We start from the raw sequence: 72,089 nt of genomic DNA on the forward strand, positions 1-72,089 counted from the left end.
TCTAGATTTTGTTTTATAACCACAAATCTACTTTATATGCTTAAAGGTGGCAAATTAATAGCAACCACAGTTTGTCATTTTCTAATCTGGTTTGACACTATAGTTATTACTGATAGTACTATTTTAGCCAAGGTGACATAATTTTTCTAATCAGTTGTTCTTCCTGATATTCCAAAACTGAGATTGCTTGAGGCTTATTAACAATGGTATAGGCCAATGCCAAAGCACCAGGAGCAAGGCCACATAGGTAGCAACTTCCCATCCCCAATAAATTGAAGAGGCAAGATCTTGCGACAGACTCAAAACTCAAAAGTCAGCTACAACTAGAAGATATCTCTGAGAAACTGTCATTTCTTAAGGGTTCTCAATAATAGCAATAAAGCTACCTGCCATAAGCAATTTATAAGAATCAACCCAGGAATTTTAAAAAATAGAAAATGAGAAGACATGGAAGCAAGATGCGACTCTAGACTTCTAGCTCACCCAAGGCAAACCTGTGGACAGTGAGGTAGAACAATTCAAAACCACCCACTGGACTCGGTGAAGTAGTAACAGCAGAAGTAGCAAAGGCAATAAGTGAGGCTGTAGAAAACTGTGAAGATTCCAGGAAGAGAAAAATCAAATAGCACCTTCCCTGATCCTGCCTGTATGTGGGCTGAGAATCAACACCCCACCCCCACCACCACACACATACCTTGCCCATAAGCAACAGGCTGGTTCAGAGGACAGGCTGAGTTGATAGCAATTAAAGTACAAAAGCAGCTAAATGCTTATATTGTTTGGTTGATTTTGCAGGCCTGGGGCCAGCAGTCTGAATATCTATTGGGAGGATGACAGTATGCAATATAGCAAATATGGGGCATTTCCTTCTGTCTTGCCTTTGAAAGCCAGTATTGTTTTGTTTTGATTAATTGTTTTGCTTTATTCAACATTCTGTTTTGATTGGTTTTATTCTGTTTTGTTTTGGTTTGATGTCACTATACCTGATGGAATGGACAACTATTGTGAAGATAACAAGTTATGCTACTGTTGTTTTCCTAGTATCCTGCTTTGAAGTTTTGTACCAGTTTACTGCTTTGTTTTGGTTGGTCTTGTTGGCCTTGTTCTGTTTTGTGTTATTGAATTTTATTATCTTTAAAATAATGATGGAAATCATAAATACCCAACATAGAAAGAAATAGATTACATGAAATAGATTCAAGCAGCTATCCAGGAGATTAAAAATTCTCTTTAAAGTATATGCAGCATGAGCCATTGTTAGGACAGAATAGCATATATATAATACAGTAGTGTGGTTAGCAGTCACAAAAAGAAAAGATTTCGTAAAAATACCAATGGTCCACAAAAAATCAATCCAACAGTTGCTAACATCAAAGAAAAATAACTAAAAATGATCAGCCAATTAAAAAGAGGAGATAGTGCAAACATAAAAAAACCTGTTCAGAGAAGTAATGGCAAAAAACTTTCCAAGCATGTAAAAAGAATTTGATATACAAGTAAGTAAGGCATATAAACTTCCAATTAGCCATAATAAAAAAATCTATATCAAGGCATATATTAGTCAAAGTTCCAGAAATTCAACACAAGAACAGCATGTTAAAAGCTGTTAGAGAAAATAAACAAATCACCTATAAAGGAAAACCTATCAGAATCACAGAAGAATTCTCAACATAAATCCTGAAATCAAGTAGAGTTTAGAGTGAAGTATGTCAAGCCCCAAAAGAAAACAATCTCTAACCTAGATTGACATACAACACAAAACTATCTTGCAAAATTGATGGAGAAATGAAATCCTTCCATGATAAAAGTACCTAAAGAACTTTATGATGACCAGCCAACTACTATATAATGTTCTGAAGGACATTCTAGAGAGTGATAACAAGGACTACAACTCCAAGAACTCCAACAGAATGAATCCACCAGCCAAGTCAAGTAATAAAAACAGAGGGGTAAAAAAAGGAAACCAACAACAGAAAAATAAAAGGATAAGGATAAGTCCATACATATCAGTTTTAACCACCAATGTAAATGGTCTCAGTTTACCAATCAAAAGAAACAAACTGACAGAATGGATCAAGAAGCAAGATCCAACAATATCTTACATACAAGAAACATTTAATTAAAAATTAACTTCATAGACTGAAAGTTAAAGGATGCAAAGCAATACTTAACACAAGAGGAAACTGAAAAAAAGCAAGGGTAGCTATTTTATTTGCAGACAAAGTGGATTTCAAGTCAAGACTGATTAAAAAAGACAAAAAAGGTCACTATATCCTTGATAAGGGAACAATCCAAAAGAAAGAGATAACAATCATAAATATATATGCAAATACTAGTGCACCCAACTATATAAAACAAATATTAACAGACATGAAAAATCAAAAAGCACTAATACAATTATAATGGGGGGGCCTCAATAACCCACTGTCACCAAAAGATCAATTAGACAAAAAACTTCAATAAAAATGTCAGTACTGAACAGAACTTTTCAACAAATGGGCTTAGTAGATATCCACAGTGTTCCAACACACAGCATCAGAATATGTATTCTTCTTAACTGTATATGGGGTATTCTCCAAAACAGACCACATACTAACTCATAGAACATGTTTAAGTAAATGCAAAAGAACTGAAACAATCCCATATATATTATCAGACCAAAAGCAATGCAACTGGAAATCAATGGCAAAATAAACCACAAAACTCCATAAACACATGAAAATTAAATAATACCCTCCTGAACAACTAATGAATCACAGAAGAAGTTAAAGAAGAAATTAGCCCCTTCAATTAAACAATGATGGTAATACAACCTTCTAGAGCTCATGGTACTAATGAAAGCAGCCCTATGAGGGAAATTTACAGTTGTGAATTCCCAAAGCTCATATGTGGGAGGAAATCATAAAGATTAGAGCAGAAATTAATGCAATGGAGACTAGGAAAATAATACAAAGAATCAATGAATCAGAGTTGGTTCTTCAAAAGATTAAATAAAATGGACAAACCTCAGCTAACTTTATCAAAAAAGAAGACTCAAATCCATGAAATTAGGAATAAAAAGGGTGAAATCACAAGTCTTGCAGAAGTCCAGAAGACCATGAATACCTACTTCAAGAACATATATTCTAATAAGATATAAACCATAAGAAAAATGGGCAGATTTATAGATACATATGAATTACCAAAGATGCATCAAGAAGACATAAACATTTTAAATAAACTAATATAAATAAGTGAAATTGAAGATACAAATAAAATCTACAAAGAAAAGCCCAGGTCCTAACAAATTCACTGTTGAATTCTGTAAGAAATTTAGAGAAGACCTAATGTTGCTACTTTGTAAACTTTTTAAATGGGTAGAAATAACACATACTTTCAAAAAACATGTGAAAAATAAAGAGCAAGAAATCACCAGTTGATGATTACATATTGTCCTCTTACAAATAGTTGTTCAAGATACAAAACTGTGAAACATAAAGTGGGGATTCAAACAGCGAGACAGCAAACAGTTCTGTTCAACTATCCAACAAAAACCTAGCAATATGGTTATCAATCCTACACACTTAAACATACATGCAGTTATCCATATCTTCATTTCTGTTGAGATTAAACAAGCCAAAGCAGGCTAAAATCACTTAAACAAAGAAAAAAGTATTGCTGGATTTCACATCATGACACTACAGGATCAGCACTGGATATTATAGTGTCTCTTTTTCTTCACAATATTTGTTCATTTCATCATGCATTAGAAGATCAGTTCTCATAAGCCATTTATAGGTTCTACGCATGCGTGTGTCTTAACATGTATTTCTATCCTTTCTGTATTAGAGAAACAAAACAAAGCAAGACAAAACAAAACATATTCCTATAAACCCATGACATGAAAAAGACATATAAACCACACACAAGGAGTTCCACAGTGATTACTGTGTTGTCTCTTGTTATCTTCAATAGAATTATCTACATCATCAGACATAGTATAATTGAATTTTGCAATACATAACAATAGTAATAAAAACAGAGCTTTATAGATAGTGTAAAACTTGGGTAATAATCAAACCAGAATGGGTATTGTAGTGAATCTTGTCATGTTCAGTTTAGTTGCCTATAGATTTGATACTATCAATCATAACAGGTTTTGAATAAAATCTGTTGATACTAAACAGCAATCAAACAAACCAGATTTAACTAAGATCAGTCATGATAAAACAGTATAAGTTATACAGGACTCCAGATTAAGTTATTAGGAAATTAAAGATGATTACTGTACTATATCATGTTATTTTGGGGATAGCTGTCTGTGCCCTCAGATCTAGTGCAAGTAGACAAACTGGGACAGAATAAAATTTATCTAAGCAGAGTGGTGTGAGTAATGTGGGTTTTAAATCCTGATGCACTATTATCAATATCCTCTGTCATCTTTTTAAAGGCGATTCCTCCACATTCACTCCCCCAGGGTGCACTGTGCATTTCTGGGTCTCACCAACACCCTCAGTTTTTAATTTTTTTGGGGGGGAGCAACCTGCTATTTTCCTAAGTGGTTCCAAACCTCCTCCATCCTGGACTTGATCTCTGGTTGTATTCCTGTACCTATTAAAGGCTGTCTTTCCAACCTATCTACAAATACTGGTTGAGTTGCCCCTATTACTCTCTGGTTCCCTGTCACATACAGCATTGTTTTCTCATATTTGATTTTCAGTCTATAAGACCATTTTTAGGTTAATTATATTTCCTATAAAGAATATCTTGGTGGACCCTACCTCCTGATCTACTCTGCCTGTGTTTCTCTCTCTCTCTTTTTTTTTAGAGTATCAAGGCCATCTATACTAGATATTATAGCCAACCTTCTCTGCCTCATTTCTGTTGTGCTCTTTTTCTGCCATTAGTTGTCTGCTTTTCTTCTTCATTCCACTTTCTGCTCCAATTCATTGAGGCCTCTCTGCCACTGTTCCTGGAATCCTGGTACTCTGTCTCTAGAATGTCCTGCAGTATTCTCTGTAGAGTTGGATTGGTGGCTGTGAATTCCTCCAGTTCCTGTTTGTCTTGGGGGCATCTTGTTTCTCCATTAATTTCTAGAGACAGTTTTACAGTTATATCAATCTGGGCTGGAGATTATTTTCTTTCAGGGCCTGGAATACTTCTCTCCAAGCTCTTCTTGATTTGATGGTCTGTGTTGAGAAGCCTACCATGATTTTAATGGGTTTTCCTTTATAGGTGATCTATTTCTTTTCTCTGATGGCTTTTAATATTCTGTTCTTATATTGTATTTCTGAGATCTTGATTATTATATGTCTGAGCATGGCTCTATTTTGGTTGTAGATGGCTGGAGTTCTGTATGCTTCATACATCTGAATATTAAATCCCTTTCCTATGCTTGGGAAGTTTTCCTTAATTATTTCTGTGAATAGACTTTGTAGTTCCTTTGTTTGTACCCCTGCTTCTTCATTCATATTCTTTATTCTTAAGTTATAGATCCCTCTTGTTATCTTCTAGCTTTTGTATTGTTACTGCCTGTTTCCTTGTTATTTTTAATAGATTTTTCCTTTCATGATCATACATTGCAAGCCTGTCTTCCAGTTTGGATAATCTATCCTTAGTTGCTTTCAAGCAGTTTTGCCAGCTTTCAATAGAATTTTTTATTTTCTGGTAATCTCTTTGAACCTGCTTCACGTATTCTATACTGTTTTATATTCTTCATCAAATGTTTTTCTCCTTTTTTGTGTTCCTCCATTCTTTTGTCTGTGTCTTCTTGAGAGGTGCTTAGTATTTCTTTTATTAATCTACTTATATCTTGCTTTACATGGTTAAATATTTCACTTTTGAACTTGTCTATAAGGTCCCAAAGATATCTCTTTATGCTCACTGATGCCATGTCTGGTATTGCATGTTTGCTGTCCTCAATCTCTTTTGTATTTGCCTCTCCTAGATCAATGTTCTCAGGGTTGGGGGCTGGGGACTTTTTCTTGTTGCTTCCTCTTGTCATGTTTTTTTGGTTTCTTCCATAGAGGTGTATAGAGGAGGTCCCAGTCTCTTTCCTTGTTGCTTATGGTTCTTCCGAAGCACACTGGCTAGGTATTTCAGCCCACTTCAGTGTGTTATTGAGGTGCAAACAGGGGCAGTGTATGCTGGCTCCTCTCCTCTGGGTCAGTCAACCTGCTGAGGCCTTCAGTGCATTAGTGTGCACCATATGTAGGGAATTGGTTTGGGACAATTTATTGGGTCTCAACCAGGGGTGTGACCCAGGCCAAGCAAACCCCACCAGTCCTGTCTGGGAAGGCAACAACTGCCTGAAGTCACTGCTTTTCCTTGTTCTTGCCAGTCCTGGCCAATTCCAAAATGTTGTCCCATTGGTGCCCCTTTCCTGTAGAAGGGTTTTATTCCCAGCACTCACCAAAGGTCATTGCAGGTCCCTTGCTGTCTCTGTACTTTGTTGGGCTCACTGACCTTTGACTTCAGTGCAATTGCATTTCTTTCTTTCTTTCTTTTTTTGTCTTTTTCCTTTTCATCGGTCCTGGGGATCGAACGCACAACTGCCTGCTTGCAAGGCAGGAGCTAATGCTGCTGAGCTAAATCCCCAGCCCAGTGCAACTGCATTTCAGTGCGACTGTGGTTCTAGTAAGTCGAAGTGGCGGGAATTTGGGTGTGCGAGAGCACGGGATCTTAGCTGCCTCAATAGTAGCCCCAGGACTGCATGTTTGACTGAGTCTTTTCATTTTAGTTTCTTCCTGGGTTGAGAGGATCCATCTCCCTCTGTCCGGGACTCCCCACAGTGTTGTATTTTGTCATCTGAGTTGCCTATTTCAGGAAGCCTCTGTATTTTGCTCTTATCTATCCACCATCTTTACCAGACGCCAACTTGGCCCTTCTTCACTTTTCAAACTGTTTAATGAAATTCAAAGGGAAGCCATACTCCCAAATTCATTCCTGGAAGCAAGAATTACCCTGATATCAAAACCAGAGAAGGATCCAACCAAAAAAGAGAACTACACACCAATCTCCCTATTGAATATACATGCAACAATCCTCAGTAAGATACTAGTATACAATGCAACAAGTCATCAAAAAGGGTATACACTGTAACCAACTAGGGATTATCCCAGGGATGCAGGGATAGTTCAACATATATAAATCAATAAATGTAATACACCATATTAAAAGATCCAAGGACAAAAACTATATGATCAAAAACTATTGATGTAGAGAAAGTATTTTACAATGTCCAACACTCATTCATGATAAAAGTCCTACAAAAAAGTGGAATAGATTATCTTTATCTAAATCTGATGAAAGCCATATATAAGAAACCAGTGGCCAATATCATACTAAATGGACAAAAATTGAAAGCTTTCACTTTAAAAATCAGGAACAAGACAACCATGTTCACTATTATCAGTCTTACTCAATATAGCTCTGGAAACACTGCCCAGAACAATTAGACAAGAGAAAGAAATAAAAGGAATAAGGATAGGAAAGGGGAAAATTAAATTGTTACCATTTGCAGAGACCCCCAAAACTCCACCAAAAGACTTCTAGATTTAAAAATCAAATTCAGTAAGGTAGCTGGATACAAAGTCAACACTCAAAAATTAGTACCCTTCCTGTACACAAATAACAAACTCACTGATAAAGAAATTAGGCAAATAACACTTTCACATAGCATCCAAAAAATTAAATACTTTTGAATCAATTTTACAAAGTAGGTAAAAACTTTACTTTGAAAACTATAACACTCTGATAAAAATATATCAGAAAATGGAAAGGTACTCCTTGTTTTTGGATAGGAAGAACCAATATAGTAAAAATAATACACTTTCAAAATTGTAATAGAGATTTAATGCAATCCCAATCAAAATACCAACAGCAAATCTCAAGGAATTAGAGAAATTAATCTGGAATCAGAAGCAATTATGGGCAACAAAAGGCAATTCATGGGTAACACAATCCCTGACTTGAAATTATACCATGAAACTACTGTGATAAAAAATAGTATTGTTAAACACAGACACACACACACACACACACACACACACACACACACACACACACACTAAAACAAAACATAACCAAAGAAACAGACTTGAGGTTCAGTGGAACAGATTAGAAGGTGCAGAAACAACTGCAAACATGAGATGCAAACACATTCAGAGTCACCTTGTGTTTGAACAAGGAGCCAAACACCTTCACTGGAAGAAAGATAGTCTCTAATAAATGGTGATAGAAAAACTGACTTTCTGCATGCCAAAGATTAAAACTAAACCCATATATTTCTTCATGCACTGGACCAAAATCAAAATGGATCAAAAATGTAAATATTAAAGCAGAAAAACTAAATATGCTGGAAGATAGAATAGACAGAACTCATGAAAACAGTGATACAAGAAAAGGCTTTATGAACAAAACCCTGATCACACAGGAACTATCACAAAAAATCAACAACTGGAATCTCATTATATTAAAAAGCTTTTTGCACAACAAAGAGAACCACTAACAAAATGAAAAGACAATTCGAAGCAAGAAAATTCTTTTACCAGCTGTTCTTCGAACAAAGAACTAATATCTAGAATACATAAAGAACTCGAAATAAAAATCAGACTTCCCAAATTCAAAGACTCAATCCGAAATAAGCATCTGAAACAAAGACACATCTCAGATAAAGAAGTAGAAATAGACAATAAATACATGAAAAAAATGTTCAACATCACTGATCATTCGAGAGATGCAAATTAAAATAACACTGAGATTCCATTTTACTCCAGAGAACATGGCTATTATCAAGAAACCAACCAAAGCATAGCTATTACCAAGAAACTAAACGTACCAAAAGTGCTGGCAGAAATGTGCAGAAAAAGAAACCCTTCTTCACTGTTAGTCGGAGTGTAGACTGGTGCAACCACTGTGGAAATCACTGTAGTGACTCCTCAAAAAACTAAAACTAGAGGTTCCATTCAACCCAGCTATTTCCCTTTCTATTTCCCTGTATTGTTCTTAAAAAAGTAAAAGCATCATACCACAGTGATATGTGTACACGTTTATAGTGGCCAGTTTGAGACAGCCCAAATTCCCATCAACTGATGAATGGGTAAAGAAGACACAGTTTTCTATACAACAGAATACCACTCTGTCAAAAAGAAGCATAAGCTTGAGACATCTCTAGATAAGTAGATGTACTTTGAGATCATACTTTTAAGTGAAATAAATCAGAAACATGTTTATATACTTCATTTTTTCCTCTGGTATGAGAAACCAAAAGTGTAAACAAGGATCAACATGTGTAATAGATATTGAGAAATAGGAAGAAAATGTTCCTACAGGAAGAACAGGGAAGGAGGGAGGGACATAGGGAGAAAGGGACAAAAAAAGAAATAGGAGGAAAAAATGGAAACAAAGTTTTTGTAAACAAGGAGAGAAAGAGAGGTTGAAGGGAGAGGAGGCAGGGAGAGGATGAGAAAAAAGAAGCAGCAAGATATATCCTGTACTGGTACAAATTCCTTGTGATGAATGTTAGCATCATGTATATCAGAAATGTACTAATAAATTTTTTTAAAAAGACCTCAAACAGTCAAATTTCTAAATAGAAAAAAAAGACAGAAAACAAAGAGAAGTTGAAGCATGCCTGCTCTCTGATCTCCTGTCCACATGTCCTTGAGTAGGGCTCTCTGGACACAAAGTACTAGAAGGTACAGAAAGGCTTTACGGTGGACTCCCTTGTGAGCCGTGGTGCAGAAGAGACGCGCACTGAGAGAGAGAAGGAGCAGCCAGTACAAATGCAAATGTCATTGGAGCATAGTCTGAGGCTCTCCAGGGAAGGCTTCTGCCTACACCGTCACCATGATCTGATCCAGAGTCTTCCGTCTGAGGTCAGGCACTGTGGCCCCTTTGCTGGGGTACCCCACGGGGAGCAGCACCAGCAGCTTTTCATGTGGGGGACGGTCCAGAAGCACCCGCAGACGAGGGCCACAGTTGAGGGGAGTAGTAGTGACGGTCACTAGCCCTGCATTCTAAAATGAGAGAGGGAAAGGATGCATATTAAAGTTAGAGGCCAATCCCAGCTCTGCCTTCAGCCCAGGGACATTCTCACCCTACTTTGATGCCATCCTGCTCATCCCATTATTTCCCTGAAGTTGAGGAATCCAACCACAGCAAAGGACATAGAACAGTTGGGAGTTCCCCTTATCCAAGAGATGAGGCTTTATCTGGAGCATGATCTAAGTGTTCCAGCCCTAATTGACTGCACTTTTCCTACTAAACACCCTTTGGTGGACTCATTATCTGACAACGGTTTGTTATCAATGTCTGTAATATTAATATCTTACTCAGAAATGTTGAAGGCACCAGAGAGACATAATATGGTCTCTTCTGAAGGTCTCTCCTGTGCATCACTGTATACTCTGATTCATCAAAAGTCTGTGCAGCCGGAGGGACTGTTCTCAGTGACATGTGCACTTGGAATAAGCTGTCGACTTCCTGTTTCACTGTGAGCTTGGACTGCCTCATTACGTTACTTCTCTCCCTTTATTATATCTTAACATATTACTTGCATTTAGAATGGCTGAGTCTCAAGATTTTCAATAAGAAAGTGTTTAATGTGATATCATTTCACATATTAGGTGTCTTTTAAAACATAGCATTTACTCCATACTGAATTTTGAATATCTTTGGCAGTAGAAATCTGTGACTAAATATGTTAAGCAATTCTGCTTGTTACTATAAAGCTGATTTCTGTTAGTATTTTATCTTCCATTTTCTCTTGATGTGAGTACTTTGGTCTTATTGGAAATCAAGCATTGTGTTTTTTAAAACCTCAAATCTTTAGATCCCCAAAGGGCTAAGGATTGAATTCAGCAAGTTTGTGAACTTTAAAACATAAATGCAGCTTTATATTCACTAACTTCTAACTGAAATTTAGAATTTCGTCAATTATAAACATAGACAACAAATCACAGCAGTGTTAAGTGTCTATGATTGGTCACAAATAAAATTCACAGATATGTTCATATATCACTTTATAATTGTTAACTTTAAAATGTCATTATACTCCTTACTTTAAAATTGTAGGCTGACAAGTAGGTCTTGATATTAAATGTATCAATAAAGATTTCCAGCTGGGTATTGTGGCCCATGCCTGTAATCCCAGCACTCAGGAGGCTGAGGCAGGAGGATTGTTGTGAGTTCGAGACCAGTCTAGGCTACAAAGTGAGCTCAAGGTCAGCTGAACTGTATATCAAGATTCTGTCTCAAAAAACCACACACACACACACACACACACATACACAAATATTTTTATATTTTATATTTTACTCTAAACAATGGCAAGCATAGAGAATGTCTGTGACTAAGAACCAACAATGGAAGGAGTGAATCACTCCTAGGGAAGTCATGAGGTCCAATGCAAGGGTAACCAGTGGTCAAAGGAAACACGGGGTAGAGAAACTACCTCAGGTCTGTCCTCAAGTCTCCATAGAGTAAACATCTAAATAAAGCTAATGCATAGTTTTTAAAGAACTTCTTCAGTTGCCTCCCGCACCACCCATGTTTTCCCAATCAGAAGACACCCCTAGCCTAGGCCAGGAAGTCAGGAGCTGCCCCCATGTATCATCCTGTGTGACAGAGTTCCTGGTCCTTCCGAATGTCCTCTCTCCTCGTTAACACTGATCACTCTCAGAATTATACCTAATGGGCTGGGTTCAGTGACACATGCCTGTATTCTCTGCACTCAGGAGACTGAGCTCCAGGCCAGCCTGGCCTACACAGTGAGTTCAAAACCAGGTCCTGTCTCAAGACAGAGCAGGGCAGCATGGAACAGGACAAAACAGAACAGAACAGAACACAAAGCAACAAAACAGAATACAACAGGAAAGAACAACACAAAAAAACGCTAGAGGGCAGCATACTCCACAGTACTGTATAGTAGCAGAGGCTGGATTTCTGAGGCCAGAGCAAGGTGAACTGAGCTCATATCAGGCTAGCACTGCTTCTTGCTGTGGTCTGAAGGCTGCGTGGGGATCCCTTTATTTGTCTGCTATAGATTTAGAAGGGAAGACAAATGCCAGTTTCTTCAAGGCAATTTTTCAAGTGATCTGAAAAATGCATTTTTCCTTTTGTGCAACCACAACCAAATTTTTCACTGAGGTAATGTAGAAGGGTATGTGTAAATTGTTCCTTGAAAGTAGGATCATCCTCTCTTACAGTCTTTTTTGATTTTTTTATTGAATGCATTCACTGTTTCTCTCTACCCCCTATCTAGACCCCAGACCCCATCAGAATGTACAGTTCATGAGACAGCCACCCTCCGTGCCTTCCAGGAATGTCACTTGCAAAAGGCTCAAGAAGTATTTGTGGTGTTAATGAGCTGAATGGCTTGAAAGGCATAGCACAGTTCTATTCCACTTCCTGTTCGCACTGCACTGGCTACTAGGTAGGTGGGAGGCTTTGCAAGCACATGTTTGTCTCGATTGCCATGCAAACCCAGCATCACAGGAAAGGCACTCTGCGACAGAGTCCTCCCTCCAGCTTTTCAGTCCATCCATCAGCTCAGATAGCAGAGTACATACTGCTGTGGAGTTGTCTTTGGGATTTTCAGGCGCTAAAGTTCCGCATGTGCATCTGCCGGGCCTGTTAAACTACACGTCACTATACAATGCTGCTAAGGTGGTACAATTTTTCTGATCCTGAAATGAGTTACAAGTGAGGTTCCAGGAAGATTTCCAGCTCGTTGAACCGTCACTCTCACCACCTCAGGTTTCCAGGGTCAGTTGGTCTGCATGTCAGCGTTACCTCACTTAGGAATTCAACTTTAGAGAACTATGACCTATATGGGAAACTCATCTAAGCTTTCTAAGAAGCCCACCCTGGGGCCTCAAGTCTCCCTTGTATCCCTTGGGCCGGTAGGGGCAACGTACCTGCAGCGCGGCGAGCAGGATGCCACAAGCGATGGAGACGCTGATCTCATTGTAGTAGTGGATCTTTTTCTTGCCATTCGCAGCAAAGCCATGCACTTGCTTGAAAATGAGAATCAAAATGGGGGCAGTGTCCAAGTACTCTTTAATCCAATTGGTTCTGGGCAGGGGTGAGATTCAGGAGGACATTTGCTCAATGTTTTTGCTTTCTTTTACTACATTAGCTTAATGATAAAAATGAAAACATGTTAACTTGTCTTTTATGTTTATGTTGAAAACAGGTAGTTTTTCTGGTGTGTTTATGTTATTCATCTTTTTTATCCAACTCAGTGAATTCAAAAAACATGCATTTATAAGTTGCTGAACGACAAAAAGATACACCCTATAACTCAGAGAGCACTTAGCCAATACTTACAAAAGGAAACCTGATAAGTGCTACTAAAGAAATAGAAATCAATTGCTTTGGGAATGCTCCAGAATCTTAAATATTAATTTTTATTGAGATGATTGGGGAGAAGATCCCAAGAAATGACCTCAAGCTGGGCTTTTAGAGACCAGGCAGAATAGAGGGTGGAGAGGGCATCTCAGGCAGAGCAGAGAGGTGAGCAAAGCCAGGGTCAGGAGGAAGGCCCAGCCAGACAGGGGTCTCCAGCACTTAATGGGCTGGAGGGCGGCTGTGTGGCAGGATATGCTGAGCTGGCAGGTTCCAGCCAGACAGGACCTGGCCCTAGTGTGTGGTAAAGGGAGAGTTATCATCACAGGCTGCAGGCAGAAGAGTCACAGGATCTGGTCTGTTTCAGAAAGTGGATCCAGTGTGTCTGTGAGAGTGGTATTGCCAAGGGCAGAATTTTGAATACCAATACAAATAATCATCCCAGAGAAAGGAAAAGCTGATGGGAGATGACAACTATGTCCCCGGAAGGAGAAAAGACAAGGAAAGAGAACTCAGGAGACTGTGGAGATGAAGGGCGAGAGAGACAGAATTGGAATCCAGTACAAGAGCAGGTGAGGAGGCCATAATGATGGGGAGGGATTTCAGGGAGATGATGTTAGCCTAGTTACAAAAAAAGAAAGGAAGGTTTCAGGCAGCAAAAAGTCATTCACAGGTAGTATAAATGTGGCCCCCAGTAGAGAGGCAGGTATTAGGTGCCTTCATATTCCAAAGGCCTCCCGGCATGGCTTTTTGAGAATCTAGTCAGTATCACCCACCTCCTCCTAGTTCTACTAAATTCCACTCTGTTCTTAGAGTCCAGAGTTTTTAATGCCCAAAAGATTTACTTGAATTAACTTGTCCTCAGACTGCTTGGTAAAGTTATTTTGTAAGACCTAATCACCTTAAGCAAAATATGATTTGCTTCATCAAGATTTTGAAAAGTATTTCACAATCTCATGTTCCAGATGCATGAAACTGAAGTGATTCTTCAGAGTTCTATTTAAAAAATTATTAGCTGGGTCAGAACTCATAAAATAATAAGTCAGCGGCAAGGCCTGACTTAATGTTCATAATTTCTTCCAGAGATAGAATCTAACTTCCTGGCAGATGGAACCAGGATCAGATTTGCTTAGTGCATGTGTTGAAAAGCCACACCGAATCACATTATGATGCACAATAAATAAATGCTAATGGAATATAAAATATCATTTAAAACCAATAAGCCCAACAAACTCAGTTGTTTAATTTTAGGAAGTCAAACCAAACATCCACCGCCTTTGTACCTCAGTTTCTTCAGATCTGTAACCCAGCGGGGTCCCATTCTTTTCATGTAGTTTATTTCCTCTTCCTCTTCCACGATCTGTCGGATTTGGTGCTTCACAGCTGGGTCCTTCACCACCACAAAGGTCCAGGGCTCTGTGTGGGCCCCACTTGGGGCTGTTCCTAGCACCCATTAAATTAAAATCAGACTTTAAAACTGCAGGGTAGTGTGAGATCCTTCACTCAGAGTAAACAGAATGCTTCTTCCTTGTTCAGAATGAAGTTACATAATCTGAGAAGCAAAGTGCTTGCCAGTGGACTCTAGCCTGCAGCAACCGACTCCTATTCCTTCTGCTTTATTTTAAGTGTCTCAGAACTGTGGGAACTCATCACTGCCACTTAATTCATGGAGGACAAAACATCCCTAAGTATCTGTACCATGATCAGTAAGGAAACGTCCACGACAGCCAAATTCACCAAGCTGCCTTTAGTTTGGTATTCTTGAGAAAATATACTGTCATGAAGTGAATTGGGGAGGGAAAAATACCAATGGTAAAATGATTTCTAAAATATTCCTGAACAGGCAAACAAACCATGCATTATTTAGTGCCTCCAGGATTTGGCATCTTCTGGGGGAGGAAGAAGAGCAGTGTAACTTTCTGTTCCTGTGCGCGTTCAAAAGCTCAGCCCACAGCTGGATCAGCTCCTGTACCCAATGGGGCTCCCCTTCATCCAAGGAATTTGAATTTCCTGTGTCATTCTTGGGATGGGGGTGTTGGGTCAGCTTCTGATCCATGGACCATCCCTTAGTCACAGGAAGGCTTACTGTTCCCAAGGGTCAAACACAGTGGATTGCAGATGGGATATTTCAGAAGCAATGATTTCTTCTTTCGTAGCTAGTAGTTTAGTGTAATAAACTCTACTTCTTCAGGGAGTGAGGCCTGTGGACTCTTAGTGGAGATTCTTGACTCCCACCCAACACTCTCAACAGCAGAAGTCATCCTTGGTTGTGCAATAAAAGTCAAAAGCTAAGCAGGAGACCTAAATTTCTACAAAGTGATTTCAGTTAATTTTGTAACCATTTTACTAAACATTTGTATCTCTAAACATAGTAAAAGAATCATTTCTCAGCCGTTTGCGGACTCGAGGGAGAGAGAGCAAGGCCACACCAGCAGGCAAATCCAGTCTGGGAACCAGTGCCATGCGTGGGTGGCCGCCAAAGTAGGAACAGTCAGACCCTAGCTCCTTCTGGCATGCAGACTGGCCAACAAGAAGTACCAACACACACATATACCCCACCCCCCATCCCCATCCCCATAAGCAACCTGCATCTGGATAAACTCAGGCTGTGATGATAGGTGAAATGCAATTGGATGCCTGTGGTGCTTTGGTGTTTCACTGACCTTGCAGGTGTAGGGTCAGTGGTCTGATCGGCAGTACATGGTGTGACATCTAGCGGGGAGTTCCTTCTCATGGTTGCAGCCATTGTTGGTTCCCTATGGCCTTGTTTTGGAAGTCCTATATCATTTCCAATGTTTTATTGGGTTTTATTCTCTTTATTTTGCTTGATTGTGTTAAATCTGATGGCAGGAGCAACTATTTCAAAGATAGCGAGATATATTATGGTAGCCATTTTGGACTTACTTAAAGCTTGTTTTGAAATGCTTTATTGCATTCTTTTTTGTTTTTATTGTTCCTGTTTTGGTCTGTTCTGTTTGATTTTCACTATGTCCAAAGTTGTCTGTAGCTATTTTGAAGACATCAAAAGGCCTTATGGTAACTATCGTTGATATTGTAATGTTTTGAAGTCCTGTGTCTTTTATACTGGTTTGTTGTGATTGGTTTTGTTCTGTTTTATCTCTTTAAAATAAAATGAAAAAAGGAATTGTCTGTCTAATAAATTAGGCAAATTTACCTTAATATCACATGTTCATACACAAATATATAGATAAACAAGAAATTTCATGAATGCTGCTATTTAAAGCACTCGACAAGGGCTGAGGGGTTAGCACAGTGGTCGAGTGCTTGCCTAGCATGCACAAGGCCCTGAGTTTAATCCTCAGTAGAAAAAAAAAAAAGAAAGAAAAAAGTGAAATCACTCAACAATTTAATACTGTTATATTCTTAACCAAAACAAAAAATATTTTATATTCATTTTAAGTTAGACAATAGAGTCACAATGACTATACAATAATTTCAACAAATGAGCCTAAATTTAGATTTAGATAAGAGTACGATTGACTAGAGGGAATACTCAGGACTCTTATTCTTTTAACTTCTCTCCTGTTTCTGTATCCTCACCTCCTGCCCCAATTAATTTACACTAAAAATGAGTTGGTCTTGCTTTGGTTTACTTTGTAAATTCACACAGATTAACTTTGCTAGTTCATTACTATTCTATAGCAAAGTAAACTTCTAGCACAGTAAGCTTTATAGGTAAATTTATCACTCTCACCTGCACTCACATGTTTGAATTTCAATATTATTCCAGTAGTGTCACTCCAGGAGGGCAGCTGAAATCCTCAAAGACCCAACATGTGTTCACTAACCTGCTGTTTTGATGACACTGTCAATGACCTCCATTGGAACTTGCTCATTGCTTATGAACCGGACTGAGCGTCTCTTATTGAGAAGTTCATAAAATTCCTGAGCTCTCTTAACCATTTCCTCCTCAGGGTACCGGGTGTGGGAGAATGGGATGTGTTCAATGTGTTCCTCTGACTCCTGCCACTCATCAGCATCTGCAGATAAGAATCAGATGAGTCACAAGTTCAGCAGTCAATCCATTATAAGGTGGTCACCAGGCAAAGGAGAGTTCCTGAAAATGTCTGTAAGCTTATATAAGCTCAAAAAAGATCAATAGCACAAAGAAAAAGAGAAGAGAGGAGAAAGGAAGGCAGGAGGAGGGAACAGAGACAGAGACAGAGATAAAGAAGAGGAGGAGAAGGATGAAGGGGAAGAAGGAAACAAAAATGAAGTAGATCTACAGAATCCTGACTACTGATCTTGACTATTCTTTAACTCTAGACTTGTTATAAATCCAGAAAAAACAATCTTTACCTACAAAAAGATGAGGCTTTCAAATTTCCGCTAATGGTGGATTAGGTTATTTGAGACAATTCTCTACCTGATGAAAGTCACTCAGATCACCAAATGTGTTTTTGGAAGCTTTCTTTTTTAAACAGTTGAACTGACAAACTAGTAAAAAAATTAACAGACTCAAATTGAAGGGAAAACATAAACCTATAGGGGTAAGCACAAAAGTTACATTTTCCCTGATTGTGTCTGCCAATCCCTATAATTTGAATTTCCATTTTTGTATTTTCAGTGATCAAGGGAAACCAAAATCATAGTTCAGGCCTACACACAATGGGAAAGCTAACAATATGGACCCCGAGACTCTATCCTTCAGAAAAGTAAGAATTATTAAAATGCAAGCCCTCAATGGCCTATATCATTTTGGTATGTCCTGCCTCAAATTTGAACTTAGAGTAAAATGGTCTTGGTTGAAAATGCCCCAACTGGTTAGCAGAATAAAATGCAAATATACAAATAAACTCAAGTACACTTACTAGCACCAAATGTAATCAGGCACCTAAAGAAACAAAAAATTTTGAACAAAAAGTAGCAGAATCAATAAAAAATATAAAATCAGATGGCTAAAGATTCCAAATACTAGAATTGTTAGGTTCAGAATATAAAACAATTATGTTATTGTATTCAGAGTGGGAGGAGAAGACAAACACAAATCTATAAGGTACATGAAAGAATAAAATGTGATGAGGAAATAAGAAAAAGTAGGATATTTAGAACTGACCAATAACAGAATTAAGAGTTTAATGGGTAAATATATTAGCAGTAAATTACTTGAAAAATTAATGAACTGGAAAATAAAAAGAAAATATGAATGAGTTGAAAGATGAAATAGAAAACAGGAAAAAAAGGAACATAGTAAGGATGTCTAATATAATTTTTTCATAATCAAGAGGTAAAAAGGAGAATGTAGCAGAGGCAGTATTTGAATTCACAGTGGACAGCACCAAAATCCAGATCATTAGTAACTACTATGAAAGATTGTACTTGGACAATCTATCCACTGAAGTAGTGGATAGATTCCTAAACACATATGAATTACCAAAACTGAACCAAGAAGACAAAAAATCTGAACAATACAGTAACAGGCAAAAATGAAATTGAAGCAAATAAAACAACAAAACCCTACTAAGAAAAGCCCAGGATCTACAGGATTCACTGCTGAATTCTACAAGACCTTCAGGGACAGTGTAACACCAGTATGCCTAAACTCATCAGTGAACCTGAAAGGGAAAAAATACCTCCATCTCATCCACAGAGGCAAGAATTACTGTAATTCCAAAATCAAATGTGGACCCAACTAAAAAAGCTAAAGGACAATCTCTTTAATGATCGTAAAGGTAAAAAGAAAATCCTTAAGGTACTAGCAAATGGAATGCAGCAAATCATCAAAAAGACAATGCAGCATGACCAAGTAGGTTTTATCCCAAGGATGAAAAGATGGTTCAACATCCACAAATCAGAAAATGTAATATATCATATAAATAGAAGCAAGAACAAAAATTGTATGAATGGAGTTGATGCACATGAGCCGCAGCATGGCAGCGCACCCATCTGACCGCCACAAGCAACATAGTAAAGCTCATAAAGGCATGCGGCATGGGATGGGGGTGAGGGTGGCTATGGGGAGTCCAGGATCTGCAGAGGAAGATGGCAAAGACCATGTAGAACTGCAAGTCCTGTGAAGGTGAGAAAAGAACTCAGCAGAGTAGAACAGAAGCATTGTGCCAGCCAGCTCTGAAACCATAACAAGGAGGCAGTTCTGGCAGAGAAGAGACAGCTAGCAGCAACTCATCAGGTGCTGGTGGTGCCTTCGTATAACAGAATTTCTTTGTCTGAAGCCCCTCACTTGCTTCAGCATAGGAACATGAGAACAGTGCTCCTGCAGAAATGGGAGAACACTCAGTGCTTTATGCTGCTGTGCCTAATTGAAACATTGGTGTTTTTTTTACATCTGCAAAGCCAGGGCATCTGCATACTGTGTTAGACATGGGTAAAGTGGTTGACACCATCTTATTCCTCTTTGATCCACTAGAAGGCTGGGACAGCACTTGGGATTATCCCTTTTCTGCCTCTGCTTAGGCCTCCCTACCTATACACTAGCTGTTCAAGGGGTTTCTGACCTCCCACCTAAGAGGCTGGTAGATTCCAGAAAGAAGCTAAGTAAAGTAGTGGAAAGTATTTTCCTGATGATAAACTCTTCCTGTTAGACATTCAGCAGGAGGCAGGGATGCTGCTTAGGCAGCTGGCTAACCAAAAGCAAAGACATCTTGCTTTTGGAGATTGGCAAGCCTACTTGTTTGTCTATGCTGCGGATTTTGTGCCCAAGGAAGAGAATAACTTGGTGGGCACTTTGAAAATCTCAGGCTATGTGCACAGGCAGACTTTGAATATAAATAGCTTGCTGTATATCTCTGGACATGATGATTTTCAAAAGAAACAAATTGATACCCCTATGGATCCTTTCCTTTTAAATCCTAGAGTTATTAACTCTCAGAAGGATCCAGGCATGACAAAGGAGGTTTGTGCTACAGATGCTGTAGCTGATATGAAACACCTTAAGGTCATGACAAAGGCAGACTCTAACAGACAAGAGTCTTTGCAAACAGAAGTTATCCCAGAACCAGTGGAAGGGGAGAAATCCTGGCCCACTGAGGAGGAGCTGAATGAGGCAAATGACTTGTTGAAGGAAAGTTTCAAGGTGGTAAAGAAGGTTCCCAAAGGAACATCCAGTTACCAAGCTTAGTGGATTTTGGATGAAGGCGGTAAAAGTGGTGGGGAAGGAGATGACTGATGATATAGAACATGAGGATTTTAAGGAAGAGGAATCTCAGCATGAAAGTAGGGAAGAAGAAGAGGTGGAGAAATGTGAAACTATGATGATCTGTATGATGAGAAAATGGATGAAAAGGCTGAGGAAAAAATGTTGGAGAAATATAAGTAAGAAAGGGAGGGTCACAAAGAGGGTGGAACAGTAAGCAGCAGAGTAAACAGCATCTCTGGGAGAAACAGTCCAGACGCTGGAATATAGCATTCTGGAGAAGACAAGAAGGAAGGAAACGGGTCTCCTCAACCTGTTGAAAGAAACTTAAGTGAGAATTGAAACCCACAGAGAGAATAGAAAAACAAAGAAAGAAAAACATAAACAGAAGAAGGCAGGAGTTGGCAGCACTTTCACCAGAGCTGGAACCACCATGCCAGAAGCACTGCTGGAACTTGGAGACACACAGTCATAGTGAAGCTGGTGGCTGGCAAGCCCAAAGGCCTCTCTGGGGTGACGTGGTAGCAGAGGGGAGCAGCAGACCAGAGAACTTCACCGGCTGGTGGTGAGTTCCTGTTCCACCCCTGCTTACACTCCAGGAGCTGCTGGGAAAAGCAGCAAACAGCAGAAACCCCTAGCCAGTATGCTTTGGAGTAATTATAACCAATACAGGAAGGTCTGGGGACTCCACCACCCACTTGTCTGGGAGAAGACAGGAATATGACAAGAGGAAGAAGCAAAATGCAGTCTCTGGTCTCCAACCCAAGCAGTACTGGTCCAGGAGATGTAAACCTGGAAGAGATTGGGAGCCACACTCCTGCAATTTCTGAAGCAACAGCAACTGAAATAAAGAAACAACTTCAAGAAGCTATTAAAAAACTTAGAACAGAAATACTATTGCAGGTTAAAGAAGAAATGAGAAACATAATCAAAGAATTGCTAAGCACCTCTATAGAAGACACAGATGGAAGAATAGAGGAGCATAGAAAAAGGAGGGGAAACCTTCAGTGAAGAATATAAAAAAATTTAGAGTACATGAAACAGATTCAAAGAGATTTTCAGGGTATTAAAAATTTTATTGAAAGCTGGCAAAACTGCTTGAAACAAACTAAAGATAGACTACCAAATCTTGAAGACAGGTTTTCAGCTTGCGATCATGAAAGGAAAGATCTCTTAAAAATAACAAGGAATCAGGACGTAACAATACAAAGCCTAGAAGATGACTAAAGGAACTATAACTTAAGAATAAAAAATGTGAGTGAAGAAGCAAGGGTAAATACAAATGAAATACACAGGCTATTTACAGAAATAATTAAAGAAAACTTCCCAAGCATAGGAAAAGGAAATAATATTCAGATAAATGAGGCATGCAGAACTTCAGCCAGCTATAACCAAAATAGATCTACACCCAGACATATAATAATCAAGATCCCAGAAATTCATCACAAGAACAGAATATTAAAAGCTGTCAGAGAAAAGAAACAGATGATCTATAAAGGAAAACCCATCAGAATCACGACAGACTTCTCAACACAAACCTTCAAATCAAGAAGAGCTTGGAGTGAAGTATTCCAAGTTCTGAAAGAAAATAACCTCCAACCCAGATTGATGTACCCTGAAAAAGTATCTCTCAAAATTAATGGGGAAACAAGATACTTCCATGACAAAGAGGAACTAGAGGAGTTCATGACTCCCAAACCAACCCTACAAAATATATGGAAGGACATGAGAGAGAGGAGAGAGAGAGAGAGAGAGAGAGAGAGAGAGAGAGAGAGAGAGAGAGACCATGGTTTCAGCAACAGTGGCAGAGGAGGCTCATTGAATGAAGCAGACAGTGGAATGAAGGGGAAAAGTACACAACCAATGGCAGAAAAATAGCATGGCAGAGATGAAGCAGAGAAGGTTAGCCATAATCACTAATATAGATGGCCTTGATTCATTAATAAAAGGAAACAAAGGCAAAGTGAGTCAGGAGATAGGGTCCATCAATATGCTTTATATAAGAAATACATTTAACCCAAAAGGGGGTTTATAGCCTGAAAGTCAAAGATGAGAAAACAATGCTGTATGTGACAAAAAACCAAAACAAAGCAAGGGTAGCTTGCCCATCAGCTGCAGACTGGCTAGAAAGCCATGACATTTTTATACAGTGGGAAACTACTCAACTATAAAGAAAGAAAACCTTGAGGCACTTGTAGACAAGTGGATACAGCTTGAGATCATGCTCAGGGGTTAAAATGTTCAGAATCACTTAGGTGAATAGTGGGTTGCCTCCCTAATATAAAACTAAAGGAGTTAGTGGGATCCAAAATGTACAGTACATCCCATGAAAGTGAAAGGGGAGGAACTGTCTAAAAAGGGAAGGCAGTGGCCATTATTAATTTATTATCTTAATTTGAAACCCACGCTATTTTCATTGTTCTGTTTAGTTTGGTTTTATCCTGTTTCAATTTGTCTACTTGTATTAGATTTAATGGCATGGACAGCTATTCCAAAGATGGCAGAATGTATTCTGGTAACCATTTTTTATTTCCTATTGGATTGATATGGAGCCCTGTATTTATTTCACTATTTTGTTTTGACTGATTTTATTCTATTCTGTTTTGTTTGATAGTATCAGATCTGGTGATAAAGGCAACTACTTTGAAGACAATAAGATACACTGCAATACCCATTCTGGTTGGACTATTATCTTCTTTTGAAGTCCTATAATGTCTCCAATGTTTTGTTTTTATTGGTTTTGTTCTGTACTGTTTTGTTCAACTTTATAATGCCTGATGCCAGGCAACTCTTTTGATGATAACAAGAGGCATTATGGTAGCCATTATTGATTTCCTTATATTTGTTTTTAAGTCATGTACTATGTTGATCCTTTTGTGATTGACTCTATTTTGTTTTGTCTCATTTGGTGCTATTATCTTCAAAATAAAAAAAGTGTGGAAAAAAAAGAAAGGGTGGAAGAGATGTTTCCAGAAGAAACATCTTCTGGACACACCCCAGGATGTGCCTGCTAGACTTAGTAAGTCAACAAGTTTAAGTTCAAACAAACATTTATTGCAAACTTTTGTGAGTCAGAACTCTGTCAGTGTGATGGAAAAGAAGAAAAGCACATTGTCCTTGCTCCTAAAGGCTAACATATTACATGGGAAAGTGACATGCTTATGGGAAATGCATACATAATCATGATCTAGAGTGGCATAATGTTACAGGACTCGAATGAAAGAGAACTACTAAGGTTAATTTAGCAAATAATTCTTAAAGGAGCTAACATCCAGTTAAGTGTAATCTTTGAAGACACTGGGGGAATTTGGGCAGAGAAGCAAAAACAAAAGTATGAAGATATAAAAAAAAGATCATATTAGTAGATACATAAAAACTTTTGATAAAATTCACATTCACTCATGATAAAAAGCACTAAAGAATGTAAGCATAGAAGGACCCTATTTCAATCTAATAAAAGCTATTCATGACAAACCAATGGCCAATATCATATTGAATAAAGAATGGTCAAAAGCTTTCCCTCTAAAATCAGAAACAAGACAAAGATGTCCACTATCACAACTCCTGTTCATATAGTATTCATACCATTAATTAGAGCAATCATTAAAGGGAGAAATAAAATGGATATGTAGAAGAAAGAATGAAAGAATTCAAATTATCATTATTTTTAGATTCCATAATTTTTTACATTGAAGATTCAAAAATTTCCACCAAAAAACTCATAGAACTAATAGTAAAATTCAGCAATATAGCATGATACAAAAACACACAAAAATCAATAGCATTTCTGTAACCAATAAAGAATCCATTAATAAAGAAATTGGGAGAATGATACCATTTACAATAGCATTAAGAAAAAATAAATACTTAGAAATTAACCTAACCAAGGATGTGAACGACCTCTACGACGAAAACTACAGTATCCAAAAAGGAGATCAAAGAAGGTATTGCAAAATGAAAGGACATTCTCAGATCCTAAATAGGCAGGACCATCATTATCAAAATGGTCATACTTCAAAAACTGGATTGAGAAAGCTACTTTTTTTGTCTTTTGGTACAGGGGATCAAACTCACAACCTCACACTTGCCAGGCAGGTGCTTATGCCACTGAGCTAAATCCTGGATTGAATGCAATCCCATAGAGTTAATGAAAGATTTAATGAAGATGATCTCAGAAAATGGAAAGACATCCCTTGATCATGGATAGGAAGAACAAACATTGTGAAGATGGCCATTCTCCCAAAACTCTTATACAGATTCAATGCAATACCAATAGAAATACCATCAACATACCTTATAGATCTACAGAAATCACTCCTAAATTTCATCTGGAACCAGAAGAGACCTAGAATCGCAAAGGCAATTCTAAGCAGCAAAGACAAAGCAGGAGGCATCACAATCCCTGACTTGAAATTATACTACAAAGCAACAGTAGTAAAATCAACATGGTATTGGAATCAAAACAGAGCTGAAGATCAATGGAATAGATTAGAAGATACAACCACAACTACAAACACACTCAACCACCTTATCTTTGATAAAGGAGCCAAGCAGTTTCACTGGAAGTACGACAGTCTCTTTAATAAATGGTGCTGGAAAAACTGGCTCTCCATTTGCCGAAAACTAAAGCTAGACCCATGTCTATCACCATGTACTAAATTAAAATCTAAATGGGTAAAAGATCTGAATATTAAAACAGAAACACTAAATCTATTGGAAGACAAATTGGGTAGAAACCTTGGAGACATAGGAGTAGGTAGAGAATTCATGAACAGGACTCAAACCGCACGGGAAATACTTCCCAGAATCAATAACTGGGACCACTTCTTATTAAAAAGTTTCTGCACATCAAAAGAAATCTCCAGCATAGTGAAAAGAAAACCCACAAACTGGGAAAAGATTTTAGTGAACTCTCTCTCAGACAAGGGACTCTTGTCTAAAACATATAAAGAATTAAAAAAACTCAGACCTCCAAAATTCAAAGATCCAATCCAAAAATGGGCATCTGAGATGAATACGCAATTCTCAGATGAAGAAATGAAAATGGCAAATAAATACATGAAAAAATGCTCATCATCATTGGTCATTAGAGAAATGCAAATTAAAACCACACTGAGATACCATCCCATTCCTGAAAGAATGGCCAAGATCAAGAAAACCAACAACAACAAATGCTGGAGAGGCTGTGGGGAAAAAGGAACTCTCCTGCACTGTTGGTGGGAGTGTAGACTGGTACAGCCTTTGTGTAGGTCTGTCTGGAGATTTCTCAAAAACTTGGGATTGGAAATCCCATTTATTCCAGCTATTCCACTTCTAGGCATATTCCCAGAAGAACTGAAAGCATCATACCACAGTGATATATGTGCACCTATGTTTATAGCAGCACAATTTGTAATTGCCAGATCTTGGAAACAACCCAAGTGTCCATCAACTGAGGAATGAATAAAAAAGTTGTGGTATTTCTATACAATGGAGTATTATTCAGCTATAAAGAAGGATCACATTGAGCTATTTATCAATAAATGGGCGCGGCTTGAGACCATACTCATAAGTGAAATAAATCAATCTCGCATGTATGAATACCGAATAGTTTCCCTAATGTAAGTAATGATTCAAATATATAAAAATATGTGGTAATCATGATTCCCCATTATTTGGCCTTGAAGCCTTATAAAACTTTCACTTATTAATTAGAAAGGCTTTATTCTGGGCTTCTTGATATGGAAATATTTGAAGCTATAGTATATGAAGTTTTATCCAAATATTTCAAGGAAAAAGACAGACACTATGGTAACTACTATTCTTTAAAAAAATTATTTAGTTATTTCTTATGTTTATTTTAATTAAGGGAAAAATTAAAAAAATTAGGATATATAATAGTAACTCTTTTTGATTTCCTATTAACTTGTTTTGAAGTCCTGTAATACTCCCATGATCTTGTTTTGACTGATTAGACTCTGTTCCATTCTGTGTGATAGTATCAAGTTTGAGGGTATAGGCAACTACTTTGAAGGCAATAAGATTCACTAAGTTGCCCATTCTGGTTTGACTATTGTCTCCTTTGGAAGTCCTGTAATGTTTACAATGCCTAAGTTTTATTGGTCTTGTTCTCTACTGTTTTGTCCAACTTTATAATATCTAATGAGATAGACAATTCTTTTTAAGGAAACAAGAGACAACGTTGATAACCATTGTTAATAACCTTGTACTCTGTTCTACATCATGTGCTATGTCTATCCTTGGTTTTGACTGACAGCTTTGTTTTGCCATATTTGACTTTATTCTCTCCCCCCCCAAAAATAATAAGAACTAAGGAGTAATAAAATCCAAAATGTGTAAATTTTGTTGTAAAAAAGAGAGGGAGGAAAAAAAAAAGAGCTCTAACGGATATAACAGCAAGTGTGTTTAGGGGTGTTAAATAGCTGGCTATATTAATGTTTTTGGATCATTGAACACAGCTGTTTGCAGTCTCTCTGTTTGAATGTCTACTTTGTATTCTTTGATACTGTGATGTGAGCAACTATGTCCAAGATGATAATATGTAATCTATTAATAGGTGATTTCTTACTGTTATGTTTTTTTTGTAGTTCTGTATTTTGTGTAACCTTATACTACTTTGTTTTGTTTTGTGTTTTTCTCTTTTTCCTCTTAAATAAAAAAAAGAATCCATTAATAAAGAAATTGGGAGAATGATACCATTTACAATACCACTAAGAAAAAATAAATACTTAGAAATTAACCTAACCAAGGATGTGAACGACCTCTACAATGAAAACTACAGTATCCAAAAAGGAGATCAAAGAAGGTATTGCAAAATGAAAGGACATTCTCAGATCCTAAATAGGCAGCACCATCATTATCAAAATGGTCATACTTCAAAAACTGGATTGAGAAAGCTACTTTTTTTTGTCTTTTGGTACAGGGGATCAAACTCACAACCTCACACTTGCCAGGCAGGTGCTTATGCCACTGAGCTAAATCCTGGATTGAATGCAATCCCATAGATTTAATGAAATCCTAACAACATTCTTTACAGAATGAGAAAATTATCTAAAAATTCATAGGGAACTGGAAGAGACCTGGAATACTAAAAGAAATCAAGAGCAAAGCAGGAAGCATCACAATCCCAGACTTCAAGTTATATTACAAACCTACAGTAATAAGAAACAATATGATACCAACACAAAACAGACATGTGAATCTATGGAACACAATAAAGGATACTGAAACAACCCCAGACACATTCAGCCATCTGATGTTTGACAAAGGGTCCAATAATATTTGCTGGAAAAAAGATAGCCTCTTTGGCAAATGGTACTGGGAAACTGGCCATCACACACGGCAGCTATTTCTCATCATATACTAAATTAAAATTAAAATAACTCAAAGATCTAAATGTTAAAACAGAAACATTTAACCTGCTAGAAGATAAATAAACATTCATGACATCATAGGCTTAGGCCAAATGAACAAGAAATAACATCAAGAATCAACACTTTAAAAAAAATGATTAACAAATGGGATGATGTCAAATTTTAAAACCTTTGCACTGCAAATGAAACAACAAACAGAGTGAAGAAACAACCTACATGATGAGGAAAAAATTTTGCTAGCTATACTACTGACAGTATTAATAAGAATATGTAAAGAACTTAAAAATGTTAGATTCCCCCAAATAAAAACCCAGCTGAAAAATGAGCCTCTGAAATAATCATTTCTCAGAAGAAATACAAATGCATGAAAGAAGTTCAACATTAAAGAAATGCAAATTAAGATAATATCAAGATTCTATCTTACTGCAAGTCCACTGGAGATCTACCTTATCTAACTGTCTCTAGCTTCTTACAAATAGTTGTCCCTAACTTCACCCATTGTTTTTTATTTTTTATTTTTTTTTAAATGTTCTGTTCTGTTTTGATATGGTTAACCTTACCCTCTTAGAGATGTAAAACAAATAGGTGGGACTGATAATCATATTACGGAGCTTTTGTTCGACCATAGAGCAGAATGGTTTGTAGGGTCACTTTTTTGAATGTCATTCTAAATACTTTAATTCTATAACCTGAACAGCCATTTCGAAGATGACAATTTGTAACTTATCAACTGGCAATTTCTTACCTTTTGTTTGTCTGTAATTTAGTATTATTTCTACCCTTTTTTTTATCTCCATGTATTTTTTTTCTTTTTTCGTTTCCTTTTCTTTAAATAAATAAATAAATAAAGATTCTATCTTACTGCAGAAGGCTATCATCAGGAAATTAAATGGTAAGTGCTGGTGAGGCCGCAGGGGAAAAGGAATCCTTCTACATTGTTGGTGGGAATGTAAGCTAGGACACTACTATGTGCACTAAAACTAGAGATTCCATTTAACTCAGCTATTCCCCTACTAGGCATCTGTCCATAAGAGTTAAAGACATCAGTGATAATGATATATGTATACTCATGTTTATATAAGCACAATTCATAATAACTACATCTTGGAAAGCACCCTTTAGGTTCATCAATAGAGGAATGAAAAGACAATATGGTCTTGAAACCACAGTTGAGTACAGTGTCACTCAGCTGTAAGAAGGCATACATTTGAGTCATTTGCAGAAAAACGGATGCACTTTGAATCCACAATGTCAAATGAACTAAATCAGATATACAGGCTTAAATATTGCATGGTTTATTTTGAATGAGACATTCTAAGTATAAATAAATGAAAGAGCAAATTAAAAGATATATAATGGTTAAGAGGGAGATATATCTTTTGCAAATGGAAAGGGTGTCAACATATGGAAGGAGTCAGGAGGAGAAGAGGATGTAAAAAGAATTAGTATCTGTCATGTACACATACCAACTATTCACAATGAATGCATTCATTATATATTGCAAAAATTTACTAAGAAAAAATAAAAAAGGGAAAAGTAACATCTGAAATTTTCCCAGAACCTACAGATTTAAGAGGCCAGGAAATTCTAAGCAACATTAAAAAAAAGATATACACCTTTTAATAATGAAATATCAAACATTAAAACAACAAGGAAAAATTTACTCTGAAAGAACAAAAATAACTGAATTCTTAACAGCAAGCAAGAATAATTATACTTAATAAAAATGGACCAAATACTCCTATTACTAATGAGATACATCTAAAAAATACAAAGAATGAAAATTAGTTCATGCACCACATGAATATATTAATATCAGATGAAAGAGAAATTAAAGTATTCTTGATAATAAGTCATTTTATAATAAAAACATAGTAGAAATACTGAAATTGCACTTATAATAAAGGACCTCAACATAGGCTTCCAAGAAGAAAGCTATAGGTACAAGGGATGATTTTAACACGTCATTCTCAGTAATGACAGAATAACTTGGAGAAAAAAGCCCAGCAGAATACAGAGGTTATGGTTTATATCTAGATGCCCCCCTAAACACTCATGTGTTCATAGGATAGGTTTTGGGGAAGTGACTGGATCATAGGGACATGATACTTAAAAATGGCAAAAATGCGGAGGAACAAAGTGAATCCACAGGCAGGCACTGCAGAAGATAAAAAGGAATGCCTGTTTAGCACACTCATCAAGGACAGGCTCAATTATCTTATAGTGGGAGAATCCCACCAAATAACATTGCAAACTTCCTGAGAGGCTTTACTCAGGAGACCTTACTGTTAACTACCCAGATGTCTCTTCCCAATATTTTCAGAATTGTTGGCTATGTATCCAAACTTGGGCAACTCTTCCTCTGACAATGTTTTTCAAATCCCTGGATAGACACAGTTTTGAACCACACTACAAAGATTTCAGCAGAAATGATGCTGACTTCAATCAATTAAAATGATTGAAAAGAGAAAGTACTTGGATGGAGCAACACACACACACACACACACACACACACACACACACACACGCACCCACGCACGCACACGCACACACACACACCTTACTTGCCTTAATTTGACCTTGGGCTTCTGTTTGTTGTTGGACTTTATCAACTCCTAGAATCTAGAAGGCAAAAGGTACCAAAAGGAGACCATTGCGAAGAACATACTTCATATCAGAATGAATTGATATGAGTTGGATTTTTTTCAGGGAACTTTGAATAAGACAAAGAAAGCTTTATTGTGAAGACTGCCCATACAGTACAGACTGAAAATGTCATCAGGATCCAATCAGTAGATGGTCAGTTTACATAATTCTACCAAATCTGCCCTTAATTTTTTTTTGCAGTCTGATGGAAATCTGTGCAGAGGAGCATGTCACCATAGAAAGCAACACCTACTTAAGTAAATACTATAATATAATATATACCAATAATATTATTATCAGAATCTTTCATGAAAATGCTCAGCAATTGCCATCTTAAAGAAACAAATAGGAAACTGTCAAACCACTACATTTTGTGTGTGTGAGTGGATATGTGTTGGCGGAATCATTATTATATTAACAAACTGTTTCTTTGGAAAAATGCATCTAGTGTTGTGTGTATGGTCCTTATTGACAACTTTCCTAGAACCCAATGTATGACTGCCCAATATGATGTATGTGTCCTCCACCCCCTGATTTGTGGGATACAACACAACTATTTGCCACTCTCTTCTTTGAATAGGATCAATTGACTCTGATCCCTCTGATTAGCTGATGTTATGGTTGTAACATCATTTATTGGAGAATTTCAACTTTCAGAAATGGTTAATTTGGGAATTTGTAGCAAAATCTCTCAGTTGAAGAAACTAAAATTCTTGGAGAGATATATTTTGCAACATTTTCTTCTACACATGGAAGAGCTAATAACAGCTGAAATCTAGGTGAAGGTTAACACTCATAGAGATACACAAGCACTCAAGTGTTTACAGAATATTTTCCAATTACTAAGAAAAAAGTGAGGCTGAGCCTATATAAAGGATGGTGACGAAAGTCAGACCTGCAATGCACCCCACGCTGGGAGTCTGACACTTCCCATGCTTTAAGATGGGACCCTGAAGGTCTATATTTCCATAGTAAGAAATAATTTTGAGTAAAGCAGCCTTGATATGTATTTGCAGCCTAACACAATAACCTCTGAGTGATCAAGGGAACCCCAGGACTTGACCCTAGGTTAAAGTCATTCCAGAGTGTTAGTGTCAATTGCTGATAGCACAAAAGTGATTTCCCTGGAAATAAATAACAAATTCTTGTCACCTGTGGGTAGGTTTGTCCTGAGTAGGTCCCCAATGCCTACACAGTAGACCTACCATTCCTTTAGCCTCTCAGAGGGCAGAAAGTCTCCCTGTTCCTAAGGAGTGGAGAGTCACAGAGAGCAGGTGGCCTGGATGCCAGGCTGGAAGCCCAGTGAGCTCTGGCAGTAAGACAGAATCAGACGAGCTGAAGGAAACAGAAACTGCAGGGCACTGGGTGAAAACTAAAGGTAGCACTCCTCCCCATCAGCTCTTGAACTCCTGACTGGCCCCAAGACTGCAGCCCAGAGTGGAAAGAAAACAGCTGTTTAAACTCCTGTTTTTCTACCTCCACCCTACAGCAATCAGAGTGCGGATGACAAATTTATTCAAGCTCCAAGAAGTCCAGGTTCCAAAGCAACTGGGTGCCATCATGACCTGCTTGTCAGAAGAAATCCTTTGCTGGCACATTTGAGGTTCGTTATTGCTGCCAACAGCAATTAATCTTGTACCATTATTTTAACACACCAAGGGGCCTCTAAATTGCTAATTAAGGTTAGGTGGCTGAGAAATTCTAGGTCACTTCTACCTTTCCCAGCTAATGTGGAGATGTTTTTCCATCTACACTTTTAAATAAATCACATTGGTGTTTTTACAAATCTTTGCAAAGAAATTAAATATTTTCTAATAATGAAACTAAAGGCAGTTTGGGTCACATCACCCTTGCTCCCTTCCTGCAATTGAGGATGCAGGTGACACAGCTGTCTCCACAGCCAGATGCCAAAAGTGGTGGGGAGCAACTGCAGGGTTCACCCAGCCCTCAGAGATCCTCTTTGCCAGCTGCCTCAGCACAGAGCTGCTTCTGGCTTGGCCTCTTGCCATTGAGTCCCTAACTGGGTATTGTGTGATTATTTCGCTAGCAGCACCAATGTGGGCGGGCCTGAGGAGGCTGGGTTTGCCCTGATGGTCAGGCCTTGAATAGAACAAGGCTATTCTAAAGCTGGTGGGGTTCATCCTTGGCATGATGGAGAATGGTAGGAGCAGCAACAGTTCTGACTTTCCCCACTCCCATTCTTCCCTGAGGTGGGTCATAAAATCTACAAATACTTCAATCTTCCCCAAAAGTAGATCATCAGCTCCCCATTCAACAGATGGCCTCCTGATACCCAGAGAAAAGAATATTCTCATGTCTGCAGCAAAAGTGACGCACAGAAGAGTCTCAACAAACAGGCCCGGCAAAGTCTCCCCTGACTTGTTCATTAGATTATGTCTTCATTTTTCTATCATGTGTCCCAACAGCTGTCCACTGTCTGACAGATCTAGCCAAAAAACACACAAGTGGAAGCATTTCTTTGACATTCTTTGGATTACAAAAGCTGCTGTGATGTGTTACATTGACATGAAATAAATGTGTGCTTTTCTCCTATTAATCTGCCTTTATTAATGGGTCTTGGCCACAAACTGGGGTGGGTAGAGAAAAAGGTACTAGTCTGCCCCTCCAAACAATGAAGTGAAGCTGACAGAGTTTGTCCCCAAACCCCTTCCGTTCTCTGTGTTTATCTTCAGTCTCCCTTCTCAGGAGCCCAGGCAGGCTGGATCTCAAGGACAATATCTTCCTTCAAGTTTTTTCCCTTTCCTAATCCCTCAGCTATGCTTACTTTATGCTGAAACTTCAAGGTCTTTGGGTGGGGGTGGGGTCTTCGCTTGCCAACCTTTTATTTATTTATTTATTTGTCTTTTTCATTTTATCGGTACCGGGGATTGAACTCACAACAGCCTGCTTGCAAGGCAGGTGCTTATGCCACTGAACTAGATCCCCAGCCTCTTTGCCAACCTTTTAAATCAGCCACATAAAAGTACTAGTGGGTGGGTATGTCAAAGCATGGGGAAACGCTAAGACAGGGCTGAGCGTCTTGCTCCTGATAATAAAGAACCGTGCTGGTCAAGCTCAGAGCCTCAGCAGGGCAGAACCTGATCTTGAAATTTTTTGGCAGTGTTGGGCTGGCAAATCAGCGCTTTGGGGAGGAAGAGCACTTACCAATATCCATGAGAAGAAATATTGAATCCCATCATAGCCTAACTGCAAGCTACTGAAGATTTAACAAACGGCCCAATATCTCTAAATATTTAATGAATGTTCCTTGTCAGCCCTAGAGACCAGCTCTCATACACCATTTTGTTCAGAACCCTGAGGCTAAGGGACTGAGGGACTCTCAGAGGTGCAAGTGATTAACATCATTGGTAGGAGCAGTGTCAGTTGAGACAGCTATGGATCGGCTGGCAGTCAGAGGAGGAGGTATTGCAGTGAGTGTATCCTTGGTTGGCTGATCTCCAGAAGGAAGAAAATGACACTGATTAGTTTGTTAAACTCCCACTAAACTGAGTTGTCAATAAGACACTGAATAGGCTTGCAACTAGTTTTGATGGGTATTTGTTAGCAAGATACATACATGGAAATTTCTCTTCTCCCAAGTTTTCAGAAACATTTTAATTCTCAGGTAGTACACTAGATAAAAATTTTAACACAGGCATTCTTATCAAAGACTGGATAATATAAGATAATCAGAATTCCATTTATAATTATAATATATGAATGGCCATCAGAGAAAATCCCGCACCAACAATAAAATGAACACAGCCTTATAAGCTATGTCTCCTATATCTCTTTAAGTAAAGAATTTTTGTGTAAGATTTTCAGTTCATTTTAGAGCGATAACCTCAGGTTTATCCTTTAAGATAAACTTCAGCTACTTCTTAGACCTCTGTTCCAGATACACGAGGAACTGACAGTCTTAAAAGGACATTGTGTTTGGCTTATCATCAGAAGGTCCTCATCCTTTATCTTACAAGCTTGTCCACACCATGCTCTTCTACCTTCCACCCTCAGCACACGCTATACACAACCTGAATCCTCACCTATGAACACAGTGGGGATTCTTTGAGAATCGGAGCTCGAGCAGTTTGTATTGATACTCGTGTCTTCCTTAACTTGCACTAGGATGTCCTAGAATACTATTTTACTGCTTGTAGCTCATTGTTTTATTCAAAATGGTTTGATCCTGCTATTTGTATTCATCAAAACCGTCTCCATGCTTCCTCAGTACCGGAATCTTTTTTCTTCTCTGAATATCTCTGTGCTCAAAACTCTCTGAACACGGACTTAGATTGTATCCAAAGCTGTGGTCAAGAACAGGTACACAGGCAGCTGGTTTTAAGAATGGTCTTTACTGATTTGTGTGACTTTATCATTTACTGCTTATGTAAACAATAAAATTTGAAAGAAGAGTCCTGTGTACATTACTTTTGGGCCAGATTTTCTTTGGCTTTTAAACAGGCCACTAATGTGGTTAACATGGTTAACTTCATTTCTCTAAAGGATCAAAGATAGAAGGAAACAGAATAAAAAGGCAGAAGATTTTGCAAAATTGAGTGATCAGGTAGAAAATCAATCGAAGGCTACACAATATGGCTCTGTGTTCCCAACCAGACTCTGGCCCAGTCCCTGACTTCTTCCAGCCTCACCAAGCCCTCCAGTGTCCTCCAGCCTCCTGGACCTGCACACCCAGGGTCCCTCCACTCACACCACGTCTAGAGGTTTGTAGCCTTGCCTCTTCTCCTGCCTACTCCATTTGGCTCACTGTCCTGCGGGAGAGGCTATTTTGCAAGCAAGACCCTAGAGCCAGACTACCTGATTCCTGCTTCTCCTGCCTTGGCCAGGTAACTTACCCTATTTGAGCCTCAGTTTCCTTATACTGGATAATAATAATGCTGACCTCATTGTATTATCATGAAATTTAAATGATATTGCACAAAATGTGACCCTAACTGGCTTCAGTCAGTGTTGTGTAAGGACTTGTTATTACTATTATCCCTGGGCCTCTCTGCTCATGGCTTCTCCTTTCTACAGCACATCCCTCCATCACATGCCTCTTGTCCACAGGGGCCTCCAGGTTCTCTCCTCAGCTTTCTCTCTCACATTACCCACTTCATGGAAATTGTCTTTCACTTTTTATTGTTTACATAAGCAGTAAATGAAAAAGTCACACAGATCAGTAAAGACCATTTTTAAAACCAGGATCTCTGCTGCCTGTGTACCTGTTCTTGACCACAGCTTTGGATGCAATCTAAGTCCATGTTCAGAGGGTTTTGAGCACAGGGTTATTCAGAGAAGAAAAAAGATTCCAGTACTGAGGAAGCATGGAGATGGTTTTGATGAATACAAATAGCAGATTCAAACCATTTTGAATACAAACAATGAGCTACAAACAGTAAAATAGTATTCTAGGACATCCTAGTGCAAGTTAGCTTTCCAAATATTACTAGTTGTCCTCTGAGCTTGCCTCTTCTGTCAGTGCCTATGGCCAGAACCTTCACCTCCTGTCATGCTCATGGCAAATGTAACACCTCCTTGATGAAATTCAACTCCCTCTCTGGAAGGGATCCCCTTGTTTTCACCCATCTGACTCCATCACTCCAAGTCCTTAGTCTCTGAATCCCACCCCCCCTTGCCTCTCCCAACATTCAATTTATTTCCAACCCTTCTTGTCCTTTGTTTGACCTCACTCAGATATACCCCATCCCTGCTTTCTGGTATCACTGCCATTGCGGCCACCCCTGCTTCAGGCAGATGTCCCTTTGCTCAGTGATGTGCTTCTCAACAGGCACAGCTTCCAACCTTCCATCACTCAACTTACACTTTTTCAGCTTTGCAGTGGGACAGAGGCATATGTGTACAACCATCCTGCTTTTGACTTTTAGGATAATATACAATAAATTTTATTATAAAATAGGAATCATTTTGGATACTTTGTATCAAGTAGCCTAGTGGAAGTGTTCTTAAGCATGTTTAAGGTGGACTCACTGAGCTATGATATTGGTGGGATATTAAATGTATTTTTGACCTATGATATTTCCAACTTACCAAGGCTTATCAGGACATAAGACCACTGTAAATCAAGGAGCATCTGTTTGAGAATGAGAGGTGGCCTAGCCTTGGCTCCTGGGCAGTACGTTCAGCATCCTGTTAGCTCCAGCACAGAGGGACACCCCACCCCAAGTCCTGAGATGAGGATCACTACACACACATTTCCAAACAACCTCTGCTTGAGGTGAGGACCAAACAGAATCATGCAGTCACCTCCAAATCAAATTCACCCCTCACCTGTCCACACAAACTTTCTCAAATACAGATTACTCAAACTTCTGCAAGAACCCACCCCTCCCTACCTCCCTCCCTGCCTCTTTTATGGCCTTTCCTTTTGCTTTTCACTCCACCCAGCTCCTCAGACTGTCTCCCAACCCTTCCATCCCTGGCCTCGACTCTCTCTGCCCATCTTAATCGATGTGTCCTGCAGAGCTGCACATCCTCCAGGCCTGCTTTGGCCTTCCCCACTGGCCATTCTGCCCCCCCAGCCTGCCTTAACAACTGACAACAGTTCCATCAAGTTTTCTACTTCTTTGGGCCACCTGGTTCCCTGAACTGGATTCTCAGCGTGTTGAAGACCAAGGCCGCTCTTGTTGTAACCCCCAGGGCTTGGAGAAATAAAAAACAGCAAAACTCTAGGGTCAGTCTCAAAGTTCTTGACCAGAACCTAACCACCTGCCTCATGCTCACTGCTGGTCTGTGATGAGACCACTCAGAAAGACTGTGACAGGCAGAACGACACTAGAGCCCGGGGAAACTTGTGTTCCTTAGTAGTTTTCGATTAATGGGAATATAAGGGGTAAAGGGACAAGAAAGTGACAAGCTGATCACCTGAAAAATAACCCCCATCTTTGTCACCCTGAATTGTTGCCATACTAGAGTTTGGTGATGAAACTGACCTGCCTGTGTCCCCTCCATAAGCCCACCATCAGCTCACACTCATCACAGAAGCACCCTGTGGTAAAGCCAGGAGGCGATGCCACTGTCTTTACCTTCTTCCATTTGGTGGATATCAGGACTGGCTTTCAAGTCTTCGTTCATCCAGGGCTGAATTTGGGGTTCCTCTTTCTTTTTCTCTGGGCTTCTATCAGCAGCTTTAAAGAGCCACACGATCAAAATGCAGACAATTGCTACCAGGACTGGAGTCAGGGAAAACATAGTTGGAAGAGTGTCTGATCCTTATCCAGAGGAGCCCCACTTCACACGCTGGCATTTAAGCAGAGACAGGAGCAGGGAATGCTGGGAGTAGAAGAACACAGAGGTGTACAGGAAAGGATCAAAGTTCAGAGCTCTCAACTCCATGACGACCTTGCAAAGGAGCAAAGATCACAGTCACTTGCCTGCATGATGTGTGTGTGGCTTTGGTCATGCACCAACACACTCACTTTTTAAAACTGTGTACTCAACCAACATAGTCTTTGGCAGAGATCAGTAGGAGCTATGTAAACACTATAATTCTCTAAGTTTTGGTAGCAATGGTAAAAAGTATTTCATCTTCCTGTATAATTTTTCCCTGGGAGTGTCTTCAATTTAGGAATTTCCTGAAGAATCTAATTTTACAAGAAAACAAGGGAAAGTTTTGGGGGAGCCAACTCAGATCTTGTGAAAGAAAAGTTCCAAGACAGAGGGCTGGCAATCTGCATTTTAAATAATACATATGAGAGGCATTGTTCTTTTTTTATTTAAAGAGAAAAAAGAAAGGAAATAAAAAAACGAAACAGTAAAAGGGTACAAATAATACAGAATTTCAAGAAAAAACAGTAAGAGATCACTAGTTAATAGGTTACATATTGTCATCTTAGAAACAGTTGTCCAAATTATAAAATTAAAGCATATAAAGTATACATTAATACAATGAGATTGCAGACAGTGCCATTCAGTGATCCAACAAAAGCTCAGTAATATGGTTTTCCATCCTACACACTCAAACATGCATGCAGTTATATCCCTTAGATCACTTTCCTTTCCTCTCTTTTTAATAACAATTACACTTTTTGGTTTTTTTACTCCACAGTTCTTATTACTTTTTTTGAAAAGAATAAAACCTAATGTGACTAAACAAAACAGAGTCGGTTAGAACAGAAGGGTGGGCATAGTTCATGATGCAAAAATGGAATATCAGGTGATCAAAAATGGGTACCATTGTGCCTCTTGCTATTTTTAAAAAGAGTTGCCTATATCATCAGGTATAATAGAATTGATCAAAACAGTACAGTACAACACCAATAAAACCTACACTGGAGACCTTACGGGACTTCAAAAAAGATAATAGTAAATCATAATGGGCATCATAGTGAATCTTATTGATTTCAAAGTGGTTGCCTATACCCTCAAAATTGATACTATCAAACAAAATAGAATATAGTAAAATCTGACAGAACAAGATGGGGAGAGCAATACTGGGGCTTCATATCAGGTTAAATAGGAAAACAAAAAAGTTACTATAATATATCCCACTATTTTTAATTTAGTTTTCCCTTAATTGAAAAAAAGTAAGAAAAAAATAGATTAATTTTAAAAAGGGTGGAGATTGACATAAAAGACGACATTGTATTAGAACAACACAGGTCAGAACTGAGCAATTTTAAGCATCATTGTGTTTCACCCCCAGATAATCTAACATAATAGTAGTCACCATAGTGCCTCCTTCCTTGTATTATTTGAGTATAACTTCATATAGTATAGCATCAAGCATATCAAGACAGTCTGAAGCTATTCAAGAAAGAACAAGTTACAGGGTATTTAGAATCAGTTAACAGAAAATGAACAAAAATTTCTATATTATCTCTTTGCCTATAAAAAATTTTGTTTAAACTATCGCATATAGTAAAATATAGTAAGATACCACATGTTAAAACTAGTGGAAACAGGTGTACAACAGCTTGATGGGACTTCAAAACAAGATGATATTAAATCAGCACTAGCTTTTATGATGTGTTGTTTTCTTCAGAATAGCTATTCATACTATCACCAATACTAAAATCAAACAACCCAGGTTAAAACCATTGCAATTAATGAGTGATAACATATGGATTCAAACAAATATGATTGAGACTCATGATCACCACATACTTTTATGTATTCTTATCATTTCTTACACTAGGGAAACTATTCGGTATTTATACACGTGACTTTGATTTATTTCGTTTATGACTATGGTCTCAAGCTGCGTCCATTTATTTATAAATATCTCAATGTGATCATTCTTTATAGCTGAGTAGTACTCCATTGTATAAAAATACCAACTCTTTTATCCATTCCTCAGTTGATGGACACTTAGGTTGTTTCCAAGATCTGGCTATTACAAATTGTGCTGTATAAACATGGGTGCACATATATCACTGTGGTATGATGCTTTGAGTTCTTCTGGGAATATGCCTAGAAGTGGAATAGCTGGGTCAAATGGTGTTTCCAGTCTCAGGTTTCTGAGAAATCTCCAGACTGACGTCTACAATGGTTGCACTAGTCTACACTCCCACCAACAGTGCAGGAGAGTTCCTTTTTCCCCACAGCTGCTCCAGCATTTGTTGTTGGTTTTCTTGATCTTGGCCATTCTTTCAGGAGTGAGATGAAATCTCAGTGTGGTTCTAATTTGCATTTCTCTAATGACCAGTGAAGGTGAACAGTTTTTCATGTATTTATTTGCCATTTGTATTTCTTCATCTGAAGATTGTTTATTCATCTCAGAGGCCCATTTTTGGATTGGGTCTTTGCATTTTGGGGGTCTGATTTTTTTTTTAATTCTTTATATGTTTTAGACAGAAGTCCTTTGTCTGAGGGACAGTTCACTAACATTTTTTCCCAGTTTGTGGGTTTTCTTTTCACTATGCTGGAGATTTCTTTTGATGTGCAGAAACTTTTTAATAAGAGGTGATCCCAGTTACTGACTCTGGGAAGTATTTCTTGTGTGGTCTGAGTCCTGTTCATGAATTCTTTACCTACTCCTATGTCTTCAAGGTTTTTACCCAATTTGTCTTCCAATAGATTTAGTCTTTCTGTTTTAATATTTAGATCTTTGATCCATTTAGATTTTATTTTAGTACAGGGTGATAGGCATGGATCTAGTTTTAGTTTTCGGCATATGGAGAGCCAGTTTTTCCAACACCACTTATTAAAGAGACTGTCCTTCTTCCAGTGAACATGCTTGGCCCCTTTATCAAAGATAAGGTGGTTGAGTGTGTTTATAATTGTGGTTGTATCTTCTAATCTATTCCACTGATCTTCCAGCTCTGTTTTGGTTCCAGTACCACGTTGATTTTACTACAGTTGCTTTCTAGTATAACTTCAAGTCAGGGATTGTGATATCTTCTGTCTTGCCTTTGCTGCTTAGAACTGTCCTTGCTATTCTAGGTCTCTTCTCGCTCCAGAGGAATTTTAGGAGTGATTTCTCGAGTTCTATGAGGTATGTTGATGGTATTTTTTTATCGGGATTGCATTGAATCTGTATAAAAGTTTTGGGAGAATGGCCATTTTCACAATATTTATTCTTCCTATCCATGAGCAAGGGATGTCTTTCCATTTTATGAGATCATCTTTCATTTTTCATTGTGTTATAATTTTCACTGTATAGGTCTTTCACTTCTTTCGTGAGAGTAATTCTTAAATATTTCATTTTTTTGGTTGCTAGTGTGGGTGTGGCCTCTCTTATTTCTCTCTCTGTGACTTTGTTGTTAGTGTATACGAATGCTATTGATTTTTGAGTATTGATTGTGTATCCAACTACATTACTGAATTTATTTATTATATCTATGAGTTTTTCAATGGAGTTTTGGGGATCTTCTATATAGAGTATCATGTCATCTGCAATAATGATAATTGAACTTCTTCTTTTCCTATCTTTACACCTTTTATTTCTCTCTCTTGCCTAATTGCTCCGGCCAGTATTTCCAGTACTATATTAAAAAGAAGCAGTGATAAGGGACATCTTTGTCTTGTGCCCAATTTTAAAGTAAAGGCCTTCAATTTTTGGCCATTTAGTATGATACTGGCTGTTGGTTTGTCGTAGACAGCCTTTATTATATTGAGGTAAAGACCACCTATTCCAATTTTCTGTAAGGATCTTATCATGAATGAATGTTGGACCTTATCAAAGGCTTTTTCTGCATCTATAGAAGTGATCATGTGATTCTCACTTTTGGCTTTATTGATATGGTGGATTACATTTATTGATTTACGTATGTTGAACCATCCCTGCATGCCTGGGATGAATCCCACTTGGTTGGGGTGTACGATCTTCTTGATGATTTGCTGCATCCTATTGAGACACTGTTCTTGAAGTCATGATTTTTAAAACAATGCCTTTGACAGTATATTGAGCAAGGAATTATCATGTTTTACATTAGAGAAAAAGCTGGACCTAGGAAAAAGCAATGGAGCAAATTATAATGATTGATTATATATCTATTTGGGTAGTCTTTTTTAAAATTTGTTTTGAGATAGTCTTACTATTCAGCCAGGCTGTCCTGAGCTCACTGCAATCCCCCTGCCTCAGCCTCCAGAGTGTTGGTATTATAGACTTGTATCACCACACTCATCATAACTTTTACTTAAATAAATTAAAAAAAAATTTTTTTTTGCTTTATTGTACTAGCAAATATCTTAGTTTGGTCCATTTAACCAGAGTGCCAGAGACCAGGTCAGTTAAACAACAAAGCTGTGTTTTTCACAGTTGTGGAGGTTGGAAAATTCATAAACAAGGTGCCAAAATATTCACTTCTTCCTGATTTAAGTATGGTGACTTCTCCCTATGACCTCACATGGGTGAGAAAGAAAGTTAACATTCTATACTTGCTAATTCATGCCTCACAACAACACCATGCAGTAGGTCCTGTGATTACTCCTATTTTTCCACATGAAGAAAGTGAGGTACAAGTAGGTGAAACAATATGCCTACAGCCATCATTAAATAAATGGGCCGGAAGTAGTCCCTGTGTATCCACCTAAAGAGTCCGTGCTGTTTCCTCCTACAAAGCAAACTAGAGGGCTTAGCCCATGGCTAGCCAGAAGATGGAAACTTGACTCAGGTTTCCTGTATAGATATAGAAAGTCCTGGTACCCGGCTTGCCAAGGCTCATGTTTCATTTAGGAGGTGCACAGAAAAGAGGTTTAAAAATCAAACAGCACAGAGGAGAATGACTTGGCAGCCATCACCAACAATAATGGCAAGATCAGAAAGTGTAGAGGGTCCAAAGTGGCTAAAAGTGACTGCCATATGGAGAAACCCATGTTTCTTCTGTCCCAAAACACCCGTGGGTCTTAGTGAAGAGAAGGCTTTCCCGTTCTTGGGTTCCCCCATGACTATCGCCCATTTTCTGTGAATTTCTGTAATGCTTCCTGAGCAAGACGTGGTGAGTGTTCACACCTCCTTACCCAGCATCATTCCCTACAATCAGGCCTCTCACTCATGATCACATCAAGACAGCAAGATGCTTCATGTACCCTTAAGAACTTCAGCTAACGCTTCTGATGCTACCATGAGGTCAGGTCTGTTTTTACTTGAAAAACAGAGCTTGTGTGTGAGATCCAAGAGGTGCCATCTTGCCTCTGTACTCCAGCTAGTTCTAAGGCATCCTGGTCTCCTTGTATTCATAATACTTCTTCCTTAAGAACTTAGAAAAGGGAAACGGGTACTGAGAGCAGATGGGCAGAGATGGTAAGAAACAGTTTTGTATTCTACCATGGTTATTTCTCATTGTTCACTTCAGACTGACTTGGTTTTAACCATTTTGGGACTGGTACCCTAACCTGTAGACCACACTGTGAACAGTACTGTTTTACAAGACATGCTTCTCCAAACACACCCATGTCATTTTAATGTTCAGTGCTGATGTTAGATCCAGTCATCCCAGTGTCCTTCCTGCCTTCTTCCTTCCTGCCTTCTTACATCTTGATGTAGATTTGTAGGAGAAGCCAAAGGAGTTTGCAAGAAGATTTCCTAGGAGAGAGACTTACTGGAGCATAAATGAACTACCTCAACTCTGATAGTTCATGCAAGCACTTAGAATGCTTGTTTATTGTGTGTTTATACCAAGGGTTTATCAGCAAGTGCTATGCCAAGTTTTTAGGCAAAAGGCTTGAAATAGGCCTGTGTTATACTCGGAGGTCTTAGTTGAGTTGTGAAGCTGGAAAATCACGAGGAATTTACAAATACTTTTTTTTATTTAAGGAGAAAAAGAAAAAAAACAGAAAAACGGTACAAATAATACCAAATTTAAAAAATAAACAGTAAGGAATCACTAGTTAATAGATTACATATTCTCATTTTAGAAATAGTTGTTCAAGTTACAAAATAGAAGCATATAAATTGAACTTTCAAACAGTGAGAGTGCGAACAGTTTTGTTCAATGATCAAAAAAACACTCAGTAATATGGTTATCTATCTTATACACTTAAACATATATGCAGTTATAATCTTTAGAGCACTTTCTTTTCTTTTCTTTTGTACAATGACAGTTACACATTTTGGGTTTTATTACTCCCACAGTTCTTATTACTTTTTTTGAAGAGAGTAAAACCAAATGTGACATATCAGAACCGAGTCAGTCAAATCAAAAGGATGGACATAATAGATAATGTAAAAGCAAAATATAAGGTTATCAACAATGGTTACCATACTTCCTCTTGCTGTTTTAAGAAGAATTGGCAGTTATAATAAAATTGAACTAAACAGTAAAGAATAAAACCAAAGCATTGGAGACATTACAGGACTTTAAAAGAAGATAATAGTCAACCGGAATGGGCATCATAATGAATCTTATTGTCTTCACAGTTTTGCCTATACTTTCGAACTTGGTACTATCAAGCAAAGCAGAATAGAGGAAAATCAGTCAAAACAAGATGGTGAAGGCAATACAGGATTTCAAATCAAGTTAATAGGAAATCAAAGTAGGTTACTATATTGTATCCTGCTATTTTTTATTTATTTTTCCCTTAATTAAAAAGATAAAGAGAAAAAAGTGAATAATTTTTTTAAAAAGGGGGATGAGATAAAAGAGGGCATAACAACAGAACAGCACAGGTCAAAACATAACCATTTAAGCAAAATAGTGTTTCACTACAAGATATCCTGACATAAAAATAGTTACCATAGTGTCTCTTTCCTTGAAATCTTTGAGTATAACTTCGTATACTGTAGCACCAAACATATCAAGACACTATAAAACCATTCAAGAGGATGACATTATTACAGGGTATTCAGAACCAGCTAACAGAAAATGAACAATGGTTTCTGTATAATCTCCTTGTGTATAAAAGTTTTTGCTTATATTATCACATACAATAAAACTCAATAAGATATAACCTTTTAAGACTGATGGAGACAGAAGAATACAAGTTTGATGGGATTTCAAAACAAGATGATACTAAATCAGCACTAGCTATTATGATGTCTTTTTTTCTCCAAAATAGCTGTTCCTACCATCCAATCTTCTTTGCCTCATTTCTATTGAGCTCTTTTTCTGTCGTTTGTTGTCAGTTTGTCTTCTTCATTTCGTTTTCTGCTCCATTCATTGTGGCCTCTCAGCCACTCTTTCTGGAATCTTGGTATTTTCCTTTTTTAGATTATCCTGCAGTATTCCCTGTAGAGTTGAATTGGTGGTTGCAAATTCCCCTAGTTCCTCTTTATCCTGGAAGTACCTTGTTTTTCCATCAATTTCTAGGGACAGTTGTGCAGGATATATCAATCTTGGCTGGAGGTTATTATCTTTCAAAGCTTGAATTATTTCCCCCTATGCTTTTTGTGATTTGATGGTTTGTGCTGAGAAGTCTGCTGTAATTCTGATTGTAAGTGATCTGTTTCTTGTCTCTGATGGCTTTTAATATTCTGTTCTTATATTGGATTTCCAGAATTTTGATTAGTATATGCCTGGGTGTAGCTTTGTTTGGGTTGTAGGTGGCTGGAGTCCTGTATGCCTCATACATCTGAGTATCTTTACCATTTGCTAAATTAGGGAAATTCACTTGGATTATTTCTGTGAAGAGTTTTTGTAGTCCATTCATTTGGGTGCCCACTTCTTCTTTTATGTTCTTAATTCTTAAGTTATAGATTCTCTTATCATCTTCTATCCATTGTATTGTTGCTGTTTATTTTTTTATTTTTAAGAAGTTTTTCATTTCATGCTCCCATATTAAAAATCTGCACTCCAGTTCAGATAATCTATCCTTAGTTTCTTTCAAACTGTTTTGCCAGTTTTCAATAGAGTTTTTAGTTTCCTTGTAATCTCTTTGAACCTGCTTCATGTATTCTATGTTTTCTCTATTTTCCCCATCAAACAATTCTCCCCTTTTTTTCAGTTCTTCCATTCCACCATCTGTTTTTTCTTGGGCGGTGCTTAGCATTTCTCTAACTATTCTGCTTATGTCCTGCTTCAGGTCATTAATAACTTCATTCTTGAACTCGTCTATGAGGCTCTGGAGAGAGCGCTTTATGTCTATTGGTGCCGTGTCTCCTATTGCATGTTTCTCAGCATTGGGGGCCGAGGACCCTTTCTTGTTGCTCCCTCTTCCCATATCCTTTGTTCCTTATATACAAGCGTATGTAGGAGGACCAGCCTCTTTCCCTGTTGGCCACAGTCTGTTCGAACTGCGCCGGCTAGGTGTTCCCGCCCACCACAGCGCTCCCAGGGAAATATGGACTGGGCAGCCTATACCGGGCCCACCCCTCCAGGTCAGCCTACTGAAGGCTTCACCGCCAGAGCACACCTCCAGGCTGCTGGGACCTGGGTTGGGCTAGCCTATTGGGTCTCAGCCAGCAGCATCACACAGGCCAGGCACTCCCCAACAATCCTGCTTGAGAAGGGGATATGTAACTGAAGTCACTGCAGCATCTCATTCCGGGAAGTCTGCCCTGTTCGAGTAGGTCCTCTGCTGAAGCCTCCATCTCTATGGAAGGGTCTGCGATCTGCTCACTCACCACAGGTTGATGCAAGGCCCCCAGCCAGTCCCGCTCCCAACTCCATTCAATGCCTCCCGCTCTCAGAGTTTTCGCGCCTCTCTCCCTGCTGTGCCGACCGGGACACAGCAGTGGCTGCAGGAAATTCAAATCGCAGCTTCTAGTGGTGCAGGGTCCAGCTTCCACGCTGAGACCTTCTCTGTTCCTGCTGTATCACCAGGATTGCGTTTCCAGTTGGTTTCTCTTAATGTAGTTCATTTCTGTGTCAGCAAAGAATATCCCTCCTTGCCTAGCACCATTCCTGGATTTCAAGTGTGGTTTCTCAGAGAGCCTCCAAATTTGCTGCTATCTATCCACCATGTTCTCCCAGAAGCCCACAAGTACTTTTTAAAATTCAGCAGTCCTCAGTTATATTCAATCTACATTCATTAACATAAACCCACTGAAAGGTCTTTACTGTTTGTATAACTACCAGTGGATTATACCACATCTGTCACATGTCACTGGGTGCTCCTGATATAGGACCTCCAAACAATACTAGGAAATATTGTAACTCCCTACCTGAGAGATGCCAAATACACTGAGTTGGTGTTCTGTGAAGTTGAAGAATGAATTCTACCGAACAGCAGAGGTTAAGAGTAGGAAAATTTTTAGGAAAAAGGAATGTGGAGTAGAAATAACTCCTGAAAGACAGGAGAGGTCTTGAATGGGTTGCCAAAGAACCCACTTCTTTGAGAAAGTTTTATAGTACAGTCATGAAGGGTGTATGCAACGTGAATCAAATTATAATCAACCAATAAGATTATAACTATTGTCACTTAGTTAATATTGATCCAATATGGCATATGGATGACATCATTAACCTGGTTGATAATCTATAGTCTTAGTCTTAGTCTTAGTCTTAGTCTTAGTGGTTGGGAGAGAATGCCCCATCTCTAATGAGATAATGCTTTATTTATACAAGAAAGCTCAAAAAAGTGGTACTGATAATATCAGGCTTCTGTTTGTCCCTTAGGGAAATATGTAAATTTGGCCATTGTGATTTAAACCTTCAGATAGGTCGCTAGCCACAGTCTGATTGTTTTCTCATCTTCTACACTGTCATGGTTTATGTCAGATGCCCCCCAAGCCTAATACAATCATGGATGGGGCCAAATCTAGCCTTTGTGATTGGTACATTGTCAAGGGCTCCAATTGGTAGTATGAGTGCTACATTCTCCCAGGGCTGGATCCAGCATACAGTGAAACAGAGGGAAGAAGGCGTGTCTTTCTCTTTTGCTGTGTGGGCTTGCTGTTTACCTGTGGCCATGAACTGCTGCCCCTCAGCCATGTCATTTTACCTTGGAGCCAACTGAGTATGGACTGAAACCTCCAACCTGAAGAAATACACCTTCCATTCCCTAACTTTGGGAATCAGGTATTTGGTCTCAACAATGAGAGACAAAAGTAACTAAGACATGCACTCCTTACTCACATGACTCCTTGGAGGCCTAGCCCTGTCTGACTGTCTATATTTCTACCTACCTTAACTCTTTATAATAAAATACTGTGCATTTAAGAGGACTGTAGTGATATTAGTAACAAATTTACTAAAATAGAAAAACAGCACACTCTTGAACAATATGTAACATTTATTAATGCTGGGCTTGCTTCCTGTAGAGATTCAGTATTGTTTTTCTACAAATAAAAATTATCACTAGATCTAGTGATTATTCAATGTCTTACAATAGGATTCAATTTCAATTCAATTTCTTCCTAAGAATAAATTACGAGGCATAATTTTATACAGGATGACTCTTGTTAATGACATTGATTGCTTGGCATTTAAGATGCCTGGTGCCTTTAGTTTCCTGGTGCTGCTACAGTAATAAAATACTACACAACTTGGGTGCTTTAAAATAACAGAAGCTTGTTCACTCACAGTTCTGGGGAGCAGAAGTCCAGGATCACAATGTTTGTAATATCCAGAACTTTCGACAGTCAAGGGAGAACCTGCTTCTTTTTTAGTTCCTGTTGTTTTCAGGCAAACCTGTCACTCCTTTATCACCTCTGCAAAGACTCTCTCTGCAAATAAAGTTGCTCTAACAGGTATATAAGGTCACAACTTACACGTATCTCCTTGGTGACACAATTCACCATTTACACCTTGTAAGATGAAAGTAAGGCTATTTCAGCCACATTTTGCTGTGGATAAGTAATTGGGAAACTTTAATGAAATCATATAGTATCCCAAGAATTTTACTTTATGTTATGCTTGACACATTGGGTTAATTTGAAAAGTTGAGAAGTTTAACTAAGAGACTCAGCTGGGAGCCAGGGTTCTTACTTTTTAAATATCCTCATCCTGTGCAAGAGGAGTCCAAGGAGATTCTGTGTGCCTGGAGTGGGGGAAGTGGTCTGTGTACAGTACAAGGGAACAAAAGAGACTTATTCTTCTCCCTTTTGTTCTGGCTGCTGCCTTGAAGTGTTACGCCAGTGCCGTGCCACCCTGCGTTGGAGCCAGCTGATTATGGATTTAAACTACCTCAAACAGTGAACTAAATAAACCTTTCCTTCCTTCATTTTTGGTTTCAGGTATTTTGTTTCAGCAATGAGAGAAAAGTAACCAAGACATTTTCTCAAATAAATTGAGGTATCAGGAGAACTTTCAACCATTTCTTTCTCTGCTTCAAGACAAAGTATTTACCCAGCCAATTTGTGTCCACTAATATACCAGAAATCTTCTTAAATGTCATGTTTCCTTTTTGAAGCAAAGGCTCATAGATGATCAAGGTATCCAGGAGGGACTTTGAAACTTTTTAATATGCATATTGAAAGATTAGAATCCACCCTACCCCCATCCTGACTTTAATGTCTAGCTCTAGCCTTGAATTATGGAAAAGCCAGAAACCCAAATATTGTATGTTAACCTTTCTAATATTTTAAGATTTTATTAGTTACATAATGCTAACTACTGCAATAGTTCAGAACATGAGTGCAAAATGAAATGCACTCCAAGAATTTGGAAATATGCAAAACCAGATAAGCTATAAATTATCCCATAGAGAATTAAAACAGATTTGCAAAGTCTCCTAATGGAGACAGTGTCAGGCTTTGCTTAGCTGCTTATAATGATAATTACAAATGGTAGCAGATGCTTTTCTGAGTATTCTCCTGGTGTCAGGCACTGTATCATCCCTTCATAGTATTTAACACTTACTTCAATCTACCTGATAGACATCAAGTAGCATTGCTCCTGTCCTCCTTATAAAGCCACATGGAAAAGAAAGCATTTCCAATTGGATTCTCAGGCTTCTCTCTCAACCTGGCCTTTTTTCTGCTTTGAAAGAGAATTCCTTTGTGGCTCACACACCTCGGGAATTTATATTCTAGATGTCTGTCAGACACCTTTCTCCACCAGGTAGAAGCCTGCGGGAGAGGAGTGGGGGCTAGAATGGTGTCACCAGGATGGGGCCAAACCAGAATTATTTGTTCACGGGAGGAAGAAGTAGGAACCTGATTTTGTCACAAATCAAGTTGCGTTTTCCAATAGCATTTCACCAGTAACGAAATCAATATTTCGGTTTGATCTGTTTAACTCCTGGATCTATGTCTGAAGCCTGAGGAGCAGAGAGAGAGAGGTGATTAGTTACATAAACTCCATGGAAAACATACTTTATTTTGGCAGAAACTGAGGTTTGAGAGATAGTTTTATGCAACTTTTATGAACATCCTTTTTATGCCTCCATAGCAGACTATCACATTCATGTTGGATACTGTTACATGAAAAGTGCTTTCCCAAATTTTACAATGCACAACCTCCTGTTGCATTCTGTGGCTGCAGAGGCCTCAGTTCTCCCAGGAAATGTGTTCTAGAAGGCCAGTTGCTGGATCATGGGTAGGCAGATGCTCAAGTTTACAAAACAATAACAACCAGGCTTCCAAAGTGTTGATTGCTTTGCAATCTAATTAGTAGTTTACAGAATATAAAAAAAAATTCATTTTGACACTTGCCAAAGTGGCAAAGAAGACTTTCCTCAAGGGACTACTCTGACTGGGGTTTTGCTGTAGTGGGGAGAGACTGGGCTCAACTCCAAATACAACAAGGACAAGTGGGGATTTATACCCAAAGAGGAGGGTGGGGCTCAATGGATGGAAAGTTACTAGGAGGAAAGCTCAAGGGGAAGGGGGCATCCTTGCTTGACCTACTTAACAGGATGTGGCAGAAGGCAGGCCAGGGTAACGAAATATCAAGAGTGGGGCTGAGGAATGTGATCAGGAATCGAGAGAGGGAGTTTTTCACTAAACTTACTCAGCAAGATTCTTGCAAAAACCAACTAAGACTAAGCCAACCGAGGCCAGACATGGAGGTATAGACCCAGTTTCAAAGGGTCTCAGAGAAGCCTGATTCAAGTTTGGTCAAGGAAAGTTCTTGTCAATAAGAATTTCCATTAGAACTGCTTCAGAAAGTGGCAAAAACAATGGGACACGTTTTTAAAGGCTACTCTCCTGAGAGGAGCAGGCAACAGTATATCTTTACTTAATAATTTTTTTAATGAAAAAAAGTTCCTGCTAGCACACTTCTTCAGCAAGTGGCATTGTTTGCATGGGCAGCCTGAATTTGTCTGGATGAGTGAGTTTCCTGTGGTTCAATTAGAGCCCTCAGAAGGCACCCGGGCTGGAACCGTCTCACCAGCATCCTGATCAAGAAGGCCACTTGGTAGGAGACAAAACACAGCAGTAAGGGCCATTGAGAGCATGTTCTGAGAGTGGTCCCTGAAGGAGGTGGGACAGCTGAGAGGTGGTGACCTCCTCTCCACCGTGTGGGGCCACCTCTCCCCAGGTCACTGGGCTGGGAGGTACTTTGATACGGAAGAGCAATGGAACCAGTGAGAGGAAGAGCACTTGATACAACTGGTCACATGGTAATTAAAAAATCTGTGTATCAAAAAAAATCTATGAAATTTAAGTAAATCAAATTAGAGCATGGTTATAATAAATCACAAAGAGAAAATAAATCTATTTCATGTATTAAAAGTTTGTATAAATTTTAAAAACCATCAAGAACAAAATAACAGTAGATGCAAGGATAGCAAGAGAATATTAGTATAATAGGAGAAATATGTTAGTCTATAAACAACTAAAACATGTTCATTTAATAGGAAATATAAATGAATAAAAAAATCACATGTTTCAAATCAGTACACCAATCCAGCCAGATCCCTTTCCTCACAGTGAATCATGATACGATTATAGTACTTGTATTTGGCAAGAATAAGATAAAATAGCCCTTTAAATTTTATACATATTTAAAATACATGAAGAGATTCAGTTATTATGAAAAAATTTCTAATATCCACTAAGCATCTTTTGATGAGTTCTTTTAAATCAGACATTTCTCATTTAGGAATAAACCTATTAAAAAGTATCTAAAATACAAAAGAAACTTTTTTACACAAAATGATCATTTGGCCCTATTTATAATAGCAGAAAATTGAAAATCATGGGCAGCAATGATAAAGAACTAACTAAATTGTGATAAACTATTAAAAACAAATTTAAATTATGTTCTGGGAATATTTAATAATGTGGGGAAATGAATAGAAAATGAGATAAGAAAAAATTAACATTAGATTGAAAATATTAGACACAAAAACTTTATTGAAAAATCATACATACAATGTATAGCATGATATTAAAATGTAAAGCATACTTATTTATAATACCTTAGAAATATGCATAGAAAATGTAGTGTGGGCGTAAAAATATTAACACTGGTGAACTCTTAGTGATGATTGGATTTCAGATATCCCAATTTATATTTTAATAGTTTTCATATTTCAACAGTCAGTATATATTTCTATAAAGCTGCAAGACTGAAAACGTATTCCTGACAAGAGTTCCTTTTGTGGTGTGAGCACCTAGAACTTCATGAAAAGAGATGGAGTCCTGTAATCGTAATGCATACCCCAGGCCACCGTGTCAGGTTTCTGTCTTCAGTTTGTCTTCCCAGAGATGTGACCCTGAGCAAGGTACTTAAGCTCTTTATGCCACAGTTTTCTTCTCTGTAAAATAGGGGAAATTATGACTCCCAGAATGGAGTTGCTGTGCTATGTGGGTTAATATATGGAAAGCATGTAGAGCATGCCCTGTCAAATGAGAGCTCTTGGTGTATAAAACAAGAAGAAAAAGCTTGCCTCGGTTGAACTGCACACTTCTTGCAAGCAAGACACATTTCTCTTTGTTCCCTTATATTTTTATTACCTTTTACCTCCATCCTTCCTCCCACAAAAACCCCGGCTCCACAATAGACTGAACCACACTGATGTTCCTTGCCTAGGAAGTGAGACGCTAGTCACCTTCTGTTCCTCCTTTGATGTAAGTATTCCAGGCAGTCTGTGAACATACATGCGTCAGTAGCCTCAGAATCAGCATCGTATTATTATAACAAAGCCATATGCATATTAAGTATCACAGGCAATGAGATGTTAATGAATCCCAAAGAGAACACTTGGCTCTGATAGCCCTGAGAGCAGCCATGAAATCTGCAAGTAACACAAGCCCTCTCCTAACCTTTAGAATATAGAAAGAATGTTCGATTTTGGTCTTCAAGGGGAGGAGATTTAGCAGTTGGTTCAGAACGTAGAGGGAATGTTTATTTCTGATTTCAAAGCTGACTGGGTAGCAAAGAATGGGGTTATAGTTAAGGGAAGATGCTGGTAACCGAGAGAGTCAATGTACAAGAGCAAGATGACAATGAGTCAGGTAGCAGAAACTTGAGAGCTGAAGAGGTAGAAATGAAGCAGTGAGGCTTGCTTGGAACCCTTGGCAAAGGTGTGATGGTTCCCCTTTCGAGTACTGGCAGTGCTGTTGTCACTTAGCCCAGGTGCCACCATACTGGGTCTTGTTTAGATGGAGACCTAATAGGTCTTGTCCAACATCATACTCCCTCTCTGGAGTACCCTGCACAAAATTATGGATCACCAAAGAGATCTCAGGGCCTAGACCTCAAACCCAAATGACAATGGGTCCTCCACCTGTTAGCTGTCCCTGCATGGTGAACTGAGGTGTTTGACATCACAGCCCAACACCTCCTTCACACTGTCCTGTGTCGCCTCCTTGTGCATGTTGGCACCAAGAGCTTTCCTTGATCAAGATGTGTGTGCTTATCTTCTCCTTAGTCTTTATCAATCTTCCTCCTGCAGTGCTCACATCATAGTGGGAGAGTTGGAAAGACACAAGCAAGAAAATCAACAAGTGCTTTCAGGAAATAACAGTCAGCCCTCCATTCCCATGTGCTCTGCAACTGCAGATTCAACCACAGATCAAGAATATTTGGCAGGGGGGCATCATGCCTGTACTGAAAATGCACAGTTCTTTTCTTGTGGTGACTCCTTAAACATCACAGTAAAACAAGTATTCACATAGTGTTTACATTGTGTTACATATTATAAATAATTTAGAAGTGATTTAACACATATGGGAGGATACGTGTGGGCAATATGCAAATAGTGCACTGTTTTACATAAGGAACTGGAGGACCCTTGAATGTTAGTATCTGAGGGTGAAGTCTTGGAACTAATCCTCCAGGAATGCTGACAGCTGACTCTATTAGAAGGAACATAAAGAGAGGTAAATTGATAAATACTATTAAGACTTCGATAGGATGGTCAGGGCAGTCTTGACCTTGGGACTGAGGAGTAAATGACAAAAAGCATTAAAGAAGGCAAAGGTCAGGGGTAGCGGGGTAGCCCTGCTGGAGAAGAGAGAGCAGGGTTGAGTGTAGTTGCAGATAAAGTTGGGTTTCCATAAGGAACCCTGCAGGCCAAGATAAAGAATTTAGATTTTATTTCAAGTGAGCTAGAGGGCATTAAGTATTGACAGATCTGTCTAATTTAGGCTTTAAGAAGATTACTGTTGCTGCTGGAGAGAAGTAAGAGAAAAGAGGCTGGAAAGAAGTAAGAGAAAATTTGTACTTAAATCTTGGCCACTGTTTCTATGAATGCAAGTTGTAACTCCTTTGTAGGTAGTGAAATCAGTCAAAGTTTATTAGCAATTTAAATAACCCAGTGCAGACTAGAATAGTATAGAATTAAATAAATTAAAATAGTTGGACCTGTAATCCCAGTACTTGGGAGCTGTGGCAGGAGGATCACTGTGAATGTGAGACCAGCCCAGGATACAAAGTGCGTTCAAGGCCTGCCTGAACTGCAAAGTTAAAGTGAAAACTTGTCTCAAAAAGACAAAAAAAGATAAAAAGATTTAGTGTGTATGATTCTGTAAGAATAAATTCTGTTTCATGACACAATGTAGTTTTTTTAAATGGCCAATAAATTTTTTATTTTATGAAAAAATAAAGCAAAATAGAAATAATTAATACACTATCATTATCTTGAAAGTAGTTACTCAGAGTATAAGACGTAGAACAAAAAGATACTTACAAAGAAGAAACAGTAACACAAAGCTTTGTTTTCAACAAGCTAAGATAAACTGCTATTATAAATAAATTAAATTAGCATAAACTTGAGACATTTTTAGGTCAATGGATGCAATTTGAGGACATAATGTTAAGTGTAATAACCAGACACACAAGCTTAAATCATGCATGTTTTCTCTTAAATGAGAAATACTATAGGGCTAAGGATATGGCTCAGTAGCACAGCGCCTGTCTGGCAAGAGCAAGGTCCTGAGTTCAACTCCAAGTACCAAAAGAACAATAAAAAAGAAAAGAAATTATAAAACAAGATGTGGCATTTTTATATAATGAAGCACTACTCAGCTATAAAGAAGGATAAACTTGAGGCTTTTATATGTAAATGGATGCAATGGAGACCATTTTATATGTAAATGGATGTAAATGGAGACCATGCTCATAAGGAAATAAATCAGACTCACATGTGTAAACACAGTGTTGCTTCTATAAAACCCAAAATATACAATAGATATTGTGAAAGGGGAAGAAACTGCTCAAAAGAACAACGGGGCTGGGGGAAAGGAGAAAAGAAGGAAGAGAAAAGAAAAAAATATATACATATACACACAAGATAGCTATGATAATTATACTGCTACTTTCTATTAGTTCTTTGAAAGTAATGGTTTGTGCTTATATTGTTTGATCAATTTTCATGCCCATATCTTGCAATCTGAGCAACTACTTTGAAAACAACAATGTACAACATATTCACCATTGTTAATCTCCTATTATCTTGTTTTGAAATTCTCTATCATTGTTTTTCTCTTTAAAGTGAAAAAATGACCAATAAATATTTTAAGTTAAAAAAAGTAACTACTCCGAGATAGGAAGTGAACATAAGTGTCTTTGTCATAATTGTAGATTGCACAGTTCATTTCACAGAAGTTCCATTATCAGGGGACCACCCTAGCATCTAGAACATTTGGTTGGCTCTAGCATCTGGCCATTTTAGTTGGCTCTGGGGAAGCTAAGTGGACCTGTGGCCCTCATTGTGAAGCCCCTGAGTTGATATGCTGAGATAGATGATGGAAGAGGAAACAGAAATTTTCAGAGTTCCTTTGAGAGCTCCCACAAATGGAAATGAAACCAAGGACAATAAGCACCTTTTCAAAATAACAAATCTAAAACAAATATGCCTTTAGGAATGCAAGGTGATAGATGTGGTAGAATCTTATGCAAAATTAGGTGACATTTGTTTAATCATCCTTGGATCATTAGTACATATTTGAGAAATACAGAGGAATTTGGCCACTGAGCTATATCGGGCCTCTTCAAATTTATTTATTTTTAGTCATTGGGAGATTGCATATAAACGACTGTCTTGGTCTGTTTGCATTTAGAGCTTGGCACAGTTTAAGCTTGCTTACCACTATGAGATTCTGTGATTTTAAGATGTTGTATACTTGAAGTAATTTCACTTTCTGTTTTAGCACATTATTATCTAGCACCACTTTTGCTCTGTGGCACTGTCTTGTCAGAATGAGTTGAGCATATATCAGGGGACCAGTCACCCATAGACATCCTTACTCTTTCTTCTACACTAATTTTAACACAACAAGGCCAAACTTACAAATCTCTGCTGCCACCTTCAGGAAAGTCACATACCAAGAAGAACTGTATTGCTTTGGCTCCCAAGAAATACAAATGTGTGCTTCAGACTTTGATGTTTCCCTTGACTATAGTAAGAGGTCCTAAGATGGTATTTGATTCTCCTGTTCTTTTTTTTTTTTTTTTTTTTTTGTCTTTTTCGTTTTTATTGGTACAAGGGATCAAACTCATGACTGCCTGCTTGCAAGGCAGGTGCTTATGCCGCTGAGCTAAATCCCCAGCCCCAATTCTCCTGTTCTTTTAACAGAGAACTTCAGAGTTTCTCTGGCTCATCTCTGCTATTCTATTCTTCTGCTATTATTTATCTACTTTTCTCCTTCATTCCACTGACTGCCCCATTCATTGAGGCTTCTCTGACACTGTTGCTGGAATCCTGGTATTTTTTTTCTCTCTCTCTCTCTCTAGAATGTCCTTCAGTATTTTTTGTAGAGTTGGGTTGGTGGCCACGAACTCCCACAGTTCCTCCTTGTCTTGAAAACATCTAATTTCTCTATTAATTTTGAGACAGAATTTTTCAGTTTACATCAATATGGGTTGGAGGTAATTTTCTTTCAGGGCTTGGACTATTTTCCCCCAGGCTCCTCTTAATTTGAGAGTTTGTGTTGATAAGTCTGCCATTATTTTGATGATTTGTCCTTGTAGGTGATCTGCTTCTTTTCTCTGGCTGCTTTTAATATTCTGTTCTTGTAGTGGATTTCTGGAATCTTGATTATTATATATCTGGGTGTAGATCTATTTTGGTTGTAGGTGGTTGGAGTTCAGTATGCCTCATTTATCTGGATATCATTTGTTTTTCCTATGCTTGGGAATTTTTCCTTCATTATTTCTGTGAATAGTCTTCGTAGTTCATTTGTGGTTACTCCTGCTTCTTCACTCACGTTTTTTATTCTTACATTATAAATCCTCTTGTCATCTTCTAGCCTTTGAATTGTTTCTTACTGGTTCCTTGTTATTTTTAAGAGATCTTTTCTTTCATGATCACACATGATAAATCTCTCTTCAAGTTTTGAAAGGCTAAATTTAGTTTCTGTCAAGGCATTTTGCCAGCATTCAAAGGAGTTTTTAGGTTCTTGGTAATCTTTTTGGATCTGTTTCATGTATTCTAGATTTTGTTTATATTCTTTACCAAAGGTTTCTCTTCCTTTTCTAAATTCCTCCATCCTTTCATCTGTGTTTTCTTGGGAGGGGCTTAGCATTTCTTTAATTAATCTTTTAATATCTTGCCTCACTTGGATTAGAATTTCAGTTTTAGTTGGTCTATGAGGTCACGAAGGTATTTCTTTATGTCCGCTGAAGTTGTGGATAATATTGCATGATTGCTACACTGGTTGTCTTCTGTATTTACCTCTCCTGGGCTTAATTTTCCAGGGTCAGGAGCTGTAGTGGTTTTTCTTATTTCTATCTCTTGTCATGTTTCTGGTTTGTTTCAGACAGGTGTGTCATGGAGGTCTCAGGCCCTTTCCATATTGCTTATGGTTTTTCCAAAGTGTGCTGACTGGGGTTTTGCTGCCCTCTCCAATTTGCTGTTATCTGAGTCAGAGACAATGCGGGCTAGCCCCTTGCCTCTGAGCCAGTCAAACAGCAAGTGTCTTCAGCAACTTAGGCTGTGCTGTGGTGGACGTCACAGGGTTGGGACAGTTTTGTCCTTGGCTATTGGGTCCCAACGAGGGGAGTTCCTCAGCCCAAGCAGATCCCACCAGTCCTCTCTGGGCCAGGGGCAGCTGACTGCCACCACCATGGTGCCAGGCTCTGCCCCACTCTAAGATGTCTTCCAGCCAGCGATGTCCTTGGCAGGACCCAATTCCCAGCACTCACCAAGAAATTAATGCAGTTCTCTACCTTGGCTCCACTCCATGCTGCTCTGCGTCCTCCTGCCAAGGGCCTGGGACTCACCAACTCCCATTATCAGTGGCCCTGGCTTCAGCACAACCCTGAATCACCTGACTCCACAGCACTCCCAGCACAGTGCTGGACTACTCTCAGTGAGTGCGTTGGGCTCCAGCCCTCCACTTGCGTTTTTCCATCCTCTTCCTATTTTTCTTTTTTCTTCAGTTTCCTCCTGGGCTCTTGAGAGTCCCTCTCCATTCGTCTAGCCCTCACCATGTTGTCAAATTCCAGCGTCTGAGCTGTTTTTGCAGAGAGGCTTTCCACCCAGTTACCTAGCAAGCCGCCATCTTCTCTCAATGTAGTTTAAAATATCTTTGTATGTGTGCATAGGTTACAGGGGAAAAAAAGCAAAAGTTTTATTGTAGGTCTTGGTCACAAAAGCCTGAAATCCACTTGTCTCATTGACTGGGAAGTACAATAGTGCTCACTGGGTGGTTGAGTAGCCAAAGCCAGAAAAAGATGATTCACAAAAGGAATAAGTAAGCCTGATATTGGACAGTAGTCAAGGGGTCAAAGATATCCTGAGAAGTCACAGGGACAGAACAGGCTAGTTTTAGGAAGAACAATGTGAAAACCAGAGCATGACCAGTAGACAGGAGGGCAGAGGGAAGCTGGAATGAGGAGACATTGCAGGTAGTTGGAAGCGACATCAGTTTCATCAAATGAAAAATGCTCTGCTTTGTTTTTAAAATGCCCACCACATGATGCCAGGTTTGCATGCTCTCTAAAGGGAAGACCAGTGGCAGGCTTGCTCTTGCCCTCTCAAAGCAGTGACAGCCTCCCTCCACGGGCAAGTTCCATGGTTCTTAGAAAGTCAAGATACAAGAATAATGGAGTCCAAGCTTAAAGACATGGAAGCAGGTTGGTGGCATCATTCAGGCTGAACTTGAGAACCCTCAAGTGTTACAGAGGGAACAGTGGATAATCTCATCTATGTCTTCCATAGGACTTTAGCCACAGCACTTTGTTTGACCAGAAAATCCTCTGGACAGATTAGTCCAGGAAACATGAGTTCTGTACTATCTCTCATTATGGGTTAAATGATGTTCCCTAAAAGATATCCTGAAGTCCTAATCCCAATACCTCAGAATGTAATTTTATTTTGAACTATGGTCATCTCTGATGTAATTAGGTGAATTAAGGTCATGGCAGGCATGGGGTAAATGCCTGCAACTCCAGCATTCTGGGAGGTCAAGGCAGGAAGACGGGCACATAGGAACCCATTCAAAGTAAAAAATCAAAAGGGTTGTAGCCCAATATGGAAGTCTTGTATTCAACCAACAAAAGAAATTGATGATGATGATGATGATGATGATGATGATGGAGTGGAGTGCCTCCCAATTTGACTGGCTGGGGTCCTTCTAAGAGATATGCATGCACACACACACACACACACACACACACACACGGTGACAACCATGTGATAATGGAGGCAGAAATTGGAATGATACATCTGCAAGTCAAGTGATACCCAAGGGCTGCCAGGTGTCACAAAACTAGAAAAGGTAAAGGAAGATATTCCCTTACAAGCTTCAGAGGGAATGTGGCACTGTCAACAACTTTATTTTGGACTTCTAGCTTCCATAACTGTACAGACAATACATTTTCTGTATTAAGCTGCCCAGTTTGTGGTTCTTCATTGCAGTAGGCCCAGGAACCAATTTTCCTTAAAGCATCCTGAAGGCCTAAGAAGACCATGACTTGAAATATCTTGACTTACAATATTACTTAGAAGAGATTATCCTAAGAAAAATGTATTCTACTATCTTTTAAATTTGGATGCTTTCATCATACTCTATGTTAAGGTGTCAACGTAGAAAAATGGAAACTATGCACAGATATCGCAGGAAAACCACAGTGGTTTTGATTCACATCATCAAAGTTTCGGTGTCATTTCAAATCTCACTTCACAGTAATGATTTCCTTCCTTACCACTTGTCACCTGCCAGAAAGGTCACCTGCCCCTTTTGTCTAGGCAACATTAACTCCTACTACCTCTCATGGGAGGCTGTTTGTGATCAGGTCACAACCTTAATCTGCATGACAGGAAAGGCAAAGAGATTTTTTCTCTTTCCTAGAGAGCATCCCCATGTGAATGACTACAGAGAAAGCATCAGGGGCCATCACCCGTAGATTCCAGTAGAATAAAAGGAAGCCAGAGTATAGAGTGTCTCAGCAAACATGCAGAATTAAGCTATCTTTCAAGTAAAGTGCTTCAGGCTCATCCCTTGTCTGTAATAGAGCATTAACATCAATTACCACTGCTTTGCAGTAAAACAAGGAGTAACATCAATGTTAAGAACAGAGCATCCCCATGAGAAGAACAAACTGGCTGAAGGTGTTGCTAAGCAAAACTGGGGCTCCAGGGAATTGACAACGGTGGCTGCCTCACCCGAACAGATCCATTTCTCCACGTGGATTTGATATGCAATTTGTATGATACCAACTTATGTCTTTGTTTCCCCTTCTAGAAGTTACCATAGAAATCAAGGTGTTATTAAGAAAATGAATGTCATTGCCATTGGGCAAAAGTTCATTTTCAGAGTAAGAAACACAGACAGGAAGGTTGTTAAAGGAAACGGTGACTTCAGACGGTGGCTAACATAAATTTCAAAGTCACTGCCAATATCTGAGGTCAGTCACTGAACTTGCTATGACACTGCTCATTGCTAACACCTTAAGATGACAGTTTTCCTAAGAAAGAATTGCAGGTAAAGCTAATTGTTCTGCAGGGCAGTGGAGATCCCTACAGTGTTATAATTAGACAGCCTGCCAACACCCTTGGACAAAGCCAGAGCTTAACTTTGGATGTAGGCAGCATGATTACTTAAGGAAGGATTTTGCTAATTCCCGAGTGACTTTGCAGTACTTACAGGAGAGAAATAAATTCTCATTGGAAATTCTTAACCTATATTCCTATGTTCCGAACCTTGAGAAATTCTTAACTGGACCATTGGCAGAGGAAAATGGATGGCAACACATCCCACCGGCAGAGAGAACTTCAGGGATCCCTCAGCTAACCCCAAATTCCAGCTGAAGGTAGCTTGAGAGGCGGCAGCTGCTCAATAGGTGTAGGTAAAGGTCAAGTGTCATTCCCTCAAGAGTCTTTCTGTGCCTATTCATTTCTGTAAAAATATTACACAGCACGGTGTACACTTTCTCCCCCATAGACACTGTCCCTGGTGACATTTTATATGCATGTGCTTGCTTCCCCATTTAGCCAGGCTTTCTGGCTTTGATATCACTCTTGCTTAGCAGAGTTTGTGGCATTCAAGTAAATGGATATCTGAATGAACGAATTTAGTCATTCAGTAAATAAATGCTGAATGGATGGATGAATGAATGAATGAATGAATGAATGAATGAATGAATGAATTATAACATGGCCTGCTTTCCCTTCAGTTCTTTGCTTTTCTCTCTGGGAACCCCTCTATTTCCAATTTTAGTATCTATCAATGAGATATATACTTTCTATGTGTAATAAGATAAACCATGTGACATTTCTTCAAATTTCCCATCTTTGCTACATTTAAGTGACTCCACTTAGCAGCTGCATGCTACATTTTTGATTTACCATTTGATTCATTTGTGGAGCCTATAGCTAGCCAATCTCTTTAAAATGATTGCTTTCTTTTCTTCTTACAAACCTTTATTTTACATATGAATTGTGTATTCCCACCTGAAGTCTTGAATGTATTTTGACCTCACTTTGGGCTGCAGTCTTAAGGTCATGGGAATGAGCGATCTGTTTTGCATGCAATTTTCAGCTAAAGAAAATCAACTTTAGAGGCAAACCTTTCTGATCACGTGGTTAAACACAATGAATAGACTGCTTTGTTTAATGACTGGCAGATCTGTGAGGCTCACTAGTGTAATTAACTAGTTCACTCACCCAGTTCATGAGCAGCACCTTTTCTAAATGGTAGCCACCTACCACAAAGTTCTTCAGTCTACCAACTGGATATCCAATCCATAAATGTCAACATTTCTCAAAAGCAAAATTATATCATTGAACTAGTACTTAGGAGATATTTAGAAGTGGAGTTAAGCTAGATATTTAAAGGCCTAAATTTTGGTGAGTTAAGAACAGCAATTTGGTTGGAAAACAGGGCTGAAGCTGCTTTGGGGTAGAACATGTCAAATGTTGACATCAAAGAAAGGGGAAACAGATTGATGAGGACTGTGGGGAAAAGGTTAAAGGTCCCTCATTCCTCACCTCTTGGCATCAGCTGGCATAGGAGTTTTTGTATGTCTCTATTTAAAACAAACTCCTTATATTTTTCTGCCCAGAATAATGGTGGCTTCTATTTTTTAAAAATTTATTTAAGATAAAATAAGACACAGAACAACAAATCCAACACAATAACAGTAGAGGTTTACAAACAAAATGACAGTAATTTAACAATGATTGTAACATTGCATATTGTTACCTTCAAAAGGTAACAATACCAGATATAGACATGTAAAATTAATCTAATCACATAAATATTAACTGTTTTTTCCAAGAAATAATAAATTAGTAGTATAGTCATTTTCACTATTTTATGTATGTGTGTATATAAGTATATAATATTATATATATATGTAGATAGATAGATAGATAGATAGATAATTTTCTTTCTTCTTTACTTCTTTGCTCCTTTTCTCTATCTGTTTTCCTCTTTGAGCAGTTTCTTACCTTACACAATATTTGTTGTAGATTTTGAATCATATTTACTCTTTCTGTTTTTTATACTAGGGAGACAAAGTATTTATACATGTGATTTTGATTTATTTCACTTATGAGCATGTCCTTTTTTATTTAAAGAGATAAAAAACAGAAAAAAGGGTAGAAATAATACAAAATTTCAGAAAAATAAACAGTAAGAAATCACTAGTTGATAAGTTACATATTATCATCTCAGATATAGTTGTTTAAGTTACAAAATTAAAGCATAAAAAGTGACATTCAAATAAAGACATTGCAAATAGTTCTGCTCAATGAGCCAACAGAAACTTAGTAATACAGTTATTAGTCCTACACACTTGTTTTTTATCTTAGAGGGTAAGATTAAACATGACAATATGGAACAGAACAGTTCATAAGGAAACAATTTAAATGCACAGATTTCTTTCTTTTTTTTTTTTTTTTTTTGTCTTTTTCGTTTTTATCAGTACCAGGGATTGAACTCACGACTGCCTGCTTTCAAGGCAGGCGCTTATGCCACTGAGCTAAATCCCCAGCCCCCTGAAGCACAGATTTCAAAGTAAGTCTTACTGGAGATCTTCACGGTCTATCTCATTGTCTCTAGTTTTTTTCCAGATAGTTGTCCCTATCTTCACACACATTGAATATATACTGAACATTATAGAACTAATAAAGTCATTACAGGATGATGAAGGCCTTTTAGGTCTGAATTCAAGACCTGATTCTGGGGAAGTCAATAATGGTTACAATAATGTCTCTCATTCTCTTAATAGTAGCTGTCTTTATCTTTATGTATGCTGAAATTGAACATAATAGACTAGACTAATATCACTCTGAACAGTGAATAATAGTATTGCTAGATTTTATATCACAATGCTACAGAATTAGCATTGGGTTTTCCTAGTGTCTCGTCTTCTTCAGGGTATCTGTTCATTATATAGTGTATTATATAATCTTTTCCAGTAAACAGTTTAGAAATTCTTCCCATGTGTGAATCTCTATATGTATATCTATCTCTTCTGTATTTTACGGAAAAACAGATCAAAACAAGACAACAAAATAAATTCCTAGAAAAACATGAAATGAAAATGACATATAAGACCACAATATTAGGTGATCTACAGTAGTTACTATGCTTTCTCTTGTAATTTTCAATAGGATTGTCCACATAATCAGGCATTATATGGTTGAGCATAACATTACATAGCTATTTTTATAAAAACTCAATTTTGAAGACATTGTAGGACTTGAAAGCTGTTAATAATCAAAATCAGAATGGATAACTTTTACATCTTGTCATCTTCAGAGTAGTTGCCTCTATTGTTAGACTTGATACTATCAAGCAGACCAAATTTGAATAAAATCAGTCAAGGCAAAATAGTCTACCAAATCAGATTCAAATAAGATCAGTCATAGTAAGACAATGTAAATAATACAGGGTTTCAGTTTAATAGGAAATTAAGGATAGTTACTGTGGTATAACTTGCTAGTTTTGGGTTAGCTGTCTGTGCCCTCAAATCTCATATGAGTAGACAGATTGGAACAAAATATAATGAAACTAAACAGAGTAATAAGACTACTGTGGGTTTAAATCCTGATACACTTTTAACAATGTCTTCTGCCTTCAATTTTTAGGCAATTCTTCACTTTTCCCCTTCTCAGGATGCTTTGTATATTTTGGGTTCCATAGCTCCTTTAGTTTTTAGACTAGGGGGTCAACCTGTTATCTATCTGAGTGTTGCTGAACCTTTTTACCTCTGAGCTTAACCTTGAGCTGTACTCCTTTACTTACTACAGCCACAAGGTTTTCCTTCCTTCCAGCTGTGTAATTCTACACTGCACAAAAATGTCATAACTTTGCAATCTATCTGGGGCTGCTGGACGAGTTGTCCCTATTTCTCTCTGGTTTCCTGTAACATATAGCATTGTTTTCTCATCTTTGACTCTCAGTTTATTAACCCTCTTTCAGATTGAGTGTGTTTCCTATTCAGAGCATCTCAATGGATCCTGCCTCCTAATCTACTCTGCCTGTGTTTCTTTTTTGTTAGTGTATCAAGGCTATCTATATTAAAGATTATAGCTTACCATCTCTGCCTCATCTCTACTATTCTATTCTTCTGCTATTATTTGTCCACTTTACTCCTTCATTGCACTGTCTGCCCCATTCATTGAGGCCTCTATACCACTGTTTCTGGAATCCTGGTATTTTTCTTCTCTCTCTCTCGAATGTCCTTCAGTATTTTTTGTAGGGTTGGGTTGATGGCCATGACCTCCCACAGTTCCTCCTTCTCTTGGAAATATCTTGTTTCTCTATTAATTTTGAGATAGAGTTTTTCCGGGTACATCAGTCTTGGCTGGAAGTTATTTTCTTTCAGGGCTTGGACTATTTCCCCCAAGGTTCTTCTCGATTTGAGAGTTAGTGTTGATAAGTCTATCGCTATTTTGATGATTTGTCCTTTGTAGGTGATCTGCTTCTTTTCTCTGGCCACTTTTAATATTCTGTTCTTGTGGTGGATTTCTGGAATCTTGATTATTATATATCTAGGTGTAGATCTATTTTGATTGTAGGTGGCTGGAGTTCTGTGTGCCTCATTTATCTGGATATCATTTCTTTTTCCTATACTTGGGAATTTTTCCTTAATTATTTCTGTGAATAGTCTTCGTAATTCATTTGTGGTTACTCCTGCTTCTTCACTCACATTTTTTATTCTTACGTTATAAATCCTCTTGTTGTCTTCTAGCCTTTGAATTGTTTCTTACCTGGTTCCTTGTTATTTTTAAGAGATCTTTTCTTTCATGATCACACATGATAAATCTCTCCTCAAGTTTTGAAAGGTTAAATTTAGTTTCTGTCAAGGCATTTTGCCAGCATTCAAAGGAGTTTTTAGTTTCCTGGTAATTTCTTTGGATCTGTTTCATGTATTCTAGACATTGTTCATATTCTTTATCAAAGGTTTCTCTTCCTTTTCTGAGTTCCTCCGTTCTTCCGTGTGTTTTCTCTTGGGAGGGGCTTATCATTTCTTTAATTAATCTTTTTATATTTTGCCTCACTTAGATCAGAAGTACAGTTTTAAATTTGTCTATGACATCACAAAGGTATTTATGTCTGCTGATGCTATGTCTAATATTGCATGACTACTACAATGGTTCTCTTCTGTATTTACCTCTCCTGAGCATATTTTTCCAGGGTCAGTGGCTGGAGGTTTTTTTTTTTTTTTTTTTTAATTTCTACCTCTTGTCATGTTTCTGGTTTCTTTCAGACAGGTGTGTCCTGGAGGTCTCTGGCCCTCTCTGTATTGCTTAAGGTCTTTCTGAAGCATGCTGAGTGGGATTTGCTGCCCTCCCAAATTTGCTGTTATCTGAAGTACACAGGGATGGTGCAGGCTGTCCTCTAGCCTCTGAGCCAGTTGACCCACAGTTTCCTTCAGGGACTTAGGCTGTACCTTGTGGACATCACAGAGTTGTGACCTTTTTGTCCCTATCTATTTGGTCCCAACCAGAAGCATAGCTCAGCCCCAGCAGAGCCCACCAATCTCTGTGCCAGGGGTGGCCAGCTGATGCTGCTGTAGTGCCGGGCTCTGCCCAACTCCAAGATGTCCTCCAGCCAGTGACAGCAGCCATGGGACCCAATCCCCAGCACTCACTAGGAATCAATGCAGTTCTCCATCTTGGCTCCAGTGCATGCTGCACCGTATTCTCCTGCCAAGGGCTTGAGACTCAACAATTTCCTTTATCAGTGGCTGAGGCTTCAGCTTGACCTTAAATTGCCTAACTCCGTGGTGCTCCCAGTACAGCACGGACTGGTCTCAGTGAGCGCGTAGGGTTCCAGCTCTCCACTTGCATTTATCCTTCCTCTGCAGAGGTAGATTCTACCTTGATGTGGTTTTTCTGCATCTAGATCAGCCTCCTGTCTTTTCAGAAAACTGCATGGCACCCAGCTTTGGCACCCAGGTTTGTCACCTAGGCACATGATCCTCTCTGTGGCTCCTCTAGCATGGCCAGGCAGTTCCAGCTGCCCTGTGAGGCCCCAGGACCCAATTTCCAGTACTCACTGAGAGCCAATAAAGCTTTCCACCTTGGCTCCACTTCACACTGCGCCACGTCCTCCTGTCTAGGGTACGGGGCTCATCGACTCCTGTTACTGGCAGCTGCAGCTTCAGCATGACTTTGGATCGTCTTACTCCCAGGTGTGCCCAGCACAGCATGGAACGGGTCTCAGTGAGCGTGTCAGGCTTCAGGCCTCCACCTGCACTTTTGCTTCCTCTTCCTAATTTTATTTTTCCCTTTGGGTTCCTCCTGGCTTAATAATAATCATTCTCCAATCATCTGGCCCTCTCCATGTTGTCAAATGCTAACATCTGAGCTGTTTTCCCCACTGAGGTCTCTATCCAGCTTCCTATCAAACCGCCATTTTTTCCAGTCCACATGAGCATGTTCTTAAGTTGCATCCATTTATTTATAAAAGCCTCAATGCAACCTTTCTTTATAGCTGAGTAGTACTCCATTGTATAAAAATATCACATCTTTTTATTCATTCCTCAGTTGATGGACATCTGGGTTGTTTCCAAGATTTGGCTATTACAAATTGTGCTTCTGTAAACATGGATGCACATGTGTCATTGTGGTGTGATATTTTCAGTTCTTCTAGGGAAATGCCCAGAAGTAGAATATCTGGGTCAAATGGAATCTTTTTTTTTTGGTCTTTTTCTTTTTTATCGGTACCAGGGATCGAACTCACGACTACCTGCTTGCAAGGCAGGCGCTTATGCCGCTGAGCTAAATCCCCAGCCCCTAAAATGGAATCTTTAATCCTAGATTTTTGAGGAATCTCCACACCAAGTTCCAGAGTGCTTACACCAGCCTGCACTCCCACCAACAGTGAAGAAGTATTCCTTTTTCCCCCATAGCTTCTCTAGCATTTTTTGTTGGTAGTTTTCTTGATCTTGTCTATTTTTTCTGGAGTGAGATAGAATCTCAATATTGTTTTAATTTGCATTTCTCAAATGACCATTGATATTGAAATTTTTCCATATATTTATTTGCCATTTGTATTTCTTCATCTGAGAAGAGTGTGTTCATCTCAGATGCCCATTTTGGTTGAGTCTTTGAATTTTGGGGCCTGCGTTTTTTAATTGTTTATATATTTTAGATAGAAGTCCTTTGTCTGAGGGACAGTTGGCCAAGACATTTTACCAATTCATGTGTTTTCTTTTCATTCTGATGGATTCTTCTGACATGCAAAAACTTTTTAATAAGATGAGAACCTAGTGGTTGATTCTGGGAAGTATTTCCTGTGCAGTCTGATTTTTGTCCATGAACTTTCTGCCTACCCCTATGTTGTTGAGATTTCTACCTATTTTGTCTTTCAGCAAATTTCGTGTTTCCATTTTTTTTTTTTTTTTTTGGTCTTTTTTCGTTTTTATCGGTACCAGGGATCGAACTCACGACTGCCTGCTTGCAAGGCAGGCGCTTATGTCGCTGAGCTAAATCCCCAGCCCCTCGTGTTTCCATTTTAATATTTATATCTTTGTTCCATTTTAGTTTATTTAGTGCATGGTGATGGGAATGAGTCTAGGTTTAGTTTTCAGTATATGGAAAGCTAGTTTTTACAATATCACTTGTTAAAGAGGCTATCTGACATTCTCTTTGTATCATCTTGCAGCTGTTGAATTGTTGTTTCTAGATTCTCTGTTATTTTTAAGAGATTTTTTTCATGATCATATTCCATCCTTTCTTCAAGGTCTGAGAGTCTATCTTCAGCTTCATTCAAGCAGTTTTGCCAGCTTTCAATGGAATTTTTAGTTTTCTGAATATCTCTTTGAATCTGTTTATGCATTGTAATTTGTCTTATATCGTTCATTCAAGGTTTCCATCATTTTTTTATGTTCCTCTATTTTTTATCTAGTTCTTTAGATACACTCAACATTTCTTTCATAGTATTTGACATTTTTTTTAACCTGTGAGATTATTTCTGAACTGATTTCCTCTATAGCTTCATGGAGTTATTTCTTTACTTCAGTTGCTATCATTTCAGAAAGTTCAGTTGTGCAGTTTCCAGTGTCTTCCATTTCAGTGTCTCCAGAGGGAGCTGGAGGACTCAGTCTGCATCTTGTTCTTTCATTTTGTCATTTTTCTCTAGGACCAGTGTGGCTGACTAGGCTCCCGCCTGGTGGATTCTCTTGGTATGTTGTGCTGGGCAGAGCTTCAATTCTCTGATATCCCCATGGCTAGCCAGAGCACACCCCAGAACTATGGTTCCAGAGCATAGTGCTCTGGGACCTGTGAGGCTGGCCAGGTATCCTCCTGATGGATTGTGCTGGGTTTCCCTAACACACTGGACTAGGAAGATCTCCAATCCTTCATGCACCTAGCAGAGATGCATACCTGGAGTGTAGTGCTGGGGCCTTGCACCTGGCTGGGTGGAGTCCAGAAACTCTGAGTCCCAGGCAGTTTGGACACACACCCACAGTGTGATCCCACAAAGGCCTTGCACCTGGCTGGGAGGAGTTCAGAGCCTCTGGGCCAAGTGGATAGCCTGGGCACACCTTCAGCCTGTGGTACCAGAGCCTTGCTCCTGGCTGGGAAGAGTTCTGAACCTCTAGGACACATGTGACTAGCTAGAATGCACCCCTGAACTCTGGTATTGGGGCCTTGTTCTCTGATGGGCAGAGCTCAAATTCTCTGGGACCTGCTAGTCACTCCCGCATGGGTGGTTCTGGGGCTCTGGCGCTAGGCTGGGCTCAGTACCCTTGTGTTTTGTGAGGCTGGCTGGGCATTGCTCTGATGGATTGTACTGGGACACTGGGCAGGGCAGAGTTGGATCCTCAATGCAGCTACCAAGGATGTATCACTGGAGTGTGGAGTGGAGTATGGTGTAGGGCAGGGAGGGGCTTGTACCTGATTGGGTGGAGTTCAGAAACTCCAGGATCCAGGTAACTAGTCTGGACAAACCCCTGGAGTATAGTGTTGCTGGGGTCTTTCACCCGAGTACAAGTTCAGCGCCTCTAGACCACATGGCTAGCCTGAGCACACCATCGGTGTGTTGGGCCGAGGCCTTACTTCTGGCTGGGCAGAGTTCCAAACCTCAGTAACGGTAGCTTTTAATAATAGTACTGCTATCTGAGCTCTCAAAATTAAGACAATATGCCTAATTCACTTTGTACTTACTATGCCAGACCAAAACAAAAGAAAGAAAAAAGGAAGTGCTTAACATATCTTGATCAAGAGGGTATATAGTAATCTATGCTGGTTTCTAAATGAGATAGCTACGTAAATTCCTGTAATATATAGCTTTAGAGCTAGTTCAGATTTAGCACTTTAGAAAATAACTGTGAAGATTTTGTTTATGTTTTTATAACTTGTATTGTATTAGGTTTAATCTCTGTCCCTTCCCATTCCCCTCCTCCTCTTTCTTCTGTCAATCTCCCCCTGGCCATTTCTTCCTCCTTCTCACTCTGGTTATGTCAGCTCACCAAAACATGGCAAGAGAAAAACATAAAAAAGACTCTTCTCATCAGAAATCAGTTTAATAAATGTGAAATGTATTCATTTTCACAATTTCAGAAAAAGCTGAGAAAACATCAGTGATAAGTTGTCAGAGCTCCAAAGTAAGAAAAACATCCCATTTAACAGTGAGGAGCAGGTCCTCTGGTACATGTGCTAAAGTTTCAAAATACATGTAGATTTGTAGATTTATTTTCAGCAGAACCTGCAACTCAAGAATGACCGCAAGGTGGGGGCCAAGAGTACAATCAGACAAATGAAGACTATGACAAGGTTTCCACGAAATGTCAAAATATACATTTTATTTTTCTACTTATATAACTTCCTGTTAAGCAATTGAGCCTATATAGTCTTATTAGATGCTGTCTGAAAAATGAAAATTCATATACCAAAGGTCTAGATAAAGGGAAATAAACATGAACCTTGGAAGTGTGATCATTTGCCCTGCCAGCTGGACATCTCCTGGGCAGAACTGTTTCCTCCCATCCTTGTGCTTCTGATGGATCTATGGCACACTGGGAATATGCCCACCCTATGAGGGACTTGATGACTGCTTGTTAGATGAGGTCTTTGTTACCTGGAGGAACCACCATGCCATAGCCATCAAATTCTGATTTGGCCCTGCCCTTTTCATCTAATGACTTTCTTGGAGCTTCTCCTTTAGGGCCATGTATTTCCAAACTCACAGGAGTCAAGTACGTCTCAGGACTTAGGCTCTGGGTTCACTGGAGGCCTAGAGAAGTAAGAAGAAGATGAGATTGGCAGCCAGAAGGCCTGAATCTGAGCCTTGTACTGTAAATCTTAGCTGGCTTTTCATATGAGACTCACCCACAAGTAGACATACAGAAAAAAATAATAAATACTAGACAGTATCCTACAACATCCTGAATTTCAAGCACCCTAGCTCACATCTTTGCAGGGTAACTGTCACTAAATTGAGAACAGGATGCTGAGGATAGGGATGTGTGGGAAGATCCTGATGATGTGGGCAACCTTGAACACCTACGTTCTGATAATTCTTCTTTGCCAGTGAAAGAGTTTTGTCCAACCCTAGAGAGAATGCAACCTTCACACTCCCCAAGTGATAACTCCCTGTCTCATCTTTCAGAGATTACCCTGAACCACCTAAGCAAGCAATACCCATCACACTTAAGGCAGTGACTTTCCTCAGGACACCCTCACCTCCTCTACTCTTTGCTTCTAGACCTGTAACTAGACTCAAGAGCCATCATCCCCCAAAGATGAGGTCCCTAGAGTGATCCATGAGGAGGTTGCAAAAGCACATGATTTATCCAGTGTGTGCCGACAGAAATCAGGACATGTGTGTGGCAATGGATATAATGCTAGAGGAACATTGGATTGGATTAGGTGCAATTTCCTGATGTGGCCCCCTAAGCAAAGACTGTGCATTTGATGCTGCCACTTGGAGTGATCAGAGTGCTAAAAATATTTGGCTGAAACATTAATTTAAAAAAGGCCTACTGTGAGTGGGCTGAATCTCCCTAGATTTGCTGCAGAGGAAGAGATTCAAATGCTTTAGGAAGTTGGAA

At 38.7% G+C, this 72,089-nt stretch overlaps 1 protein-coding gene and 1 pseudogene across 2 annotated transcripts; one reads left to right on the forward strand and one right to left on the reverse strand.

Annotated features, from left to right (window-relative positions):
- Positions 1-3,692: 3,692 nt before the first annotated feature.
- Positions 3,693-37,742, reverse strand: Iyd (iodotyrosine deiodinase). 2 transcript variants are annotated; one of them, XM_003466368.3, is made up of 5 exons: positions 37,506-37,742; positions 17,139-17,330; positions 14,613-14,772; positions 12,900-13,056; positions 3,693-9,998 (listed from the first exon to the last, which is right to left on the reverse strand). In XM_003466368.3, the coding sequence occupies exons 1-5, from the start codon at positions 37,669-37,671 to the stop codon at positions 9,816-9,818; spliced, it is 858 nt and encodes a 285-aa protein (XP_003466416.1). In that variant the 5' UTR covers positions 37,672-37,742; the 3' UTR covers positions 3,693-9,815. The 2 variants fall into 2 exon arrangements, with proteins under 2 accessions (XP_003466416.1, XP_063089080.1); XM_063233010.1 differs by lacking the exon at positions 37,506-37,742 and having other exon boundaries at positions 17,198-17,330.
- LOC106026882 (pre-rRNA-processing protein TSR1 homolog) lies at positions 19,221-35,717 on the forward strand (annotated as a pseudogene).
- Positions 37,743-72,089: the final 34,347 nt, after the last annotated feature.

The sequence above is a fragment of the Cavia porcellus genome, unplaced genomic scaffold (assembly GCF_034190915.1).
Source record: "Cavia porcellus strain 051 isolate PalLab524CR breed Dunkin Hartley unplaced genomic scaffold, mCavPor4.1 scaffold_22, whole genome shotgun sequence".
NCBI lineage: Eukaryota > Metazoa > Chordata > Mammalia > Rodentia > Caviidae > Cavia > Cavia porcellus.

Coding starts and splice junctions, on each gene's coding strand:
- Iyd (XM_003466368.3), bottom strand. CDS start 37,671: ATGTTTTCCCTGACTCCAGTCCTGGTAGCAATTGTCTGCATTTTGATC. Junction 14,773..17,138: donor CAGTGTCATCAAAACAGCAG/GTTAGTGAACAC, acceptor AATGGGTGCTAG/GAACAGCCCCAAGTGGGGCC. Junction 9,999..12,899: donor TCCTGCTCGCCGCGCTGCAG/GTACGTTGCCCC, acceptor CTCTCATTTTAG/AATGCAGGGCTAGTGACCGT.